This window comes from Apodemus sylvaticus, chromosome 10, assembly GCF_947179515.1.
Source record: "Apodemus sylvaticus chromosome 10, mApoSyl1.1, whole genome shotgun sequence".
In the NCBI taxonomy this organism is placed as follows: Eukaryota; Metazoa; Chordata; class Mammalia; order Rodentia; family Muridae; genus Apodemus; species Apodemus sylvaticus.
In genome coordinates this window covers 65,862,274-65,934,362 of record NC_067481.1, presented here as the reverse complement: position 1 = coordinate 65,934,362, position 72,089 = coordinate 65,862,274, and the positions used below count along the sequence as shown (strand labels likewise).

Below are 72,089 nucleotides of genomic sequence, written 5' to 3'. Positions count from 1 at the left end.
TAATCTACCGCAAAATATAAAGACATATAAAATATTAAAGTTTATCAAAACTGACAAGAACAAAAAACCACCTAGAGCATTGTCCACAGCAGAGAGGAACTTAAATGTGGAGGTGAAGCACTTTACCACATGGGGATCAAACAGACTGTGGTTTGCTTGGGATGCATGGGACTCATTCTGTTCTTTTGACTGTTATTTTTAGTGATTTTGGATGTCCGGATAGAAGAGTGGCATAGGAGACAATAGGTTATCAGTGAAACCAGGTGCTCATAAGACCTGTTTCTAGGCCTGCTGCCTAGGCAGTTGGTACTTCTTTTTCTTCCAAAGTATATCGGAAATATTGCTTTAAAATAAATTGAATCCCAATTAAAGTTTTGTGTTAATTACATTTATATGTGTCCATGTGACTCTGTGTGTGTGTGTGTGTGTGTGTGTGTGTGTGTGTGTGTGTTAGCTTACCTTTGCAGGTACAAGGACAACTTTTAGGAATCAGTTTTCTCCCTCCATCATGTGAGCTTGGGGGATCAGATTCAGGTCACCAGGCTTGGAAGCAAGTCCCTTGACCCACTGAGACTTCCTTCTTGCTAGCTAGAAAAAGAAACGGAGAAGGCCCGTGGTCCAGGTGTGAATCCTGCTGGGAGAAGATTGGTTGGCCCGCCTCACAGCTAAATGGCAGATGCATTGTCCCTTGCTTCTGTAGCACGTTACAGGAAAGGCAGAGCAAAGGAAGGTTCTTGCTCTCCCAGTCTTGGTCAGAGTGTAAATAACCCAATTCTCTACCAATGTCCATCCCTTAATTTCTTTGTCATACAGGAAAGCTGAGGCAGCCTGCGTGCCCCGCACCAGTGCTGCAGGGGTCATAGAGAGGCAGGAGACATTAACCCACGCTTGCGTGCTTGATGAGAGCTTAAGTTGTCATCACAGTTCTTAAGAGATCCCTACTTCTCTGTACACAAACCTCAAGGTTGTACATGTTGTTTTCATAAAATAAACCTGTTTCTTTTACAGGATTGAAAATTGAGTATTTTCTCTTTGCTCTTATCCGTCTCATGTGTAGGAATCGGTCCTGAATTTTTTGACCCCCAGTCAGAGGATACATACCCTCCAGACCATCTTCACCGCATCAAAACAGGATGGTTCACAGAAAGAGTGTGTGTATGTTATTAACTTCTAGAGATAATAACTCCTAGTTAATAACATTGTTATTTAATAGACCATGGCATTATAAATGGGAAAGAAGCAACTGCCAAATTCAAATGAGCACAGGCATGTGACATCACTTGAAATTTTGACTACCCAGATATTTTAAGTCCAAACACATAGAAAATAAACTATGGGGCTGGGGTTCATGTTTGCCTAGCATGTGTGACTTCCAAGTTTCATCCTCTCCACCATCTGGAACCATGTAAATAAAATGTACATCACTGTCATCCCAGTAGTCAGGAAACAGAGGTAGGAGTTTAGGGATATCTTTGGCTACAAATCAAGCTCAGAGCTATCCTGAGCTACACAACAAAGCAAAATGTGTTGTGAGAATACACACATAACTGTCACTGTCTCTGTCTCTGGCTGGCTGGCTCCCTCTCTCTCCCTCTCTTTCTCCCTCCCTCCCTCTTTCCCTCCCTTCCCCCTCTCTTTCTTCCTCTCTCTCTGAGATAAATTCTCACTTTGTAGCCCTGCTTGGCCTATAATTCACTAGGAAGACCAGGCTGGCCTCAAACTCACAGAGATGCTCCTGCCTCTACCTTCCAAGCACTGAAATTAAAAGTATATACACCATGCCTGGAAATAAATGATTTTTTTCCAAAATCATTCAATGTCATATTTCTATGTATTATATGCCATTTGCAGATTTCTCTTAAATATATAACTCATGGGTATTGGTGAACATAAATCAGTATCTTCCTGTTTTAAATTGTTGGCCCTCAGTCATCAATAAGACCATTTCTCATGTTTAGAAGTTGCTTGTTTGTAAACCTTTTTTTTTTACCTACAAGTCATTTTTTTCATTTCTTATTATGTTATAGATATTTATATGAGTTTTTGAAAAGATGTAAAAATGGATCTTGCTTATTTCATACTTCACTTGACAAGTGTGTGCTTTCTGATATTTGTTCTAGTTTAACAAAAGCACAGACATAACATCTGTCTTTGTGTCGTGTATCTGTGTGTCTGTGTGTTTGTGTGTTTGTATGTCTGTGTGTCTATCTCTGTCTCTCTGTCTTTGTGCATGTGCCTGCAGAGGCCAGAAAGGGACACAGTATCTGCTGGAGCTGGAACTATTAGTGGTTGTGAGCCTCCAGAAGTGGGTGCTGGGAACACAACACAGGTCCTTTGCAGGAGCTGTATGTGCTCTTAGCCCCCAGCTAGCCCTCCAGCCCCAGGAGTTACACAGTGCTAGTCTATCCGTTTATCTTGCCATTAGCTTCTCAGAGATCAGGACCCCAACTTTCCTCTGCATTCTCCTAAACAAGAGAATGAGAGTGGAGATGAGGGAGGAAGACAAAAGAGGCTGAACACATGGTGGCTGAAATGGCTTCCAGTTACTATAGCAACAAGCTGATGCTTCTAAAGGGATACTGGGAACTGAGAAACACATCCTAGCACAATGAAGGGCTTGGGTCTGGTGTTCAGGACAGCCTGAGTTCAGATGTCCTTCCCAACATCCATTCTTCTGACTGACACAGCCAAGAACGACCTTCCCCTGGGAAGATTTGGTGACTTATTATGTACATGTTTAAGAGGAATGTTTACTCTATGCCATCAGATGTTAAGAGGATGCTTCAATGACAGTCTTTTAAAAAATCCAGCTGGCTCTCATGTCCCCTCAGGGTTTATGTCTCTGTGAGGCCTGAAGTCATTACTAGAGCGACTAGATTTTACATAAAGCACTATTTCAAAATTGATTCTACTAAGTTGTTCAGTTCTCTGATATAAGATTTTTTTAATCTCTCCCTAAAACAAAAACAATATTAAAGCCTAAATGAATATAAGACCTGGAGTTGAGATGGAATGCCATCCCGGCCAGCAGCTCCACAGGGCTTTCCCACTAGCTCTAGCCTTTCTGAGAAACCGGTATTAAACAGGCACAGGGCACCTTTGCTGTCTGAAAGGCTCCAGAAAGGGCACACCCCTCCCTCTTTCTGAATCAGACTCTGGAGGGACAACCTTTCCCTGACTGTGCTTAGCCTCAGGTCCAGGACTTTAACTCTCTGCGCAAGTACTTGTCCAGAGCAGCATGACTGGTGTCCTACTCATAGAACTTGATAGAGAGAAAAAGAGAATTTAAAAAGCAGTTTATAGCCAGCTCTTCCCACACTAATTGGAGGCATATGCCTGTCTGAGCCAGCCTCTTGGTCACAATGTTCTGAGCCATGGCTAACGAGATCCTTTCTGACGCAGACATGGTTGCCTCAGACATCTGGACACCTCCCTGAGACATGTGAACACTAACACAGTGACCTCCTCTCAGAAAAATAGCATCATCAGTCAGTAAGCCACTCTACAAATGGCTTAACTAGTTGTTGATAACACACTTTTGTGTAGACACCAGAGGCTTTGCATTTCTGGACAAAGTTGAGACCTCCTAACACAAGGAGAAAACTCTTATTTTGCCTTCAGTGAGACACAGGCCAGAAGATGAAAGGAAACAGCACTCCCCATAGGACACGATAAGAGGATGCATGCAGTTGCCCTTTCAGTGAGAAACGCTCTTCCAGACCCTAGAACCCTCTCCAAGGGCAGCTGCGTATAGGCCTTCCCTGCTACGTCAGCCTGCTCAGAAAGGGAAGATTTTTTTCTTTTTCCCAGGTACTTGCCCAAATCCATTCTTGCTCTTTAACCAAGCCCTCAACTCCAACTCAAGAAGCTGCTGAGAATCACTGCTGACCCTGCTGTTTTGATAACCTCTAATGCAAAAATCATGTATCCCTTGCTGTCCTTCCCTCGCTCCCTCCTTCTCTCTCTCCCTCCCTCCCTCTCTTCCTCCTCCCTTCCTTTCCTACATCCCTCCCTCCTTCCATTCCTGTCTCTTCACAGAAGTTTCTGAGATCTCCAGCATTCCTGCCCTTTTCTTTCTTAAACTCTAATAAAATAAAATCGTCCTTCAGTTTTCTTCTGGGTCCATTTTTAAATTCATTTATCTATAAGTAATCTTAAATTCCTTGATCTACAAAAAGGTCGCTATGTGTCTCAGTGCCATTAAACTAAATTAGATACCTTTCCATGCACCAAGCAGAGTTTCCTAAGCTGGGGTAGCCTGAGCTAGTCACATCCTGGACACAGAGCAGGCAGTTACTCATGGGTTACCTCAGCCTCACAGCAGGGTGGTATTCTTGTCTTGGAGAAATATTCCTCTTTCACTTCCTTGCCCAATAGGGAAACATGGATAGGGCCAGGCACTAAATTTGAGCTGAGTTCTCCCTACATGGGTTGAGGTCACAGGTAGAAAGACCATGAAGAAACTGAAGGAGATCGCTCACAGACAGTGTTGGAAACCATGATGCTGTTCACCTGCACAGAGGGGGCCTTTGCCTGTGAAGCATCTCTACAGTGTGTGTGTTTGGAAGCATGAGCAGACAGTGTGTCACACTGATGTCACTTGTGGATGCTGATGGCTCAGACAGTGGGGATCCCCTGTCTTCATGTGTACTGCTTCATCTCGGAAATGTCTGCACTTGATAGGGGTCAAAGCTGTGAAGTTTTGCCAGATCCTAGGGGTCTGACAGTATTCAGAAGGAAGTATTTCAGTTTAGTAAGTCAGTTGAACACTAACTTTTTTTAAAAAACAAATTTATTTTATAATTTAAAAGTCTAAAGTTCTTACCCCACCCCCACCCTGTTTGACTGTAGTAAAGGTGTGTAAGTACTGAATTACACTTTTGGAGCAGGAAACATTGTTCATACAACAAAAAGCCAATATACATTTCATTTCTGTTGTGGGTTTGGAAAACACAAATAAACTTCACACCTCAGATCTCATTTTCTTTCTTTCTTTGTTTTAAACTGATGAAACTCAGTTTTTCTTTTCCCTACAAACTCTAGTTTCAATATTCAGACATAAGAAAACATGTTTTCTGTGTCATTCAGCACTTTTATACCTAATCCTGCAAAAATGGTACACCACATACAGTTAAAAAACACAATGTGTGCTCTGTGCTGCTGCTGTCCTCTCTTAGTATCCAGGAGTTATCTCCTCACTCACCAGGAGCTGATACAAGGTAGGCGATCACTCTACTGCTGAGCTAAGCCCACAGCTTGTCTTTGTTGAACAAACCAGCTGAGAAGTGCAGATCTCTGAGATCAGCTCCCACATTTAGGACCTACTCACAATTGTACCTGGGTGTGGCCAGAGTACTATATGCCTCAGTACAGAAGGTGAGGCCCTGCAGAGGTCAGGACAAGCAGTGCCTTTCCCGTTAGATGCACATAGATGCTGCAGTTGGAGTCACTGTGGAGAAAATCAAGATGCATATTCCTGCCTTGGCATCACCCTCTGTCTGAAGGTCCCAGTGTTTGCAGAGCAGAAAGCTGCAATTGCAATGATGGTATACTCCAGAGGAACCTAGAGATAGTCCCGTGGGGAGTCTGAGTTCATCAGCATCCACAAGGAGGCAGGGCTAGCATCCCTTTGGTATCCCTATGCTCTGGGAAAACTTTTGAAACCACCAGGGTCATTAGCACATTCATTTTGTTGTTGTCCTGTGCCTCCTCAGTGTTTCAGTCCCCACAGATCCAACCGGGAAATGAGGGCCATGAGAATTTGTCCCTTGATAGAAAAATAATTCAATATGGCATGCAAGCAAAATGTGAGCACTAAATCTCTTGTTCAAAAGACAGGAATACATTGGGATTGTTTTGATTTCTTTTCTCTTATTCACAAGAATTACTTTGTGGCTTTAAAATAAAAATGAAATCATTTGAAGAGCAACTAGACCAATTTGACCCAGAAAAGGATCACATACTTTTTAAAACCCAAGGTCCACTGAAAAGCAATCTTTTTTAAAATCTTTAATCAATAATTTATGTCAAGAAAGAGCCTGGTTTTCTAGTCATAAGTAAATTGTTTAACTGGAAGATTCAGTTAATGAGTTGATAGGTGATCTTCTATTTCTTTATTTTTACTACTGAATTTGGGAAAATGTTGGCATATATGGATTTATATTTTAGCTTCAGAAACAAAACAATATTTATTGTTTCTCTGTGGTGTTGTGAATAGACTCTAGGACCTCATAAAGCTAGGCAAGTGTTGGCCACTGAATGATTCCACAGACATGTGTCCTTATTGTGTAACTGTGTCCTTATTGTGTAATGTAACTGTGAAGGAAAAAATAAATAGAAAAGTGACTAGCAACTGTGTACTTGGTGAGTCCCGGGTGAGTATTTGCATACATGCAGGTTACCTATGCACTTTCTTCCTTCATGTGCAGTAGAAGAGAGTGACAGAGACGCAGTCACAAACTAAGGGGCTGATGTAGGTGAGAGGATAACTTCATCAAATTCCACTGACTCAAATTTCTCTTCCCTGTGGAATGCTCTAAGTATGAGCTGACACTTGAAATGAAGCTACTGGGTAGGGAAAGTCCCACATACTATATTCCCAGAGTTCTTGATCCTGAGCCTTTCCATTGCTCTGAGAAAACTGGTCTATTTAGGTAATTCATTAATTAAACGTGTGCCTTGATTCAGGAGAGTGGGGAAGGAGGAGAGGAAAATAGTTATGAAATTAGTTCTGTGAAGAACTCATTTAGATTGTTGGAAATACAGGCATTGATGTTTATAGACACAACTTGAGATTTATAGGATGAAGGAATCTAATATTGGGGTGCAGTGAGAATTTTGGTTTCTTTGAAAAACACAGAAATATTATTGAGATATGGTTTTGTTTAAATCAAGTGTGGGGATATGGGGCTGTTTTACAACAGGTGACTGTGATTTGTCTCATGCTCTAGCAGGGGCATGGTATAGAAACAGATAGTTTCTATAACTGTGCAACATTTGGAATTCTGGGACTTTTTCAGAGTGCATGTCAATGCTAGGGCCCCAATCGAAGGGGCTGATTGACCAGTTGATGGTGGTTGCCGACTGTTGCAGTTTGTCAAGCAGTCATACAGAGAGATGAAAAGAAATTACATATCCTGACAGTGCAGCTCAAACTTGCTCCTAGAAACTCAACCTCCCTAATCAGCAGGAAGTTGTCTAATGATATCATCACCCCCTTTTTCCTCTATCCTTTTCCCCTCCTTTGTAGTGTTACAGGGCTTAAAGGAAGGAAAGAAGGATGGAGAAGGGTGAAAGAAAAAAAAAAGAACCCACTAAGTAGCCCAAGGCTAGCTACATAGAGGTTGACTTTATAATTATTCTTTATAAAAAAGAGAGTGCCCTAATTCTCAGAGTAGTGTGAAGGAAGTGCTGTGCCAGGAAGCATTCATGAACCCAAAAGATCACCAAGGAGCTGATTCTGACGCAATCCCATTAGAATCTCTTTATTTATGCTTCACCAAGGGCTCCCTGCCAGCTCTGACACAGCAGGATAGGAAGGTGGAAAACCCAGCCTAGGTGCAAGCAAGTATTTGTAGATATAATAATGGGGTACACATCTTACTGGGGGACCATTATGATATTTAACATAATTGGCTAGTGGTGGGAGCCAAACCTTAAACCTAATTTCTGTTTTCCTCCTGATTGGTGGCTATTAGGAAGTGAAGTGTTGAGGGTGGGCTTGTAACTTGGAAGTGCAGGTTGTTGTGGAATAACCTAGAAAGTGTTGTTAGACACAGGTCTTATTGTGTAGGGTAACCTGGAAACTGGTACTAAGTGCCAGTTTGTTAGTTAACTTAACTTCAACCTTAGGTCAGTTTCTCTAAGGTGGTGTCTGAAGCTAAAAGAATGCCAAAGATGGAGTCTGAACCCAAAGTCTCTCAGAAGTAAGAGAAACTTGAGAAAGTAGAAAATGATAATACTGCAGACTAGAAAAAGTCCAGTCTATAGTATGAAGAATGTGCACTAAGATAGAGATAATGAGGATAGGAGCAGATACCAGACGTCCCATGAGGGAGGGACTCTGCCATATGACTCAGAAGAGAAAGGCCCATGCACTATGATAGAATCCATTTCCTTTTTTCCATTTTCTCGTGTGTGCGTGTGTGTATGTGTGTGTGTGTGTGTGTATGTGTGTGTGTGTGTGTGTCAGAGAGAGAGAGAGAGAGAGAGAGAGAGAGAGAGAGATGAATGGGTGTTCACATAAGTGTAGCCCCACATCTGTGGAGGCTGGAGGGTGATGTGGGAAATCATCCTCAGTTACTCTTCCACTTTACCAAGCCAGGGTCTCTAAATCAAACCCAGAGCTAACCCATACAGACAGTCTGGTTAGTCAGATTACTCTGGGGATCTTGTCTGGAGTTACAAGAGGGCTCCACACCCACTTGAAATTTGCACAGGTTCTAGGGACCCAAATGCTGGCCCTCACCCTTTCAAGACAAGCAATAAAGCACAGAGACATCCCCATGCTCCAGGTATCAAAGTTCCTAGGTGATTCCCCACATTCCAAGTCAGTAAACATCTGACGCATGGCCTACGTATCCTGAGGGAATCCACATTTTAATGGTGTCATTGTGACAATGCAAAGAACCCAAGCTCCAGCTTGCTTAATGAAACCATGCGGTTTTGGTTAGCTGGGGTGAAGAATCAGTGGTGGTCAACAAGATACCAGAACTACTAATGCGAAAACTTTGCATTACTGGGACTATTGATGCTGGTTAGATGGAGCTAAGACATTAGTGGTGATTAAGAAGAGACCAGCATCATTGAGGTGAAATCTTCTGGGAAGTGTTTTCTGAGAGCACAAAGAAGCTGTGTTACAGAGATGGCCAAGGTTGTACCTTGTGCTGTGGTTGGAACTGGTAATGTGCAAGAGTCACCCAGGTCTTGAAAGCATGAAGGAGTCATGAAGAGCAGCTGAGGCTCAGCACTGTGAGAGACCATGGAAGGCCATTGATGAAGGAAGAATTACAAGTGATGGTCCAGAACTAAAGGACTTGGAGGAGCCTAGAAGATCGTGAATGGATCCCAGACTTTGGATGGTTGAAGTTTGATTTTGCTTTTGATTGTTATTGTGCCCTGATATTTTTCCTTCTTGAAGTAAGACCACAGTTAAGACACTTTGAATTTTTAAAAGACTTTGAATTTTAAAAGGGATTGAACTTTTAATATGTAAAGACTATGGGACTTTTAAAGTTATTTAGACCTTGGGAACGAATAATAAAGTAAGGGTTGAGGCTTAATAGTGATGAGTTTGTGTGTTAACAAGGCATCAATTGTACTGGCTGCTTTTGTGTGTCAACTTGACAGAGGCTGAAGTTATCACAGAGAAAGGAGATTCAATTGAGGAAGTGCCTCTATGAGATCCAGCTTTGGGGCATTTTCTTGGTTGGTTGTCAAGTAGGGACGGCCCATTATGGGTGGAACCATCCCTGGGCAGGTAGTATTGGGTTTTATACAAAAGCAAGCTGAGCAAGCCAGGGGAATCATACAAATAAATAACATCCCTCCATGGCCTATGCCTCAGTTCCTGCTTCCTGACCTGCTAGAGTTTCAGTCCTGACTTCCTTTGGTGATGAACAGCAATGTGAGTGTGTAAGCTGAATAAACACTTTCCTCCCCAACTTACTCCTTAGTCATGTTTTGCACAAGAATAGAAACCCAGGACTAAGACATCATGTATGAAGGGTTGAGGATACAAGGAGAATAACATTTAATTCTAGCTTTTCACTGTGAAGATGCACCAAGGAAAATTGAAACCTCTGGCAACAGAGTTGGATGAGCCAGCTGCCTTTCCTGAGTCATTCACTCCACAGAGTTCCTCAGTATGTGCACCACCCTGGATGCACTCCATAGTCCCAAAGGGAGAATTTCCGCTGCGCAGGCCTCAGAGCAGGCGCTGATGTGGTTTGCAGAAGCAGGGCACAGCCATGCTCTCCCACACCCATCCATCCAGGACGTCTCTGAAGCGCAGCACTTCTGGGTGGGTTTAGTATTCCTCACTTCTGGCAGCAGCAGCAAGATCAAGGAGACCCTTGGGAGTCCAGTTTCCAGGCCCTGCTCCTGTCATGGGCGGCAAGATAAGAGGCGTTGTGTCACAGACAAAGAAGTAGGGCCTGAGAACGCCGGAGAAGAGATGGTTGAATGTGTAGATGTAAGAGCCATTTGTGACATTGTAGAAGGAGATTTCACCAGCTTCGTAGTCCAAAAAAGATCCCGATGCGGCGAGGTTGCTCCTCTTGGAGCAAGGCACCGAGCGAGAGGACAGGACCATGAACTCGCTCCCCCTCAGCAGCCACATGGCCCAGACACCGTTCTCTGGGGATGGTGTGGTCTCCACTTTTCTCAGCACTGAGTCTTGGCAGACCCCGAGCCCCCAACTCTGCTCTTTCCCCCTCGATGGCTTCCTAGTAAAGCCTCTTGGAGGAGAAGCCCTGCAGGCCCAGGATGCAAGGCCATGTACCAAAGCGCTCAGGGTTGCTGGGGACATCCCTCCAGACCTCTGCATGCTGCACAGTGCACAGGTCCACCATTAAGAGCAAGGTTGGGTGGTCAGCGGCCGGATCCAGCTTCACATCCATTTTGGAAAGAGTTTGCAGAGCACAAAAACAAGCACAAATGTATAGTAAAACCTTACCTCTCCTCCCTCCCTCCTTCCCTTCCTTCTACTGCTGTGCTGAGGATCAGCCCTAGGGCCTTGGGTAGTATCCCTGAGCTTCAGTTCCAGCATTTGAAAATTTAGGCACCACTAAGAACCCTAATGGTTTCCCATTTCTCTCATGCAGAAAAGCTGAGCCTTGCGAATGCCTTGATTTTGGCCTCACAGAACTCTGCTGTACACAATGGGACTTCCATGGCCTGCCAAATGCCATAGTTAAATCCGTTGCCTTGTGTGAACAAAAAATATCAGAAGGTGTGGCTGGTTAAGTCTGTGTGTGCAGGTACGTACTTGTGCATGTGCGTGTGCGTGTGTGTGTGTGTGTGTGTGTGTGTGTGTGTGTGTGCGTTTCAGAGAGAGGCAGAGACAGAAAGAGTCTCTTGTTTTTGCTGGTGTGAAATTATTCATTTCTTGTATCACTTGGGTGTAGTTAACCTCCTTGTGTAGTTTTCCTTTTAGTATCCTCTGTAAGGCTGGATTAATAGAAAGATATTTTTCCTCCATCTATGGTGATAGAAAGTTTTGTTGGATGCAGTAGTCTGGGCTAATATGTGTAGTCTTAGGGTCTACAAGACATCTACCAAGGACCTTCTGGCCTTTAGAGTCTCTGTTGTGAAATCGGGTGTAAATCTCCTCATATGTTACTTAGCCTTTTCCTCTTGCAGCTTTTAATATTATCTCTATGTATTGTCTATTTATTGTGTTGATTATTATAGGGTGAGAGGTTTTTCTTTTCTGACCCAATTTATTTGGTGTTCTGTAACCTTCTTGTACATTTAAACACATCTCTTTCTTTAGGTTAGGGACATTTTCTTCTATGATTTTGTTGAACAAATTTTGTGGGCCTTTGAGTTGTGCATCTTCTCCTTCTTCTATTCCTATTGTTTTTAGGCTCGGGTGTTTTCATCATGTCCCAGATTTCATGAATACTTCCTGTTACAAAAGTTTAGATTTGGCATTTTCTTTGAGAGATTTATCAATTTCTTCTATCTTATCATTTGTAACTGAAATTCTCTTTCATCTCTTGTATTCTGTTGGTGATGCTTTCATCTGTATTTCCTGCTTTCTTTCCCAGGTTTTCTATCTCCAGGAGTCCCTCAGTTTTTGTTTTCTTTATTACTTCTATTTCCATTTTCAAGTGTGGAACAGTTATGGTCATTTCCTTCACCAGTTTGCTTGAATTTTTCTGATTATATTTACTCATTTCCTCTTTAAGGGCATCTAAGTGTTTGATTCTATTTTCTTGTATTTCTTTACAGGATTTATTTGGTTCCTCTTTAATGGCCTCTATCATCTTCCCATGATTAAATTTAAAGTTATTTTCTTGTGATTCATGTGTGTTAGCATATCCAGGGCTTGCTGAAGTAGGATAGCTGGGTGCTGGTGGTGCCATATTACCCTGCTTTTTTGATTGTATTCTTACATTGGCCTTTAGCCACTTGGTTGCCCCTGGTATTGGTAGGCCTTTTAGTCCCTGTTGACAGCAGGCTTCTGGGACTTCAATTAAAGGTGGTATTCCCTGATGGCAACAGGCCTCTAGGATTTTAGGTAGAGCTGATTGTCCTGGGTAGCAGCAGACTTCCAGGGATGTAGGCAGAGCTGTTGGTCCCTTTGGGATTATAGGTAGAGCTATGGACTAGAAGTTGGATTATATAGGGAACAGGGCAGTACTCATGGATTTTGGAATTTCTGGGTGACCCAGGGACCACGAGATTAGGGTTTGGGTATTTCACTTGGTTAATATCAGGCATCCTGGGATGCAGACAGAGATGTGGCCCAGGAAATGGAGTACAGATCTGCAACTGCAGGTAGCGGTATCGACAGCAAGATAAAGCACAGACGGGATAGGGCAATCAATTTATATACCATATGTCTGGGCATAGAAAGTAGCATCTGAATACACAATGTACAAAACCATCCCCCAACATGTTCCCAGTGACCCACTTGTTCCAGTGAGGCTCTTCCTCTTGAAGATTCCACAATGTTTTGAAACAGCACCTTCATCTGGGGACCAGGTGCTTAAAATCAATTGCATAATTGCAGATCTATAACTGACTTGAGCAGAGCAGAGCAAATCAATTACATAATTGATGCATTGGAGATATTAATTTCGCTTTTTAGTTTTTTAAAAAATAGGAAACCATGACTAAGATATTGCCTTGGGTTTCATGAAAGTCTGAACTTTAGGCTTTTCAACAGTTTGGGGACTGTTAAAGAGTATGGGGACTTTGATACTGAAAAAATATATACTTTACATCAAGAGATGGCCTATGAGAACCAGGCATGGAATGTAGAAGTTTGAATGAGGAATGTTTCCCAAAGGCTTACATGTTTAAGAACCTGGTCCCCAGATGGAGGCACTGTTTTAAGATGTTGTGGAATCTTCATGAGGAAGAGCCTTACTGGAAGAAGTGGGTCACTGGGAGTATGTTGGTGGGTGGTTTTGTGCAATGTGTATTTGCATGCTGATTGTTGTTCTGCCAGCATTACACAGATTCTGCGCCCACCATTACCAGTGCATCAGTTCTGACTCCAGGGAACCATCTCCTAGGTAGTTGCTGTTGAGAAGCAAGGACTCAGTCCAGCCTCTTGTTTCATGTGAACTTGAATCTTTACATATTGGAAGCTTCGATGGGTAGGGATTTGCCATCAAGACACTTTCTCCATTGTCACTGTGCCAAGCACAGATCACCCTGGAAGCACGGCAATGGGGGACACATGAGGTGAGAGTGTTGAGGATTCTTAGCAACCTCAGTCTTTCAGTTTAGAGTGAGCTTGTGGATGACAAGCAAAAGGAAACAGCAAAAGCAAGCCATTCATGGAGGATGCAATTCTCATTTTTTTTTTCATTTTTATCTGCATTGGTGTGAGGGTGTAAGATACCATGGAAATAAAGTCACCAACAGTGTGAGCTGTGATTTGGTGCTGGAAATTGAACCCAGATCCTTGGGAAGAACAGATAGTATCTTAACTAATAAGTCATCTCTCCAGTGATAGAATACTTTGTCACAGAAATAAAAAACTAAGCAAATTTGAAGGAGGTATCCTGTGCCTGACACTTGGATTTCTATGAAATAACCCATATCTTTTGGGAGCACTATTTTTCTCTTCTGTAGGGTGTCTCTGGATAAATTCCCTTTCACTTTAAAAGTGAAATAGAGTACTATTATTTCTGCTCTTCTCTTCCTTCTCTTAAATTCTACCCACATTCACCACACTCAATTTGATAGCCTCCTTTTATTGATAACTATTGTCACACACATGTATGTATTCATGTATATATGTAATGCTTTATGTAATCACATGTATACACATACAACTTATGGAGTACATTTTTATCTCCATTAATTTACTTATTCAATTTATATCTGATTGCTTCCCCTTCCCCTTTCCATGTCCATAATCCCTCCACTATTTCTCCTCCCTTTTTCCTCTAAGCAGGTCGGGAACCCCCTTGGTTTCCCCTACCCTGGTGCATCAAGTCTTGGCAGGGATGTGTGCATCCTCTTGCCACTGAGACAGGAAAAGTCAGCCCAGTTAGGAAAATGGGATCCCACACAGAGGCAACAGATACAATTCATTTGTATTAGCACCAAGAAGAGATATTTCTATATGTCATTAAAATTAACACTCTAATAATTGGTACCAATTACAAAAAAGTAGTAATGAATCTCTAAAACATTTCACATCGTATATTATTTTTGTTGTTATTATTATTGTTATTATTATTATTATTAGTGTGGGTGTGGCCATGGATATATTCACATAAGTGCTCCTGGAGGCCAGAGGCCTCAGATACCCTGGAGTTGGAACTACAAACAGTTGTGAGCTACCTTACAAACGTGCTGGGATTTGAACTCTTGTCCTTTGAAAGAGAAGCCCATGCTATTAACAGCTACACCACCACTCCAGTCCCACAACATATATATTTTAATACTGAGAATCACTTCTCATGTTACTTATACCAGTACTTAGGATCATAAAGTTTTCTGTTGTTAGTTCTTGGACTACATGACAGTGAGTTGACTATTTTGAGAATGCAGGGGCCCTAGAAAGCTGGCCCAATGGTACTGACTGCTCCTCCAGAGGACCAAGGTTTGATACTCAGCACCTGTATGGTGGCTCACAAGCACCTTTAACTTCAAAATAAAACACAAACAAAAGCCAGTGATTGTGCATTTTTAAATCTGTGCATGCTAGCATACAAGTTTATACCCCAAACTAGTTTGAAGCTATTCTGGTCCACATATAGAGCTCCAGGATAATCAGTGTATATACAGGAAATTTCCTTGAAATAAAATTATTGCTGTCAGCATTTATTGTATATTAGCCATGGAAGAAACACAGAAATTGTCCATAGATTTTTAAAGCAGGACCATTCTGTGTCTTTTTGTCTAATGTCCTTATCATGAGCTAGCACGGTTGCTGAGAGACCCACATAAAGGTGGTCATAGAAAGAGACAGAGGGCATACTGACAGAAACATCCATTGATGATGTTTATTGCAAAGCCATTAGTGAATTTTGAGGAACAGTGTTGATAAAGGGAGAAATTATTAAATGACTTAGGAGAGATTAGAAATCTTACTCAGTTGGTTATAGTCACAAAAACATGAAAGTCAGCATTAACTTAACTTCTTCCATATTTCTTTCAGAATCGCCCTTAAAACATGCCATAGTACAAAAACATACACTTTTATGTAATAGTTGTACCTGCAAAGAAAACCAGTAAAACATTTCAGATTCATGTAAAATATTTACAAATGCACACCTATACTCATCAACTGCAGGAAGATCATGATTTCTTTCAGAATCGCCCTTAAAACATGCCATAGTACAAAAACATACACTTTTATGTAATAGTTGTACCTGCAAAGAAAACCAGTAAAACATTTCAGATTCATGTAAAATATTTACAAATGCACACCTATACTCATCAACTGCAGGAAGAGGCAGCAAACAATTGTCCTGACTCCCACAGTCTGCAATGCCTCAGTCCCTTGCATCAGGGCTGAAGTTTCTGTGGAAAGACAATCCAGGCTGACAGGCAGCCAGAGATGCCACGGCCAGGAACAAAGCCCTTCCATCTCCTTCAGAGCCAACATTCAGATTCAAACAATCAATTCAGTGTGTCACTGTGAGGGCGAAGGTTTGTACTCTTGTTCAGTCAGTGAGATAATCTAGTGAGCTTCCACCAGCATATCAGTCCTGAAATTGTCCCAGAGAGTGTCCAAAAGCAGCCTTCAGATCAGTCCACAGAGTGACCCTAAGTCCTGTGTCACTATCTATCACCCCATCTGTCTCCTCAGGGCCCCCATGACCTCCTTGTTCCTCAGAACATGGGAACCCATGAATGGGTTCAGAACAGGGGTGACAATTGAATAGAGCACAACCACCACTTTGTCCCTTCCAGGAGAATGCAAGGAGTGTGGCTGTGTGTAGGTGGGAGGCCAGTGACATAGAACAGGCTGGCCACAGTCAGGTGTGAGGAGCAGGTGGACACAGCTCTACTCTGTCCCTGCCCTGAACCCATCTGGAGTACAATAAGCAACACCCGAGCATAGGAAGCTAGGATGGCCAGGAAGGGCAGCAGAAGAATGAGAAGGCCACTCATGAGGACTGTATGTTCATATTGGGATGTGTCTTCACACACCAGTGGCAGGAGAGATGGAATCTCACAGAAAAAGTGGTTAACCATCCTAGACCCACAGAAGGGAAGGTGAAATACATACACTGTGTGCACTAAAGCGTTGAGGGAACTGCTGCTCCAGGCACCAGTGACCATGGAGGAGCAGATCTTCCTGCTCATGAACACAGGGTAGTGCAGGGGCCGGCAGATGGCTATGTACCTGTCATAGGACATGAAGCTCAGCAGCAGAGCTTCAGACCCACCCAGGGTCAGAAACACAAAGGCTTGGATCGCACAGCCCACAAAGGAAATGGCTTTGGTGTCTGACAGGAAGTTGGCTGCCATCTTGGGCACAGTGGTGGAGATGTACATCATGTCAATGATGGAGAGCTGGCTGAGGAGGAAGTACATGGGAGTGTGGAGTCTCTGGTCCAGCCTGATGAGGTGGACCAGTGTGATGTTGCCTATGAGAGCCACTGCAAAGAGGATGGCAATGACTGTGAAGAGGAAGGTGTCCATGTGTCCATACTGGAAAAGGCCAACCAAGGTGAAGTCTGTCCCACAGCTCTGGTTTCCTGTATCCATGACTTAGACTGACGCATCAGAGCCGATCCAATCTGGAAAGGGCATGGCCTGGTGAGGACTGTCCTTGAGGAGGAAATGACAACTATTACATAGGATAGTTTTCCTGAATAGCATTACGCCACTCTCTCTTCTACCCTGTATATTAAGCTTTCATATATACATTATTCAAAATAGTCCTTTTAATCATTTTTAAATGTTTTTAGTTTTGCTTATGCTGCTGTGTCATATGCATTAATGGAAGACTTTGCTGTTTCCATGCATGTCTGACACACTCTGCTTTGAAACAATACTTTGGAACCTTACCATTTCTACATGGATGGAGTCTTGAGTCTTGCTTTTGAATCAAGGTTGTTCATAAGTTATAACTGAGGAAATAAGAATAAACATTTTGAAGATCACAGAACAAAATTTAAATAATCCCAAATTAGCAGTTAGGTAATTCTCAGACAACTTTCTATACCTGATGCAGATCCTCTCTGGTGAGAGGCTGGAGTCAGGTCTCCTTCTGTGACAGACCAGCATTCACTCACTCAGTTCTGTTATGTGTGTGAAAAAAGTATTGACAGGAGAGTTTCAGGAAATCAAAACTGGAATGTGTACAGGAAATGAACGAAGTACTGATATCATGGTTCAATGTAAAAATCAAGGAGATGTAGTATGTCTACAAGAGGTTTGTTTACGTAATGCAAGAAAACACGTGAAATAATACTAAGCATTTTACTACATTATACATTTATTCATTTGTTACATAAAGGACGTAGACTACTTTCAAGTAGCAGAGGAGTAGGCAACATTTTCAAACTCTCAAAATATGATTTATGAAAGAGAATTAGCAGAAATTAATAGTGCAACATAGAACACGGTTATTACATTTTATATAAAGACCTCAGGTATTCCTCACCTCCTGACTATTCCTTAAGATGATAAAATGCTAGACTGTCCACAGCTTTGGTTTGCTCCTCATTACCTGTGTCAGATGTTTTCAGACCCTGGAAGTAGTCACTGCTGAAACTGTGGTGTTACATGCTGATTTCTGTGGTGCACATGCGCATGTGCATGCATGCATGGGTGTGTGCTACTGAGATCAAATGCCTGGCCTTGGCAAGCACTGTGACCCTGAGGCATACCTTAGTACTTGTTGTTGAGGCTAGGTCTCACTCATATTGCCCAGTAGCTCAGATTCATCCTCAACTTCAATCCTTTCCTGACCTTCCAGAGTGCTGCGATAGAGGCTGGGCCACCAAGACCAGCCCTGCCCTGGCTTCCATCATTAGAAGCTTAGTCAGTGTCTGCTGGATACTTACATATAGGAAAAGTGATTTTGAATGCTGTGAAATTGGAAAGGATAAATTGTTCTTTCTCTTCAGAGTTTTTGCTTTTGTTCAATATGTAGGAAATCACCTGGTCTGGTTTCTCATTCTCTAAAATCAAAATTTAGTCTGGCAGTAGCAGCAAAGGAGGAGCAGCAGCAGCAACACCCCTGGTTCTGAAAACCTCCCCAGGCCATCCTAAACACATGTGTGTTAGATGTGACCGCTTCCCTTTGGAGGACAGAGTGTGCTGGGGCAGCCCAAAGCAGAGGACGCAAGTGAACTCTTTACTCCTGTGCATCCCTGTCACAACCACATCTTTTAGCGATGAGAGTCTATAATAAGGATCATTTGGAATCAGTATAAAGGATGTCTACTAGCCTGATGTTTATCCATGCACACTGTATGCACTGTGTCACATTATCATATTGCACCTGTGTAATTAATAAATTAAAGCAAATTTAATTTTGAAATCAGAAAATATTCTAAATATGTTGAGAAATTGCATATTTTATGGCAAGCCTGTGTCCTGGAACTGAGAGAGCCACAGTCCTTTCTCCTTCTAAGAAGGGTTGCACATCCGAGAATACCAATGGGCAGCATCCAAAAGCACTGACCTTGCAGATATTTTTTAAAGTGATTACTGGAATGTGCATCTAGCCAGGAGTTGATTCAACTCAAGAGTATGAATTACAGGTAAAACAATCCACTTTACCCAGTAATCCCAATATATACCTTCACCAGCAAGAGCACCACTGCTATAGGTTGTCCTCAACAAGATCAATAGCAAATTCACCAGAGAATTCAGCTTAACTTCAGTAATTCCTTGATTCCAAGGCTCCTTTGTCACCTAAGGGGGTGTGCCATGACCAAGCCAGAATTCCTTCCTCCATCAAACTGAGCTTTTTTTTTTATTCGATATAATTTATTTACATTTCAAATGATTTCCCCTTTTCTAGCCCCCCCCTCCCCGAAAGTCCCTTAAGTCCCCTTCTCTTTCCCTGTCCTCCCACCCACCCCTTCCCACCTCCCTGTTCTGGTTTTGCCGAATACTGTTTCACTGACTCTCTCCAGAACCAGGGGCCAGTCCTCCTTTCTCCTTGTACCTCATTTGATGTGTGGATTATGTTTTGGGTATTCCAGTTTTCTAGGTTAATAACCACTTATTAGTGAGTGCATACCATGATTCACCTTTTGAGTCTGGGTTACCTCACTTAGTATGATGTTCTCTAGCTCCATCCATTTGCCTAAGAATTTCATGAATTCATTGTTTCTAATGGCTGAATAGTACTCCATTGTGTAGATATACCACATTTTTTGTATCCATTCTTCTGTTGAGGGATACCTGGGTTCTTTTCAGCATCTGGCAATTATAAATAGGGCTGCTATGAACATAGTAGAGCATGTATCCTTATTACATGGTGGGGAATCCTCTGGGTATATGCCCAGGAGTGGTATAGCAGGATCTTCTGGAAGTGAGGTGCCCAGTTTTCGGAGGAACCGCCAGACTGATTTCCAGAGTGGTTGTAAAAATTTGCAGCCCCACCAGCAGTGGAGGAGTGTTCCTTTTTCTCCACACCCTCTCCAACACCTGCTGTCTCCTGAATTTTTAATCTTAGCCATTCTGACTGGTGTAAGATGAAATCTCAGGGTTGTTTTGATTTGCATTTCCCTAATGACTAATGAAGTTGAGCATTTTTTAAGATGCTTCTCCGCCATCCGAAGTTCTTCAGGTGTGAATTCTTTGTTTAACTCTGTACCCCATTTTTTTAATAGGGTTGTTCGGTTTTCTGGAATCTAACTTCTTGAGTTCTTTATATATATTGGATATTAGCCCTCTATCTGATGTAGGATTGGTGAAGATCTTTTCCCAATTTGTTGGTTGCCGATTTGTCCTCTTGATGGTGTCCTTTGCCTTACAGAAACTTTGTAATTTTATGAGGTCCCATTTGTCAATTCTTGCTCTTAGAGCATACGCTATTGGTGTTCTGTTCAGAAACTTTCTCCCTGTACCGATGTCCTCAAGGGTCTTCCCCAGTTTCTTTTCTATTAGCTTCAGAGTGTCTGGCTTTATGTGGAGGTCCTTGATCCATTTGGATTTGAGCTTAGTACAAGGAGACAAGGATGGATCAATTCGCATTCTTCTGCATGCTGACCTCCAGTTGAACCAGCACCATTTGTTGAAAAGGCTATCTTTTTTCCATTGGATGTTTTCAGCCTCTTTGTCGAGGATCAAGTGGCCATAGGTGTGTGGGTTCATTTCTGGATCTTCAATTCTGTTCCATTGATCCTCCTGCCTGTCACTGTACCAATACCATGCAGTTTTTAACACTATTGCTCTGTAGTATTGCTTGAGGTCAGGGATACTGATTCCCCCAGATTTTCTTTTGTTGCTGAGAATAGTTTTAGCTATCCTGGGTTTTTTCTTGTTCCAGATGAATTTGATAATTGCTCTTTCTAACTCTGTGAAGAATTGAGTTGGGATTTTGATGGGTATTGCATTGAATCTGTATATTGCTTTTGGCAAAATGGCCATTTTAACTATATTGATTCTACCGATCCATGAGCATGGGAGATTTTCCCATTTTTTGAGGTCTTCTTCCATTTCCTTCTTCAGAGTCTTGAAGTTCTTGTCATACAGATCTTTCACATGTTTGGTAAGAGTCACCCCAAGATACTTTATATTGTTTGTGGCTATTGTGAAGGGGGTCATTTCCCTAATTTCTTTCTCAGCCTGCTTATCCTTTGAGTATAGGAAGGCCACTGATTTGCTTGTGTTGATTTTATAACCTGCCACTTTGCTGAAGTTGTTTATCAGCTGTAGGAGCTCTCTAGTGGAGTTTTTTGGGTCACTTAGGTAGACTATCATGTCGTCTGCAAATAATGATAGTTTGACTTCTTCCTTTTCAATTTGTATCCCTTTGACCTCATGTTGTCGAATTGTCCGAGCTAGTACCTCAAGTACAATATTGAAAAGATAAGGAGAAAGGGGGCAGCCTTGTCTGGTCCCTGATTTCAGTGGGATTGCTTCAAGTTTCTCTCCATTTAGTTTGATGCTGGCTACCGGTTTGCTGTATATTGCTTTTACTATGTTTAGGTATGGGCCTTGAATTCCTGTTCTCTCCAAGACTTTAAGCATGAAAGGATGCTGAATTTTGTCAAATGCTTTTTCAGCATCCAATGAAATGACCATGTGGTTTTGTTCTTTGAGTTTGTTTATGTAGTGGATTGCATTGATGGATTTCCGTATATTGAACCAACCCTGCATTCCCGGGATAAAGCCTACTTGATCATGGTGAATGATCATTTTGATGTGTTCTTGGATTCGGTTGGCAAGAATTTTATTGAGTATTTTTGCATCGATGTTCATAATGGAAATTGGTCTGAAGTTCTCTTTCTTTGTTGGATCTTTGTGTGGCTTTGGTATCAGCGTAATTGTGGCTTCGTAGAAGGAATTGGGTAGTGTTCCTTCTGTTTCTATTTTGTGGAACACAAACTGAGCTTTTTAATTAGAGGATTGTGGTGACCTTTTCCTTCAGATGACTAGAAGTGTGGACTACCTGTCTTTCTATAAAATTAACTCTAACATAATTTTAACTTCATCATGAGCTACTGTATTTTAAAGATACACATCCCACTTTCCTAGGATTTTTCCTCAAATGCCGTGAAGTCTGTAAAAATGATATTTTACAGACAGAGGTGAAAAAAGAAATGTCTCCTGGGAATAACGGAACTCTGTAAATTTAGAAGCAGAAATCTCACCTGGCAATTTACTATACTCTAGCTATTTAAGATGAGCCTGTAGTTCTCAAGTAGCAGTTTGCCCTGACTTCCTCCTTTTCTCTCTTCACGGGGATTCCTATGGCCTGGCTGATAATCTGATCTTTGAAGTCAATTCACTAACCGCCAAACTCCCTTTTAAGAATTGCAATGTTTTGCCTCATAGTTGTTTACATAATTACAACCTTCCAACCACATGCAGATTTTTATGGCTGTGTGTGTATGTATGAGGATGGCTCTGGCACTCTGGTACTGAAAGCATTGATTAATTCAGGAAGTTTTGTTTTACAAGGTAGAAGGCTAAATGTAGATAAAGATTTCTCACAAGAACTTGTTAAGATCCAGGTGGTATAAGAGACTTCAAACTCTTTGAAAATATACTGTCAACTATGAGTGACTCTATATTCTAATCAAGAAGTTTGATGGCATCTGTAATTTGATCTTCTGTATCTGTTACTTGAGAAACATTGTACCTGATTGATTTTGCATTTCCTTGTACCAAATCGCTATGATAATTGTGCCTGCCTCACTGGCTACATCTTTTGAAATGGTAATACCAAATCTTCGTGTATAAAAATCCTTGCCTTAGAGCTCCAAAATACATTCAGAATCAAGCCTCCTCTGTGTGTGTGTGGTTTGTTCTGTCTGTCATCTCAGCCGGACCTGTGCCTTCCTGGACCAGAGGATCCTGGTTATCCCACAGCAGACCCACGGTCTGTAACACTCAAACCTGGAATACCAAGTATGAATGGAAAATGAACCTGCCCCAAAATATAGAGAAAGATAAGACACCTAGAGATAACAGGTAGAAAGTCACAACTATGCCTCTAAGATTACCTTTTTAAATACAGTGTGAATATTCAGTGAATCAAGCTATTAAATCTGTGTAGAAAGAAAAAGGAACCCTGGCTTCTAAAACTCGTTTTCCCTAGCACATTTTGGAAACTGTTAGCTCACTGAGAATTTGTAAGATAGTTGGCTTTTTGCCTCAACAAATAAATCTCACTTAATATTGAAGACTTGGGTGCAAAAGAAATGTAATTTTTGCAACTATGGAAGGCTTTTAAGGTCTTAAATGCTCTGGCTGCCTGTGGAAGATTGGACTTCATAGGCTTTCTTTCAGAATCCTTGTGGGGAAACCTGGTCTCTTGTCCACAATTAAATAAACACATTACATACAAGAGAGACACCACATTCTTAGATCCCATGTTTGCACTGCACAGTAGAAGTTAAAAGAGGTTAGAATCAATGTTCAAGACATATTTTTGTCATAACCGAAGATGATAAGTTGTTTTAAAACCTCATTCCATTGCACACTCTGAACATGCACATCTACACAGAAGCATAAGGAAGGAGCTGAAAATGTAGATATTAGGAATATCTACATAAACATGGTATTTCAATTATGTAATATAGGATCGGGGTTCTGTCACATATTTCCGAAGACAATCTTCAAATGTTCAGCATGATCATTGATGTAAGAGAGTCATGTTTGTGAAAGCCACAGCTCCATTTGATGTTTAAAAAAAAAATGTTCGCCATGTCTCACCTTGGACAAGAAGTTGGATCAATGGCAAAGTGCAAAGTTTTCCTGCTGCAAAAAAATGTTTCAGTTAATTTGAAGAAGCTCTAGTTTTTAATTAGAAGAGAAACATGAATGAATCTGTTTAATATTCACTGTATACTGAAGTCTGTACCATTTCTCAATAAGTAACCATCTGATATCAACATTGTAAAAACTGGATCTTTGAAATTAATTATCCCAAACCTATTCCTTGTTTGCTAGGTAACATGTGTAATTATTTATCTATTAATACAAATGCCTGTTTTTTCTTTTGTCTTTTTACCTGGAAATAATATTAAGCTTCTAAGAGCAAGATTCACTACAAATTTAACCTTTGATAATATTTACTGGGTCAATTGTAAATATTTGACCAATCAATTCTAATTAAGTCTTTATATGTTACACTGAATCACTTTTAGTACTGACACCTTTTTCTATGAGAAATTTTTCTTGATAACAGAGCATATTCAAGAAATATGATAATTGTGTTTTATTCTTCCTACAGATTCCTTATTGTTATCTACCTAGAGAATAATAGATGAAAAGTGGTTTTCTTAAACCTTGAAATGAATATTTCCTACAATTTAACAACAAAGCAATTTCTTGTATCTTTCTGTTGCTGACACATTCTTATTAGACATGTTGTTTGTGCTGTATTTTCCCATTAGTCATAGATTTTATGGTTTCTTCCACAGTCAATGTGTTTTTTAACCTTATTGACTAATGACCCATTGATTTACTGCTACCTCTACCACACGTTTGATGTTTGGATTTATACAAATTTCACTTTTTAAGCATAGTGTTAGAAAATTTTTCATTTCCCTTTTCTTTCTTTAGATTTTCTCTTAATTTTACTATTAGTTCTTTTCCTTCTGTGCTTAGATTAAAATTCCAAGTTCAGCCAATAACCAAGGTGTAAAATTTATGTGTATAAACTGTCCTCTGCAACATTTCTATGCTAAACAATGAAGAATCTTATCCAAGAAAACACAAAGTTTACAAGTGTAGCTGGCTTACAAGAGCAATAAAAATAATTGCAACACCCAGTTTGTCATGAATACCAACTTTATTAATTTTTTTGTAGATGTATTATATGTTATAATAGTTTGAATAAATTTTCCTAGTTGTTTTGTTTATTTGTTCTTTTATTATACATGTATGGGTGTTTGTTTGCATGTGTTTCCATGTTTGATGTACCTACTTGATACCTGAAGAGACCATAAGAGGGTATCAGATGCCCTGGATTCAACATATGGTTATGAGGTGCCCTGTCGGCATTTGGAATTGAACTTGGATCCTTTAGAAGAGTGATCAGTGCCCTTAACTGCTGAACCTCTCTATTTATTCTTTAAATACTGGATAACTTTATAATTTCATGAGAATTATTGTATGGAAAATAAATGTTATTCACAGGAATAAAATTTTCCCGAGGTGGTAAGATACAGCATAGAATCAGTTTCTGAATTATAATAGAATCCACATGAGCAGAGGCTCCTCTTTCCTCCTTTAAAGTCCACAATTGTTAATTGCAATACTAAAAGAGACTGTGTTATGAGCTAGGCATGATGACATACACCTGTAATCTCAGGAGTTAGTAGGTAAAAGTGAAAAGATCAGTTCAGGGCCATTCTCTACTACATAGTGGGGTTCAATCCATCCAGGACTACATGAGACCTTACCTCAAATCAAATGAACTTATAGGTAAACAAACACCAAACCAAACAAAACAAGGTATTTATGTGTTTGATTTCTAGAGCTAAAGTTAACTATAACTTGCTGTCTTGCAGCACAGACTGGCATCAGCTGGTATACTTCTGCTTCATTTCTTCATGATGGTGTCAGAAACACACACATGTGAACCTTTCAAAATATTTTTTCAAAGCATGTGTATGTTGGTTTGCCTGCATGTGTGTCAGTGTATCACTTTTGTGTCTTATGACTTCAAAGGCCAGAAGAGGGCATCAAATCTTTTAGAACTGGAGTTACACACCATTGTGAACCATGGGTTCTGGGAATTGAACCCAAGTCTTCTGCAAGAGCAGTAAGTGCTCTCAACTGTTGAGATTTCTCTCTATTCTCCCTCCCTCTTTTCTTTGAGGGAGGGTTTCATTGTGCTGTGCTGGTTTTGAACTCATTGTGGAGTCAATTTTGACCCACTGCTCCCACTCCTCCAGTTACAGGATAACAGGCATTTATTATTACATTAGGTCTGCACATGCTAACTGACTTACACAGCTGGTCTCTGAATGTGTCTTTATCACACACATCAGCCTGTCCTAGGATTTTTGCTATGTCATTTGCAAACCAGACTAACATAATCTCATTTTTTGCAAGTCATAAATAGAGATATATATTTTTGTCTGACACATGCATTTGTAAATAACAGGCCCCCAAAGATGTCACTGTCCATTTCTCTGAAGAGAAATTAAAAAGCACATGGAAAGTTTTTATTTGAGTCTATTTCCCCAAATGCTGAAAGGACAGAGAAATGTGTTTAAAAAAAGAACAAAACAAGGAATAAAACTGGTTTTGTTCTCAGTGAAGACTAACGCTGGGCTTTCTTTCCACTCTTCAAACCCCAAATCCCCCATGTCGTGATCAGCATCTCCCACACTTCAGCTTGTAACCACTCCCTACACTGTAGAAAGGCACAGGAAGCAGCTGAGAAAGCAAGGCACAGTCTGCACAAATGCAAACACTCTCTCACTTCTCTTACATCATTTGCTTTATGACATAAGTGTTTGTACGTGTAAATACCACATACTGACCACATTCCCCATAGGCCTCTGCTGTCCCTGTTCTCTCCCCTTCCTGAGAATACTCTGTGTTTATACCTTTGACCTATAGCATCAACTATATCCACTCACAAGGGGAAGAAAGAGCTCTGGAAAGCTGTGATGTGCATTATGGGACTCATTTTTCTCTTTAATTCCCTGTGATTGTACTCAGAGGTCCCACTCTCCAGTTTCACACAGAAGACCCTCCTGTTTAGTAGCTGGTAGTCTCTCTTAATGTGTTCATATTTTCTGTCTTTGAAAGTGTTCAAGATCGCTCTGGCATGAAGAAACATGAATTTCCCTGCAACAAGAGAGATGTCTGGGGTCTTACATTTTATTACACAGATGAAAAGCCACCTCAAAGTTGTTCCCTGGATATCCTTGCCAAGCCTTCCCTATCCCGTGGAAATTAAATGTCTCTTTACATGTCTCTTTATTTTCCATGTATTGTTGAGTGGAAGCTTTATCTTTGACACTCACTCATAGTCCCAAGCACACACAGAAGCAGATACATTTCACAGACTGAATAATCTGTAGTCTGATCAGATGTTTGATTCTGCACAGTAAACACTTCCTGGAAAAGAAAGATCTCTTCATGGCTGCTGATAAGATGGCTCTGTAAATACACGGCCATTTGTGATGATCTGAGTTCAATCCCCAGAACATACATGGACAAAGGAAAGCACAAACTTCCACTTGAGTTGTCTTCTGACCTCCTCACATGTGCTATGGCATGTACACTCCAATAAATGAACAACTGTAATTAAAAAGAGTTAAAGTTCCATCTATGATGCTGTTGTATGAGGAAGTGGTGGGAAGGTACAGAAGGCCCATCATGCCAAGGAAAGATCCTGTGGTAGAATAGTGAGGGCAGAGTGACAGAAACCTCTAGTTCATGTTATCAGCCTCTTGCCTGGAGTATACATCCCAGAATGACATATGGTGCTGTCGGTGAAGGCTAAATGCTCAGAGTGTCTGTGTCAAGGAAATCCCATGTCTCTCAGTCAGTTACTCAATCTCTTCACCAGACTGACTTAAGAACACAGCACTGTCCTCCTTCCTGGCCTTCCTCAGCAGGGCATGTTGGCTTTGAGCATCAGGAATGGCCAGCAGACCAGACATTGATACATATGGCTTTAGAATAGTAGAAGCCATGTACTCCTTCACAATTCTCACATAAGACAACAAAATGAGCAAAAAGTCTGTGATGAATTCTGCTTCAAACCAGACAGGTGTTAGTGGTATTGAACATGGTTAACCATCCCAATTTCTGTAAGGTTTTAACCTTTTGGGAGGTCTCAGCTTTGCTGTTGATTATAATTTCTTTATTAAGCTTACATTTCCCCAAGTCAGCCTCCTGAGGGGCCCCTTCACCTCCTTGTTCCTGAGAGTGTAGATAAGAAAGTTGAAGAAAGGTGTGACAGTGTTGTAAATGAGGGTGAGGAACTTGCCTTGGTCCTGGGAGGAACTGTTTCCCCTGCTACATGTACATGTAGATGATATTCCCATAGAAAAGGGAGACCACAGTGAGGTGTGAGACACAGGTATTGAAGCCTTTGTGCCTTCCTGAGGATGACTGTATATGTAACACTATATAGAAATAAGAAAGCAACATGCACCCCAGACTGGAAGGCACAATGCCTGCTGTCAGAAAGAAGACAATGCCTTCAATGTCATCTGTGTGGGTACAGGCTATCCTGATGTGGGCTGGCATTTCACAGAGAAAATAGTCTACCCTGCAGTACCCACAGCAAGGTAACTGATTATATCCACATGTCCCAAGCCCAGGAACAGGACTCCTGCAGAGCACAGCCTACATAGCTGATAGTCTTGTCCGGCCCGCTGAGGTTATAGAGCAGCTGTGGGATGGAGCTACTGGTGAAGCTGAGGTCCAGGAAGGACAGGTATGTGAGGAAGAAGTACATGGGGGTGTGCAGGTGCGGGTCCATCCTGGACGCCAGGATGATGGTGCTGTTGCCCAGCAGGGTAAGGAGGTAGGCGGGCAGGATGATGACAAAGAGGACCCTCTCCAGCTGGGGCCAGTCAGAGAAGCCTATAAGGATGAAATGGCTGAAGGTGGTGTCATTGGCTGTGCCCATTTCTACTGCACCTGAGGAAGATGCACAGACAGACAGACAGTTGAATTGGATATTACTAATGATGCTTACATTTCTGGTAAAAATGACACATTTGTGCATAGTTTTCAGGGTTAATTAAAGACGTTGTTACAATATTTCTCACGAGACTATCAGAAATTCTGTTAAAACACAACATTAAACTTGAAAATAAGTTTTTAATAAATAAAAATATTGGCCAAAATTAAAAGTAAAAACAATTTATGGAGAAAAAGAACAGACTAAAACTGCAAACAATGTACTTGGACCATCTACTGAAATAAGGATTCTGCATTTGTTTTTTGGACAAAGGCTCAGGTTCTTCTGGAATATACTGTATATTGAAGCAAGTTTGGCTTCAAATTCATGGAAAACTATTTGCTCCTGCTATATCTTTTGAAATTAAAAACATATTTCCTAATTTGAGGGAAAAAGTATACTTTTAACTCTTTGGGACAAGTTCTCGCTATTGTGATAGGTAAAGATACTCCATTTCATGCCAGGCATCCATCTTGGTACCCACTAGCTGTTTGCTTCTGACCCCAGCCCCTGGGAGATAAGGTGCCATAACCCTGACTCAGAGACCCCCACCCAAAGATGGATTGCTGTCACTACTTAACTTGTTGTGATATGACTAACTGCTTGTTTGGCTTCTGTAGCTTGCTTATTAGGATACACAAAGATTGATTGTGAGTCACCTCACTTGGTAGAACAAGGCAGTTATGTTTGCTTGCACAGAAAGAGAAGATCTTGTGGTTTCCCCTTTAAAGATCCTTCCCTGACCTCATTTCTCAGGGCAATCACAAATCTAGCACAGAGATTGTTCATCAAGATAGCAACTGATCAATAGAAATTTTTAACTAATTTATTTATTAATTAATTAAGAGCCTAAACACTGTCTCCCTCCTAGTCACTCCCTCACAGAGTCCCTCTTCCATCTCCTTATCTTCTGAGAGTAACCACCCTGGGTAACCCCCCACCCCTGGCACATTGAGTTTCTGCCTGTTTAGGCACATCCTCTCCTACTGAGGCCAGACAAGGCTGCTATGATGACTGAGCTGCCTGTCTGCTACATATGTGCCAGGGCCTCATTCCAGCCCATGTGTGTTCTTTGGTGGGCGGCTTAGTTTCTGAGAGCTCCCATGTTTGTTGACACTGTTGGTTGTCCTGTAGGGTTCTCATCTACTTTAGAGCCTTCAGTCCTTCTCCCAACTCTTCCATAATTGTACATGCCCACTATCTAAAGCTTGGCTATGGTCTGGGAAATGTAATTTAGCCTCTCTCTTCTGGGAAGGGCGAGTATTCCATGACCTTTTCAAAGTTCCTGAGTTAACCCTTTCATCTGCTGTTGAGGAGCAAGGACTCAGTTCAGCCTTCCTTGTTTCATGTAAATTTGCATCATTACATGTTGGAGCCTTTGCTGGTTAGGCATGACTAACCAGCATCTTTCACCATCAAGCAATATCAAGGCACTTTCTTCATTGTCACTATACCAAGTGCCAACTTTAATGGCACTGACTTCTTCAACAACTACAGCTGCTTCCCTGTGTGCACTCTGTGTGAACTTTAAGCTTGCTCTCACACCTATCCTCTGTCAAGCCAGTTAGTCTACTTTCCATATATCTGACATTGCTCAAGTTCTCAGTCCATGGGCATAATGAAAACAGATTCATGGCCAAAATACTATATGAATGGCTGTGGTAGATCTACTTCCTGATAAAGTTGTTGTTCCCATCTGAAATGTCATAAACTAGGAATCCCCTGTCCATGTTTCTCTAAAAGGTATAGTTTCAAAGCTTTGACCAAATGCCACATTAAGTTTGGCTTCCAGCACACTATGGCTTTTCAATTAAAGAAGTGAATTCACCATTCTAGCCAGAAGTCACTTTCAGAGTCCCAAGAACCTCATGGTCAGGGTTTTCCCAGCAATGTCTCTGCCACTTGGTACCAATTTCTGCATTAGTTTCTTTTCGTGGTGCTGTAATAAACTACATCAATGAATACAACTTGAGAAAGTTTCTTTGGTTTGCAATCCCAGAGGAATACCACTACAAAAATAGCAAGGACCTGAGAGCAGGCAAGGATGGAGTTGTGGTTCAGACAGGAGGCTGGCTTGTCACATTGCAGGTGCACTCAGCAAGTAGGGCACAGGACAGGAAGCAGGGCTAAGGTCCACCACCTCAAGGCCCACCCTAGTGACTTCACTGAGGCTCCATATCATAAAGGTTCCAAATCTCCCCAAACACCATTGCTGCTGGAGACCAAGGATTCAAATGCAGGATCTGTAGGGACAGATCACCCTGGAAGCACAGCAATGGGGGGCACAAGAGGTGAGAGTGTTGAGGATTCTTAGCCACCTCAGTCTTTCAGTTTAGAGCAAGACTGTGAAGTACATTAGTGACAAGCAAAAGGAAACAGGAAAAGTGAGCCATTCGTGGAGGACACAATTCCTACTTTTTCACTTTTATCTGCATTGGTGTGAGGATGTCAAATACCGTGGAAATAAAGTCACAGGCAGTTGTGAGTTGTGATTTGGTGCTGGAAATTGAACTCAGAACTAAGTTCTGTTCTGAGAACAGACAGTGCTCTTAACTACTGAGCCGTCTCTCCAGTGATAGAGTGCTTTGTCACAGAAATAGGAAACTAAGCAAATCTGAGGGAAAATCCTGTGCCTGACACATAGGTTTCTATGAAATAACCCATATCTTTTGGGAGCACTATTTTTCTCTTCTGTAGGGTGTCTCTGGATAAATTCCCTTTCACTTTAAAAGTGAAATAGAGTACTATTACTTCTGCTCTTCTCTTCCTTCCCTCAAATTCTACCCACATTTACCACACTCAATTTGATAGCCTCCTTTTATTGATAACTACTGATACACACATCACACACATGTATGTATTCATATATAGTATATATATGTATATAATGCCTTATGTAATCACATGTATGCACATACAACTTATGAAGTACATTTTTAATCTCCATTAATTTATTTATTCAATTTATATCTGATTATTTCCACCTCCCCTTTCCATGTCCATAATCCCTCCACAATTTCCTCTCCTCTTTTCCTCTAAGCAGGTGGGGAACCCCCTGGGTTTCCCCCACCCTGGCGCATCAAGTCTTGGCAGGGCTGGATGCATCCTCTTGCCACTGAGTCAGGACAAGTCAGCCCACTTAGGAAAATGGGATCCCACACAGAGGGAACAGATACAATTCATTTTTATTAATATCAAGAAGAGATGTTTCTATGTGTCATTAAAATTAACACTCTAATAATTGGTACCAATTACAAAAACGTAGTTATGAATCTCTAGGACATTTCACATCATATTATTATTATTGTTATTATTATTATTGCTGTTGTTGTGGGTGTGGCCCTGGATATATTCACATAAGTGCTCCGGGAGGCCAGAGGCCTCAGATACCCTGGAGTTGGAGCTACAGACAGTTGTGAGCTATCTTACAAGCGTGCTGGGATTTGAACTCTTATCCTCTGAAAGAGAAGCCTGTGCTATTAACAGCTATACCACCACTCTAGCCCCACAACATATATATTTTAATACTGAGAATCACTTGTCATGTAACTTACACCAGTACTTAGGATCATAAAGTTTTCTGTTCTTAGTTCTTGGATTACATGGCAGTGAGTTGACTATTTTGAGAATGCAGGGGCCCTAGAAAGCTGGCTCAATGGTTCTGACTGCCCCTCCAGAGGACCAAGGTTTGATACCCAGCATTTGTGTGGTGAGTCACAAGCACCTTTAACTTCAAAATAAAACACAAACAAAAGCCAGTGATTGTTTATTTTTAAATCTGTGCATGCTGACACACAAGTTCATTCCCTAAACTAGTTTGAGGCTATTCTGGTCCACATAGTGAGCTCCAGGATAGTCAGTGTATATACAGGAAATTTCCTTGAAATAACATTATTGCTATCATCACTTGTTGAATATTAGCCATGGGAAAAACACAGAAATGTTCTATGGATTTTAAACGCAGAACTGTTCTGTGTCGTTTTGTCTAAATGTTCTTATCATAAGCTAGCATGACTGCTCAGAGACCCACATAAAGATGTTCATGGAAGGAGACAGAGTGCATACTGACAGACACATCCATTGATGATGTTTATAAAGAAGCCATTAGTGAATTTTGAGGAACAATATTGATAAAGGGAGGCATCTTTAAATTGCTTGGGAGAGATTAGAAATCTTATTCAGGTGTGGTTATAGTCACAAAAGCATGAAAGCCAGCATTAACTGAACTCTTCCATATTTCTTTCAGTATTGCCCTTAAAACATGCCACAGTATGAAAACACACACTTTTATATAATAGTTGTTCCTGAAAAGAAAGCAGGTAAAAGATTTCAGATTTATGTAAAATATTCGCAAATGCACACCTATACTCATAAACTGCAGAAAGAGACAGCAAACAATTGTACTGACTTCCACACTATAAGAAACCTCAATTTCTTGCATCAGGGCTGAAGTCTCCTTGGAAAGTCAACTCAACCTGACAGGCAGTCAGAGATGCCAGGGCCAGGAACAAAGCCCTTGCATCTCCTTCAGAGCCAACCTTAAGATTTAAACAATCAATTCAATGTGTCACTGTGAGGGCGAAGGTTTGTACTCTTGTTCAGTCAGTGAGATATTCTGTTGAGCTTCCACCAGCATATCAATCCTGAAATTGTCCCAGAGAGTGTCCAAAAGCAGCCTTCAGATCAGTCCACAGAGAGACCCAAAGTCTTGTGTCACTATCTATCACCCCATCTGTCTCCTCAGGGCCCCCATGACTTCCTTGTTTCTCAGGCTGTAGATGAATGGGTTCAGAACAGGGGTGACAACTGAATAGAGCACAGCCACCACTTTGTCCCTTCCAGGAGAATGCAGGGAGTGTGGCTGTGTGTAGGTGGAGAGAGTGGTGACATAGAACAGGCTGGCCACAGTCAGGTGTGAGGAGCAGGTGGACACAGCTCTACTCTGTCCCTTCCCTGAACCCATCTGGAGTACAACAGCCAACACCCGAGCATAGGAAGCTAGGATGGCCAGGAAGGGCAGCAGAAGAATGAGAAGGCCACTCATGAGGACTGTATGTTCATATTGGGATGTGTCTTCACACACCAGTGGTAGAAGAGATGGCACCTCACAGAAAAAGTGGTTAACCATCCTAGATCCACAGAAGGGAAGCTGAAATACATACACTGTGTGCACTAAAGCATTGATGGAGCTGCTGCTCCAGGCACCAGCGACCATGGAAGAGCAGATCTTCCTGCTCATGAGCACAGGGTAGTGCAGGGGCCGGCAGATGGCTATGTACCTGTCATAGGACATGAAGCCCAGCAGAAGAGCTTCAGATGCACCCAGGGTCAGAAACACAAAGGCTTGGATCGCACAGCCCACAAAGGAAATGGCTTTGGTGTCTGACAGGAAGTTGGCTGCCATCTTGGGCACAGTGGTGGAGATGTACATCATGTCAATGATGGAGAGCTGGCTGAGGAGGAAGTACATGGGAGTGTGAAGTCTCTGGTCCAGCCTGATGAGGTGGACCAGTGTGATGTTGCCTATGAGAGCCACTGCAAAGAGGATGGAGATGACTGTGAAGAGGAAGGTGTCCATGTGTCCATACTGGAAAAGGCCAACCAAGGTGAAGTCTGCCCCACAGCTGTGGTTTCCTGTCTCCATGACTTAGACTGAACCATTAGAGCAGACCCTATCTGGAAAGGGCATGGCCTGGTGAGGACTGTCCTTGAGGAGGAAATGACAGCTATTACATAGGATAGTTTTACTGAATAGCATTCGGGCACTCTCTCTTCTACCCTGTATATTAAGCTTTCATATATACATTATTCAAAATAGTCCTTTTAGTCATTTTTAAAAGTTTTTAGTTTGATTACACTGTTGTGTCATATGTATTAATGGAAGACTTTGCTGTTTCCATGCATGTCTGACACACTCTGCTTTGAAACAATACTTTGGAACCTTACCATTTCTACATGGATGGAGTCTTGAGTCTTGCTTTTGAATCAAGGTCATTTATAAGTTATAACTGGGGAAATAAGAATAAACATTTTGAAGATCACAGCACAAAATTTAAATAATCACAAATTAGCAGTTAGGTAATTCTCAGCCAATTTTCTATACCTGCTGCAGATCCTCTCTGGTGAGAGGCTGGAGTCAGGTCTCCTTCTGTGACAGACCAGCATTCACTCACTCAGTTCTGTTATGTGTGTGAAAAAAGTATTGACAGGAGAGTTTCAGGAAATCAAAACACAGAATATGTACAGGAAATGAATGAATTCCTGATGTCATTGTGCAATGCAAAAATTAAATAGATGTAGTATGTCTACACATAAAGCAAGTAGACTACTTTCAAGTAGCAGAGGACTAGGCAACATTTTCAAACTCTGGAAATATGATTTATGAAAGAGAATTAGCAGAAATTAATAGTGCAATGTAGGACATGGTTATTACTTTTTATATAAAGGCCTAAGTTATTCCTTACCTCCACACTATTCCTTAAGGCAACAAAATGCTAGACTGTCCATAGTTTTGGTTTGCTCCTCATTACCAGTGTCAGGTGTCATCAGGACCCTGGAAGTAGTCACTGCTCAAAGTATGGTGTTACATGCTGATTTCTATGGTGCACATGCACATGTGTGTGCACACGTGCCTGTGTGCTACTGGGATCAAATGCATGGCCTCAGCTAGCACTGTGACCCAGAGTTACACCCTTAGTAATTGTTTTTGAGGCTATGTCTCACTCATCTTGCTCAGTAGCTCAGATTCTTCCTCAACTTCAATCCTTTCCTGCCCTTCCAGAGTGCTGGGATAGAGGCTGGGCCACCAAGACTAGCCCTGCCCTGGCTTCCTTTAGTAGACTCTTAGTCAATGTCTGCTGGACACTTACATATGGTAAAAGTGATTTTTAATGCTGTGAAATTGGAAAAGGTAAATTTTCCTTTCTCTTCATTACAGTTACATCAGAATTTTTGCTTTTGTTTAATACGTTGGAAATCACCTGGTACAGTTTCTCATTCTCTAAAGACAAAACTTAGTCTGGCAGTAGTAGTAGTTGTTGTAGTAGTAGTAGCAGTAGCAGCAGTAGTAGCAGCAGCAGCAGCAGCAGCAGCCCTGGTTCTGAAAACCTCCCCAGGCCATCCTAAACGCAATGTGTTAGACATGTTTACTTCCCTTTGGAGGACAGAGTCTGCTGTGGCAGCCCAGAGCAGTGGACACTTTTGAGATCCTTACACCTGAGAATCCCTGTCACAGCCACATCTTTTAACAATGAGACTCTATAATAATGATCATTTGGAATCAGTGTAAAAGATGACTACTAACCTGTTTATCCATGCACACTGTATGCACTGTGCTGGTGTGTCATATTATCACATTGCACCTCTGTAATCAATAAAGCCATAATTAATTTTGAAATCAGAAAATAGTCTAAATATGTTGAGAAATTGTGTATTTCACCACAATCTTGTTCCCTGAAACTGGGAGAGCCCCAGTCCTTTCTCCTTGTGAGAAGGATTATACACCCGAGAATACCAATGGACAACGTTCATATACATGGAACTTGCACATATTTTTTAAACAATTACTGGAATGTGCATCTAGCCAGGAGTTGATTCAATTCAAGGGTTACAGGGAGAACAATGTACTTCACCCAGTAATCCTAATACATACCTTTACCAGCAAGAGCACCACTGCTATAGGATGTCCTCAACAAGATCAATAGCAAGTCCATCAGAGAATTCAGCTTTACTTCAGTAATTCTGTGACTCCAAGGCTCCTTTGTCAGCTAAGGGAGTGTGCCAGGACAAAGCCAGAATTCCATCTTCCATCAAGCTGAGCTTTTCAGTAAGAGTATCATGGTGACCTTTTCCTCCAGATGTCTTTGTATAAAATAACTCTAAAATAATTTTAACTACACACCAGGAGCTACTGTATATTAGAGATACACATCTCACTGTCCTAGGATTTCTTTTCAAGAATGGAATATAAAGTAAGAATGGAAAATGAACCTGCCATATAGAGAAAGATAAGACAGCTAGAAATAAGAGGTAGAAAGTCACAACTATGCCCTCAACATTACCTTTTAAATACAGTGTGAATATCTACTGAGTCAAGCTATTTAATCTGTGTAGAAAGAAAAAGAAACCTTGGCTTCTAAACCTGTGACCCCTAGCACATTTTGGAAACTGTTAGCTGACTGAGAATTTGTAAGATAGTTGGCTTTTTGCCTCAACAAATAAATTTCACTTAACGTTGAAGACTTGGGTGGAAACAAAATGTAATTTTTGCAACTATGGAAGGCTTTTAAGGACTTAAATGCTCCGGCTGCCTGTGGAAGATTGGACCTCATAGGCTTTCTTTCAGAATCCTTGTGGGAAAACCTGGTCTCTTGTCCACAATTAAATAAACACATTACATACAAGAGAGACACCACTTTCTTAGATCCCATGTTTGCACTGCACAGTAGAAGTTAAAAGAGGTTAGAATCAATGTTCAAAACATATTTTCTTCATAACCGAATCTGATGAGTTATTTTAAAAACTCATTCTACTATATACTCTGAACAGACACATCTACACAGAAGCATAAGGGATGAGCTTCAAAATGTGGATATTAGCAATATCTACATAAACATGGCATTTCAATGAATTATGTAATCGAGGATTGGGCTTGTGTCACATATTCCCAAGGACAATCTTCAAATGTTCATCATGATCATTGATGTAGGAGAGTCATGTTTGTGAAAGCCACAGCTCCATTTGATGTTGGATGGAAAACATAGTTCACCATGTCTCACCTTGGACAAGAAGTTGGATCAATGGCAAAGTGCAGTCTTTTCCTGCTGCAAAAATGTTTAATCTGAAGAAGCTCTAGTTTTTATTTAGAAAAGAAAATGAATGAATCTGTTTAATATTCACTGTGTACTGAAGTCTGTAGCATTTCTCAATAAGTAGCCATATCATATCAACATTGTAAATCTGGATCTTTGAAATTAATTATCCCAAACCTATTCCTTGTTTGCTAGGTAACATGTGTAATTATTTATCTGTCAATACAAATGCCTGTTTTTTCTTTTGTCCTTTTACCTGGAGACAATATTAAGCTTCACTACAAATTTAACCTTTGATAATATTTACTCTATATGTTACACTGAACTACTTTTAGTACTGTTACCTTTTTCTATGAGACATTTTTCTTGATAACAGAGCAGATTCAAGAAATATGGTAATTGTGTTTTATTCTTCCTACAGATTCCTTATTGTTATTTACCTGTAGAACAATAGGTGAAAAGTGGGTTTCTTTAACCTTGAAATGAATATTTCCTACAATTTAACAACAAAGCAATTTCTCGTATCTTTCTGTTGCTGACACATTCTTATTAGACATGTTATTTGTGCTGTATTTTCCCATTAGTCATGGATTTTATGGTTTCTTCCCTAGTCAATGTGTTTTTTAACCTTATTGACTAATGACCCATTGATATACTGCTACCTCCACCACATATTTGTTGTTTGGATTTATGCAAATTTCACTTCTTAAGCATAGCTTTAGAAAATTGTTTATTTCCCTTTTCTTTCTTTAGATTCCACCCCCCACCACACATATCAAGTCTCTGCCAGTTTTGGCACATCCTCTCCCACTGAGGCCAGATAATCAGTCATGATGACTGAGCTGCTTGTCTGCTACGTATGTGTCAAGGCCTCATTCCGGCCCATGTGTGTTCTTTGGTTGGTGCCTTAGCCTCTGAGGGCTCCCAGGTTTATTGACTCTGTTGGTTGTTCAGTGGGGTTCAGTCCTTTGGGGCCTTCAAGTCCTTCTCCCAACTCTTCCAAAAAAGTGTCCCCAACTGCTATTTAAGTTTGGTTATGGGTATCTGAATCTGTTTCAGTCTGCTGCTGGGTAGAGCCTCTCAGAGGATAGTTCTGGTAGGCTCCAGTCTGCAAGAATAACAGAATATCATTAATAATGTCAGGGATTGGTGCTTGCCCATGGGATGGGTTTCAAGTTGGACCATTAATTGGCTGATCATTCCTACCGTCTCTATTCCTACCCTGCATTTCTTTTAGACAGGATAAATTTGGGGCTGAGAGTTTTGTGGGTGGGTTGGTCTCCTTATCCCTCCACTGGAGGTCTTCCCTGGCCTCTTAAGATTCCATCACTGCAGACTTAGGCTAAAGTTACCAGCACTGGGTCCTGGAAGCCTCCTCTATCCCAGGTCTCTGGGACTTCTTAAGGATTCCCACACACACACCATAGCTGCAGATTTCCATTCATTCTCCAGGCCCTCTCGGCATATCTCCTTTCTCTCCCTACACCCAATCCATCCTGCCTTCCCATTCCCCTTCCCCCACCTCTCACACCCAGTTCTCTCCCTCCCTCTGCCTCCTATGACAATGTTGTTTCTCCTTGTTTCTCAAGCATTATTATTTGAGCCTTCCTTATTGTCTAACTTCTTTGAGTCTATGAGATATATCATGGGTATTCTGCACTTTATGGCTAATATCTGCTTACCAGTGAGTATGTACCGTACATGTCCTTTTTGGGGTCTGGGTTACCTGACTCAGGATGATATTTTCTATTTCTATCCATTTGCCTGAAAATTTCATAATGTCCTTGTTTTTAATATTTGAATAATATTTCATCATGTAAATGAGCCATGTTTTCTGTAACCACTGATTGGTTGAGGGACATCTGGGTTGTTTCCAGTTTCTGACTGTCGTGAATAAAGCTGTTATGAACCTAATGGAAGACTTGCCTTTGTTGTAGGGTGGAGCATCTTTTGGATACATGCCCAGGAATGGTATAGCTTGGTCTTCAGAGAGAACTATTTCCAATTTTTGGAGGATCTAATAGCTTGATTTCCAGAGTGGTTGTACAAATGTGTAATCCCACTCACTATGAAGTATTCCTCTTTCTCCACATCATTACCAGCATGTGCTGTCCCTTGAGTAAAAACTCAGTCTTGGCATTCTGGTTGTTATAAAGTGGAATCTCAGAACTGATTTGATTTGCATGTCCCTGACAACATTCCCTCCATGAGAATTCTCTGTTTAGCTCTGTACCTCATTTTTAAATTGCATTATTTGGGCTTTTGGAGTCTAACTTCTAGAGAAGTTTTTGTACTTTTGACAGAGACCTTTGCCTTACAGAAGATTTTCAGTTGCAAGAGGTCCCATTTATCAATTGTTGATCTTAGACCACCAACCATTGGTATTCTGTTCAGGAAATTTTCCTGTTCTGTGCCAATTCATTCAAGGCTATTTCCCACTTTCTCTTTTATTAGATTCAGTGTGTCTGATTTTATGTTGAGGTTCTTGATCCATTTGGACTTGAGCTTTGTGCAGGGTGATAAATACAAATCAAGTCGCATTCTTCTACATTCAGACTGCCAGTTAGACCAGCATCATTTATTGATGATGCATTCTTTTCCACTGCATGATTTGGCTTCTTTGTCAAAAATCAAGTATCCATAGGTGTATGCATTTATTTTTATATCTTTTGTTCTATCCCAATGATGAACTTGTCTGTCTCTGTACCAATGCCATGCAGTATTATTACAACTGCTTTGTAGCACAACTTGAGGTCAGGGATGATGATTGCCCTAGAAGATCTTTTTTTTGTTGAGAATTGTCTTTGTTGCCCTAGGTTTTTGTTTTTCCATATGAAGTTGAGAATTGCTCTTTCAAGTTCTGTAAAAAATTGTGTTGGAATATTGATGAGGATTTCATTAAATATTAAGATTCATTTTGGCAAGATGGCCATTTTCACTATGATTTAGTGAAAATTCTTTAGTATTGATTCTTTTTACAAATGTGGATGCCCTTCTATCTGGAGCATAGATGTTCAGAATTGAGATATTTTCTTGGTGGATTTTTTCCTTTGAGGAGTATGAAGTGTCTTTCCCTGTCTCCCTTGATTATTTGTTGTTGAAAATCTATTTTATTAGATATTAGAATGGTTATTCCAGTTTGTTTCTTGGGTCCATTTGCTTGGAAAATCTTTTTTTCAAGAATTTTATGTTGAGATAATGACTATCTTTGTTGCTAAGATGTGTTTCTTGTATACAACAGAATTATGGATTTTGTTTTTGCATCCATTCTGTTAGCCTGTGCCTTTTTACAGAGGAGCAAGTCCAGATCTAGACAATGTGATCTTTATTAAAGGACCCAAGATCATCAATGATTCCTGCCAATAAAGAATCTTTTTTCTAAGTAGTATTTTTTTTCATCTTAAGTCACAGAAGGGTCACCATCTCATAATAGGAGTTGCATTGCACTTCATCAGAGTTTCCTACTCCGGAGACTCATCCAATAAGCATCATATGGAAGAGCATGAGCCATAGACCACATTAAGCAATGGGAACTGTAATGGATATTTTCTTTTCTACTTGGAAGTGTTGGAACATACACTAGCATTTTAATATACTGGTATTTTGCCTTTGAAAGTTCCCTGGGTAAATTTAAATGAGCAAACTAACTTTTGTTTAGGAAGTTGTTTATGCAAACATAGCTTAATCTTCAACAGTTGGTGACATCAAGAAATAATTTAATATCTTTACTGTATTGACTAGCCTAATACATTTGTGAAAATAGAATCTTAAACTAGATGGAAAAATTAGTTAAAACCATCAGTTTACTGATGCTTGCAAACTAAGACATTTGTTCTTTCCTCCTAGTACAACAGACAGAGGTGGGGTACACAAGAAGCCAAACACACTAATCACCTGATAGAGATAGGGAAGAAACACACAGTGTAATGGGTCCAGGGGCTCACAGCTCTTCCCCTGGAGACTGGAGTATCTTCACAGCTCACACTTTGCTTTGTTTTGTCTCTGTTTCACTGTTTCTCTCTCTCCCTCTTTATGTCTCTCTCTCTCTCTCTCTCTCTCTCTCTCTCTCTCTCTCTCTCTCTCTCTCTCTCTCTCTCTCTCTGAAGAATGATGTCATATCCCTACAGACCCACAACATTTTCTACTACCATGACCATCACCATTACCATAACCCCTACCACCACCACCACCACCACCAAAACCATTACCACCGCTACCACCATCATCATTACCATCATGACCACTATCACCAGCATTACAACCACCACCATCACCACCACTACCACCTCTACTATCCTGCCACTCCCAGTCAGGTCTCTGCAGACTGGGCTTTGGGCACTGAGGTACAGTTAATGAGTTAGTTATTGGAACAATAAGCAAATAACTATCATCTTATTTGCTGTCTCCCCTGTGTGTGTGTGAGAGAGAGAGGCTGGTGCATGTGTGAGAGAGAGGTGGGATGTAAGTGTGCACACCACAGAGCCTGTGTGGGGATGAGAGGGCAGCTCTTGGGGCAGAATCTCCTTCTGCTTTGTAGAAGCCGGCTCTCTTGTTGCTTTTCTCACATTGCACTTTTGCCCTGGGTGGCCCATGAGTTTCTGGATGGCTCGTCTGTCTCTGCCTCCCATCCAGCTGTAGGAGTGCTAGGATTACAGATGTGTGCCACCACACCGGGATTCTTTTTTTATGGGTTCTGGAAATCGAACTCAGGTCCCCAGGCTTGGACAGCAAGTGCTCTTACCCTCTGAGCCAGATTGCAAAGCTCAAACAGTGGACTTAATTCTGTACTTTCCATTTGCATAATCCATGTTCTCCTCCTCTCCTTGATGAACATGATGGCAGGGTTTAGGGACACAATGGTTTATCCTCATTTCTCCTGATGTTGCTGAAAGCCCCCAGGTCGGAGTGAAACTGTTCCAAAGAGAGACACTGTGACCCTCACTTTGGCTGTCAGATAACCGGGACTATGAATGCAAAGAACTTGGAATTACCCCAGGAATCTTACACTTGGAGAAGAGAAAGGCTGAAGCTTGGTGCTGGCCAGAAAGGTTGCTTGTATCCCAGAAAGATATTTCATACATTTGCAACAATCATCAGACCACCTCGCAGAAGGGGCTAGCATCTCAACAATGATGGGCAAGCCATGGGCAGGACCAGACTCTGACCAGAACTGGTTGATTACCTGTGCATGCATCTTATCCTCTTAAAACTACACTTCATGTCACAACACTGAAGATGAGCTTTACTGGGTCTCTTGGATTCTGTTCACAATGTGACCAGAATACGTTTTCTCTCTTTATTTTTCACTGGTGCTTACCCTCTTTCTCTGACTAACTGAAGACAGACACCCAAGCCTGACTTGTCAGAGCTCAGGATTTAACTCTACCACCAGCACTACACAGAGACCCTATCTTGAAAAATAAATAACAACTGAAATAAACAAGCGAACAAAAAACTCAAACAAAACAACCAACCAAAAACAGAAACAAAAAAACAAAAACACCAAACAAGCAAACACCCAGCCACCTGTTGGACATCTCTTCATCTAGGGGATATGATGACAGTAATCAGCATGTAAGGTTCTCGGCCTGAACTGGTACCTGCAGTCATTAGACTCATTCATATGGAGGAGATGGTGCCTGTCCTCCATCATGCTGACCACCAAGGGGTGTAGAGAGACACTGATGTGACTTGCCAGCTGTAGTTATTGTCCATTTTTATGAAATAAATAAGAGCTTGAATAGGTTGAATTCTTTCATATACAACTTCCCTGTCTAGGTCAGAGTCTACTGTAGACTCAAGGCACCTGCCTCTTTACTACAGTGAGAATGAGACTGACCTTCTATTGTGGAGGTAACTTTGAACTTGCTACATAGTCAGGAGATGAGCTTGAACTTGGATCCTCCCATGAATTCACCTCTCAAGTGCTGGCGTTACACATGTATAAACACACACACACACAACACACACACACACACACACACACACACACACACACTAGCTAAGGGCTTTGTGCACATTAGGCAAACATTCCAGCAACTAAGCTATATCCCTAGCCCAACCCATAATCTGTGAGGAATGAAAGTCAAGTTCACACAGATGGGAGGATGAGGTTCGGAAACAATTGACTATTTTTTTAAATTATTTAATGTCTGAGTGCTCTCTCTGGATGTACACCTGCATTCCAGAAGAGGGCATCAGATCCCAGCATACATAGTTGTGAGCCACCATATGGTTGCTGGGAATTGAACTCAAATCCTCTGGAAGAGCAGACAGTGCTCTTAACCCCTGAGCCATGCTTTCAGCCCTACAACTGGCCATTTTTAAGTTATAAAAACAATCCATTAGCAGAATCAGAACAGGAGGGCTCTGCCATTCAGTCTAGACATGCTCCAGTTTTATTTTGTTCCTGTTCTAAAACACTCTGACCAAAAGCAACTCCAGGATGAAAGGAGTTTTTTGGCTTATTTATTGGCTTATTTTTCCAAGTCACAGTCAATCATTGTGGAAGTCAGGGCAGGGACCTGAGTAGGAACCAGATGTAGAATCCAAGAAGGAAAGCCACCCTCTGACTCACTCACTGCTCACGCTTAGCTTCTTCCCTATACAGCCCAGATCCATTTGTCCCAGGAATGGTGCTGTCCACAGTAGGCTGGGTCCTCCTGAACAAAGGAAAACCAAGGTAATCCCTCATAGACATGCCACCGGCCAATCTGACCTAGTCAATGTGTCAGTCCGTGCTCTCTTCTCAGATGACTTTAGGCTGTGTCAAACTGACAATTAAAGCTGAGTGTGACAAGATGTGCTTCTCAAACACTTTGTTGCTTTCAAGAGTAAACAAAATTTTCCCAAGCTGGTGCTTTCCCCTGTCAACTACACAGGAGTAAGTAGCTGCTCACTTTCCGTGTTCTCATTCTCCTGAATGGCTGTTACAAGTTATCACAGCCAAACCTATTATTTAGAAGGCAGAGGGGTTTATGGTTCTTTTGTATACTTCCTTTACTCAAGGGTAGCCCAAGAAGTTTCCAATTAGAGTAGAGGGTCTGCTGAGAGATGAGCGTGTGTTCCCTGCTCTCTGGGGCGCAGCCATGACCAGAGGATCTGTGAAGACAGAGTGTGCCGGGCTCAAGGTGAGGAGCCTGGCAGAGTAGACATCACCATAGATGCTTTCCCAACCATTCTCAGCTTTGTTCTTGAAGAAAAGCCACATGGTTTTCCTGGAGGAAAACAAAACAAAACAAAACAAAACAAAAAACAAAACAAGGATTCTCCCCTGCTTCTCATCCTAGAGTTTTGGCAATAGAACCACAGTTGTCTGCAATGAAGCAAGACCTTATGCATCTTGGATTGGGGGCGGAATCTGTCAGGTTTTGTCTTCAGTTCTGAGTCCAGTGTGGGAAGGAATCACCATAGTTAGGACAGCCACAAATGAACGCTGGGATTTAACAATAGGAGAGCCTGGCAGAGACTTACCACACATGGAGGCTTTCTCAGATAATGAAAACAAGCCTATGTAACAGTGAAGCTTAGTGCCCCTCCCCATGTTGTTTTCTTTGGTCAGATTTTTTGTTTATTTGTAGAACTTTACAGCAGACATGGGGTGGGGTGCATTAAGCCAAAGGTTGTGGTTTAGAAGACAAAGAACCAGTATGATTCCACAAAAATGCTTTGGTTTGAATATTGGAAACATAAAACACCAAACTATGTGGAAGTCAATGCAGCATGGTGGTCATGAAGAGACAATTTGCTCATATGAATAAAATGCCTAGCATGTGATTAAGAAATAAAAAGCAGGTTTGGCAAGGTGGCTCAGTGGGTAAAGGTGCTTGTTGCTAAGTCTCTTGACTTGATTTGGGTCTTCAGGACCTGTATGGTTAAAGGAGAGAACCAACCCCTGTAAAGCTGTCTTCTGACATCCACACATGTTCTGTGAAACATGCCAGCCTACACACCTACACACACACACACACACACACACACACACACACACACTCCAACCAAAAGCCAATGAGACACATGTCTAAGAAACTTTGTGTCCTGCTTGGTACTAGGTTACAAACTGGTAGGATCTTATCTTTGCTGTACATTGATTAGCCTTGCTGTTACATTAGTTACTGCTTCATTGCTGAGACAAAGTCACTTAGCTTTGATGAAGAAGTAAGACGCAGAGGCTCAGGGGCTCCAATGGCTCTGTCCATCTTGTCAGGAAGGCATGGCCAGCAGAGCTGCTCCTCACCTCACAGCAGCCTGGGAACAGCAGGGAGATGTGGCTTCTTGCTAGTTTCTTCTTTCTGGGTCTTGTTAACCGTCTGGGGCACATTCAGGGTGGGTCTTTCCCCTCAGTTAATGCTTTACAAACACCCTTTCTGACCCACTCTGAGGTGTCCCTTGGTCTCCTGGATTCTAAACCAACTCATGCTGACAGGGGAGATGAGTGGGAATACTCTGTGTTGATTTGTGGTTCATCACGGGTAGAATGTTTGGGAAACATGTAGTGTTCAGTTCATTCACAAAGCAGATGATTTGGGACCTCACACAGGATTATAAAAAGCCCAAAGTATGCAACTCAGTGAAGAGCTGTCCACTAGTGTTGATCAGATCCAGTGCTACCAATGCTACCCAAGGAAGGCCTTACATGGAGTAACATCCAGGCCAGCAATGCCCTACCCCAGATATCAAAATAGGGACATACATGGGGACAAGAGAGCATAGACGCATACGCCTTAACTGAGAGACCAGCTACCCACAGCCTCTCTTCCCTAATGCTGCTGATGTAAAAAGTACACAGGAAGCACCTGTTTCCCCTCCTCACCTTACCAAGAGAGCACATCTCACCATGTACAGGATGACACTACACCAGCCTAGGGACAAACCGTCAGATCTGCATCTTTCATGGGGAAGTTTGCTTTACCCATAAGAAAGGAATTTAAAACACACACCATTCTCATGACTACCAAATCCCAGGAGCCTTTGCAAATCCAGTACCATGCCTGTGCTCTCCTCTGTTGCAAGACAGTCAGAATTTTTCCCAAATCAATGCAGAACATTTCCTCTGTCCCATTTCTTTCTTGTTAAACTGCTTGCCTGGGAGCTTGCAAATTCTCTCAGTATTCGTTGCCATCCTCACCAGGACAGCTTCCCTCTGGTGCTTCTGGAACCAGCCCTTACTTGCCCTGCCTCTCGGCTGCCCAGCAGCAGCCTTCTGAGAGCCCCCTTCACTTCCTTGTTCCTGAGAGTGTAGATCAGAGGGTTGAGGAGAGGGGTGACAATGTTGTAGAAGAGGGTGAGGAACTTGCCCTGGTCCTGGGAGGAGCTGTTTCCCGGCTGCATGTACATGTAGATGATATTCCCATAGAAAAGTGAGACCACGGTGAGGTGAGAGCCACAGGTGTTGAATGCCTTCTGCCGTCCAGCAGCAGAGCGGATTTGCAGCACGGCTCTCACGATGTAGCCATAGGAGACCAAGATGAACACCAGGGGAGACAGTACTATGCATATAGCGAGTACGAAGACAGTGCCTTCCACTGCAGCAGTGTTGACACAGGCCATCCTGATGAGAGCTGGCATCTCACAGAGGAAGTGGTCCACTCTGCGGTGCCCACAGCGGGGTAGGCTGAGGGTCACTGGAGACATAGCCAAGGAGTTGGCCACCCCACAGCTCCAGACCACTGAGACCAGACTCACGCAGAGCTTGGGGCTCATGATGACCATGTAGTGCAGGGGCTTGCAGACCGCCACAAAGCGGTCATAGGCCATGACAGCCAGCAGCAGGCACTCCACACCCCCCAGGCCCTGGAACAGGACCATCTGCAGAGCACAGCCCACATAGCTGATGGTCTTGTCCGGCCCACTGAGGTTATAGAGCAGCTGTGGGATGGAGCTACTGGTGAAGCTGAGGTCCAGGAAGGACAGGTGTGTTAGGAAGAAGTACATGGGGGTGTGCAGTTGCGGGTCCAGCCTGGACACCAGGATGATGGTGCTGTTGCCCAACAGGGTGAGGAGGTAGGCAGGCAGGATGATGGCGAAGAGGACCCTCTCCAGCTGGGGCCAGTCAGAGAAGCCTATAAGGATGAAATGGCTGAAGGTGGTGTCGTTGACTGTGCCCATCTCTACTGCACCTGAGGAAGACATCAATGCTGACAGTGATTGGAGAGGACAGAGCTCATCAAAAGTTTAGTTACAAGATGTAGATAACAATGAAACCAAGTTACGCATGTGGCAAGCCAGTTGCCATGGGTAGAAATGGGACAGGGGTTGGTTTTGAACCCAGAAATTGCTATTTAGTGTGCCTGCGTCGCTCCCTCTAGACTTGCCTCTAATTCCGTGAAATGAGAGATGAATTGGACTGTGTTCCAGAATTTAATTCTCTCCAGACCCACAATCCCAAGCTCCTGTCCAAAGGCAAAGAGCACAAGCTACAGCCCTGCATAATCATCCCAGAGCATCTGAAGATGCCCAGCACAGCTGACAGGAAGTGTGGACATCACCCAGGGAAACCCATGAGGGATGACTCACACCCAGATGTATTTGAAAATAAATTTGCTGAGTTTTTCTTTAGAGATTATTGAATATTTGGTAATTCAAGAACAGACTGGTGTTACCTAGAAATACCTTTAAAATTATTTTACAAATGTATAAAATGTATATATACATTATGCATTTTATAATCTGACAAAAATAGAGGCATCTACTAAAAAATATTAAAGTTTATCAAAATTGACAAGAAAAAAAACTATCTAGAGCATTGTCCCCAGCAGAAAGAAACTTAAATGTGGAGGTGAAGCACTATACCACATCAGCATCAAACTGACTGTAGTTTGCTTGGGATGCATGGGACACATTCTGTACTTTTGACTGTTATTTTTAGTGAATTTTGAATGTCTGGATAGAAGAGTGGCATAGGAGACAATAGGTTATCAGTGAAACCAGGTGCTCATAAGACCTGTTTCTGGGCCTGCTGCCTAGGCAGCTGGTGCTTATGTTTCTTCCAAAGTATATCAGAAATATTGCTTAAAGAAAAATTGAACCCCAATTGAAGTTTTGTTTTAATTACATTTATATGTGTGCATGTGACTGTGTGTTTGAGTGTGTGTGTGTGTGTGTGTGTGTGTGTGTGTGTGTATGTATTAGCTCACCTTTGCAGGTATAAGGAGAACTTTTAGGAATCAGTTTTCTCCCTCCATCATGTGAGCTTGAGAGATCAGATTCAGGTCACCAGGTTTAGCAGCAAGTCCCTTGACCCACTGAGACTTCCTTCTTGCTAGCTAGAAGAAGAAACAGAGAAGGCTCAGGGTCCAGGTGTGAATCCTGCTGGGAGAAGATTGGTTGGCCCGCCTCACAGCTAAATGGCAGATGCATTGTCCCTTGCTTCTGTAGCACGTTACAGGAAAGGCAGAGCAAAGGAAGGGTCTCGCTCTCCCAGTCTTGGTCAGATGTAAATAGCCCGATTCTCTACCAATATCCATCCCTTAATCTCCTTGGCAGACAGGAAAGCTGAGGCGGCCTGCGTGCCCTGAACCAGTGCTGCAGGGTTCAGAGAGAGGCAGGAGACATTAACCCACACTTGCGTGCTTGATGAGAGCTTAAGTTGGCATCACAGTTCTTAAGAGATCCCTACTTCTCTGTACACACACATCAAGGTTGTACATGTTGTTTTCATAAAAGAAACCTGTTTCTTTTACAGGATTGAAAATTGAGTATTTTCTCTTTGCTCTTATCCATCTCATGTGTAGGAATCGGTCCTGAATTTTTTGACCCCCAGTCAGAGGATACATACCCTCCAGACCATCTTCACCGCATCAAAAAAGGATGGTTCACAGAAAGAGTTTGTGTATGTTATTAACTTCTAGAGATAATAACTCCTAGTTAATAACATTGTTATTTAATAGACAATGGCATTATAAATGGGAAAGAAGCAACTGCCAAATTCAAATGAGCACAGGCATGTGACATCACTTGAAACTTTGACTACCCAGATATTTTAAGTCCAAACACATAGAAAATAAACTATGGGGCTGGGGTTCATGTTTGTCTAGCATGTGTGACTTCCAAGTTTCATTCTCTCCACCATCTGGAACCATGTAAATGAAATGTACATCACTGTCATCCCAGTAGTCAGGAAACAGAGGTAGGAGTTTAGGGATATCTCTGGCTACAAATCAAGCTCAGAGCTATCCCGAGCTACACAACAAAGCAAAATGTGTTGTGAGCACACACATAACTGTCTCTGTCTCTCTCTGGCTGGATGGCTCCCTCTCTCTCCCTCTCTTTCTCCCTCCCTCACTCTTTCCCTCCCTTCCCCCTCTCTTTCTTCCTCTCTCTCTGAGATAAATTCTCACTTTGTAGCCCTGCTTGGCCTATAATTCACTAGGAAGACCAGGCTGGCCTCAAACTCACAGAGATGCTCCTGCTTCTACCTTCCAAGCCCTGGAATTAAAAGAATATACCACCATGCTTGGAAATAAATTATTTTTTTCTAAAATCATTCAATGTTATATTTCTATGTATTATATGCCATTTGCAGATTTCTCTTAAATATATAACTCATGGGTATTGTTGAACAAAATCAGTATCTTCCTGTTTTAAATTGCTGGCCCTCAGTCATCAATAAGACCATTTCTCATGTTTAGAAGTTGCTTGTTTGTAAACCTTTTTTTTTACCTACAAGTCTTTTTTTTCATTTCTTATTATGTTATAGATATTTATATGAGTTTTTGAAAAGATGTAAAAATGGATCTCGCTTATTTCATACTTCACTTGACAAGTGTGTGCTTTCTGATATTTGTTCTAGTTTAACAAAAGCACAGACATAACATCTGTCTTTGTGTTGTGTATCTGTGTGTCTGTGTGTTTGTGTGTTTGTGTGTCTGTGTATCTATCTCTGTTTCTCTGTCTTTGTGCATGTGCCTGCAGAGGCCAGAAAGGGACACAGGATCTGCTGGAGCTGGTACTATAAGTGGTTGTGAGCCTCCAGAAGTGGGTGTTGGGAACACAACACAGGTCCTTTGCAGGAGCTGTATGTGCTCTTAGCCCCCAGCTAGCCCTCTAGCCCCAGGAGTTACACAATGCTAGTCTATTCTTTTATCTTGTCATTAGCTTCTCAGAGATCAGGACCCCAACTCTCCTCTGCATTCTCCTAAACAACAGAATGAGAGTGGAGACTAGAGAGAAAGACAAAAGAGGCTGAACACATGGTGGCTGAAATGGCTCTCCAGTTACTATAGCAACAAGCTGATGCTTCCAAAGGGATACTGGGAACTGAGAAACACATCCTAGCACAATGAAGGGCTTGGGTCTGGTGTTCAGGACAGCCTGAGTTCAGATGTCCTTCCCAACATCCATTCTTCTGACTGACACAGCCAAGAACGACCTTCCCCTGGGAAGATTTGATGACTTTTTATGTACATGTTTAAGAGAAATGTTAACACTAATGGCCTCCGTGCCATCAGATGTTAAGAGGCTGCTTTGATGACACTCTTTTTAAAAATCCAGCTGGCTCTCATGTCCCCTCAGAGTTTGTGTCTCTGTGAGGCCTGAAGTCATTAGTAGAGCGACTAGATTTTACATAAAGCACTATTTCAAAATTGATTCTACTAAGTTGTTGATTTCTCTGACATGAGATTTTTTTTATTTCTACCTAAAATAAAACCAATATTAGAGCCCAAAGAACCATAAGACCTGGAATCGAGACAGAGCACCATCCCGGCCAGCAGCTCCACAGGGCTTTCCCACTAGCTCTAGCGTTTCTGAGAAACCAGTATTTAACAGGTACAGGGCACCTTTGCTGTCTGAAAGGCTCCAGGAAGGGCGCACCCCTCCCTCTTTCTGAATCAGACTCTGGAGGGACATCCTTTCCCTGGCTGTGCTTGGCCTCAGGTCCAGGACTTTAACTCCCTGTGCAAGTATTTGTCCAGAGCAGCGTGACTGGTGTCCTACTGATAGAACTTGATAGAGAGAAAGAGAGAATTTAAAAAGCAGTTCATAGCCAGCTCTTCCCAGACCAATTGGAGGCATATGCCTGTCTGAGCCAGCCTCTTGGTCACAATGTTCTGAGCCATGGCTAATGAGATCCTTTCTGACCCAGACATGGTTGCCTCAGACATCTGGACACCTCCCTGAGACATATGAACACTAACACAGTGAACTCCTCTCAGAAAAATAGCATTATCAGTCAGTAAGCCACTCTCTACAAATGGCTTAGTTAGTTGTTGATAACACACTTTTGTGTAGACTCCAGGGGCTTCTGCTTGTCTGGACAAAGCTGAGACCTCCAAAGACAAGAAACAAAATCTTATTTCACTGTCAGGGAGACACAAGCCAGAAGTTGAAAGGAAACAACACTTCCCAGAGGACATGATAAGAGGATGCAGGCAGTTGTCCCTTCAACGAAATGCACTCCCAGACCATAAAGCCCTCTCCAAGGAGAGCTGCTTACAGACTCTCCCTGCAGTCTGCCTGCTCAGAAAGAGAAGGTTTTTTTTTTTCTTTTTCCCTATTTCCTTTTCCCAGGTACTTGCCCAAATCCATTCTTGCTCTTTAACCAAGACCTCAACTCCAACTCAAGAAGCTGCTGAGAATCACTGCTGACCCTGTTGTTTTGATAACCTCTAATGCAAAAATCACTTTCTCTTCCTCCCCCCTCCCTCCTTCCCTCCCTCACTTTCTCCCTCCCTCCCTCCTTCCATTCCTATCTCTTCCCAGCAGATTCTGGGATCTCCAGCATTCCTGCCCTTTGGTGTCTTAAGCTCTAATAAAATAAAATTGTCCTTCAGTTTTTTCTGGGTCTATTTTCAATTTTTCTATCTATAAGGAATCTCAAATTACTTGATGTACAAAAAGGACGCTATGTGTGTCAGTGACATTAAACTAAATTAGATACCTTTCCATGCATCAAGCAGAGTTTCCTATGCTGGGGTAGCCTGAGCCAGGCACATCCTGGGTACAGAGCAGGCAGTTACTCATGGGTTATCTCAGCCTCACAGCAGGGTGGTATTCTTGTCTTGGAGAAATATTCCTCTTTCACTTCCTCGTTCCAGAGCAAAACATGGATAGGGCCAGGCACTAAATTGAAGCTGAGTTCTCCCTACATGGGTTGAGGTCACAGGTATAGAGACCAGGAAAAGCCTGAAGAAGATCGCCCACAGACAGTGTTGGAAACCATGATGCTGTTCACCTGCACAGAGGGGGCCTCTCCCTGTGAAGCATCTCTACAGCGTGTGTGTTTGGAAGCATGAGCAGACAGTGTGTCACACTGATGTCACTTGTGGATGCTGATGGCTCAGACAGTGGGGATCCCCTGTCTTCATGTGTACTGCTTCATCTTGGAAATATCTGCACTTGATTGGAGTCAAGGCTGTGAGGTTTTGCCAGATCCTAGGGGTCTGACAGTATTCAGAAGGAAGTATTTCAGTTTACTTGAACATTAACATTTTTTAAACAAATTTATTTTATCATTTATCATTTTAGCATAGACTAAAGATCTTACCCTGCCCCCAAGTTTGACTGTAATAAAAGGTTGCAGGTGCTGAATTACAGAGCAGGGAAACTGGGTCATCCAACAAGGAGCCAATATATATTTTATTTCTGTTGTGGGGTTGGAAAACCCAAATAAAACTCACACCTCAGATCTCATTTTCTTTCTTTCTTTTTTTTTTAATCTGACAAAAATCAGTTTTTCTTTTCCCCACAAACCCCACAAGTTCAGACACAAGAAAACTTATGTTTTCAGTGACATTCAGCACTTTTATACCTAATCCTGTAAATATGGTGCACCACTAACAGTTAAGCAACACAATCTGTGCCCTGTGCTGTTGCTGTCCTGTCTCGGTATCCAAGAGTTACCTCCTCACTCACCAGGAGCTGGGACAAGGTACGTGAGCACTCTACTGCTTTGCTAAGTAAGCCCACAGCTTGTCTTTGTTGAACAAACCAGCTGAGAAGTACAGATCTCTGAGATCAGCTCCCACATTCAGGATCTACTCACCATTGTACCCGGGTGTGGCCAGTGCACTATATGTCTCTGTGCAGACGATGTGGTCCTGCAGAGGTCAGGACAAGCAGTGTCTTCCCCATTAGATGCACATAGATGCTACAGCTGGAGAAAGTCAAGATGTCTATTCCTGCCTTGGCATCACCCTCTGTCTGAAGGTCCCAGTGTTTGCAGAGCAGAAAGCTGCAGCTGAGAAAATGGTGCACTCTACAGGAGTCTAGAGAGAGTTTTGTGGGAGTCTCAGTTCATCAGCATCTACAAAGGAGGCAGGGCCAGCATCCTCTCAGTATCCCCATGCTCTAGGCAATCTTCTGAACCCACCAGGGTCATTAGCACATTTCATTTTATTGTTGACCTTTTCCACCTCAGTGTTCCAGTCCCCACAGATCTAACCAGGAAGTGGTGACCATGAGAATTTGTCCCTTGATAGAAAAATAATTTAATATGACATGCAAGCAAAATGTGGGCACTAAATCTGTTCAAAAGACAGGAATATATTGGGACTGTTTTGCTTTTTCCTCTTGTTCACAAGAATTAGTATGTGGCTTTAAAATAAATCATTTGAAGAACAACTAGACCAATTTGACCCAGAAAAGGATCACACACATTTTAAAACCCAAGATCCACTGAAAATCAGTCTTTTTTTTTCATTTTTAATCAATAATTTTATGTTAAGAAAGGGCCTGGTTGTCTAGACATTAGAAGGATGTCATAAGTAAATTGTGTAACTAGAAGATTCAGTTCATGAGTTGGGAGGTGATCTTCTATTTCTTTATTTTTACTACTGAATTTGGAAAAATGTTGGCATATATGGAGTTATATATTTTAGCTTCAGAAACAAAAATTATTATGAGCTCCCTGATTTCCTTGTAAATATGCATAAATTTATTGTTTCTCTATGGTATTGTGAATAGACTCTGAGACCTCATATAGCCAGGCAAGTGTTGACAAATAAGTTAGTAATTAAATAAGAGTTCAGCACGGTGTTCTGGGAACTGATACATACTGATGTATGCCAGGAGCCATCCTCACTTAGAACTCAATGCCAAGAATACTCCATACCAGGAGCCATCCCCACCTGGCTCTCAATGTCAGGAGACCTCGATACCAGGAGTCATTCTCACTTAGATCTCCATGCCAGAAACTATTCCTATGTAAATCTCAAAACCCCCTCCTTTTGAAGTTCATCTGTAGATAGGTTACTATAGCAACCCCTTTCCACTTCACCGCCTCATGACCCCCCTTTTATCATGCCAGAATTCCAGCAGCAATAACTAGATTTACCAGAAATTATGAGAAACTGTTTCTTAGAAATGATGCCAACCCCCTGAGGTTGTTCCTCCTTTACCCCTCCCAAACCTTGTATGCTTCCCTTTATATTGACTTGTGTAAAAATTAAAGTTTGACAACTTGATTTGGATTAGACAGGCTGTCCGGCCTCTCTCTATTGTCTTGTCGCCCCATCGCCTTTCTTCTAGGTAGCTTAAGGAACCTTGTTGACTGTCCTGAGGGTTGGGAAAGATGTATATATACCATGTGGGGTGAGTGAGCCTTCATAAGACTGCTGAAGGAGACTTAGAAGATGTTCTCTGGAGGTGTGGAGAGAAGATGTGTACAGTGAGAAGCCTTTGAGTGGGTTTATCAGGGAGAAGGAAACAGATGAAGAAGCACTGGGAAAAAAGAATTGTGAGCAGAAGTCACAGCTGGGGAGCAGTCCTGTGGTGGAAAGAACTTGTTTGCTATGGCTCTACCATTCAGGCAAGGTAGCTGGAGCAGAATGAAAATGGGGGTGAGAGAGGAAGACAGAATTGGAGGAGGGATTGGACTCAGGTCTTTGAGGGCCCAAGAGCTCAGTATGAAGGGTAAAGGTTACACAGGACTCTAAGACTAGTGAGGGTCAGGACAGTCCACTGGCTCACTGGCTGGAGCCTGAGTAGGTATGTTGAAGGTGAATGTGGGAGGAGTGGGACCAGCTGGGATACTGTAGAGAAGTGAGTACAGTAATGCAGAAGAGTTGGGGGTAGGGTGGTGAGTGTTGAAAAGTGCAGGCTGCTACTGCAGCAGCTGGAGGTCAAGATGGTTGGACTCTGCAGCCCTTTGAAAGTCAAGTCACACTGTCACTGCTAAGGGACTAGAGGTGAACAGTGAAATCAGGAACACAGCAAAGGAGTTGCTTGGGAGGAGCAACAGAAGGGAAGGCGCTGTCCTGCACTAGACACACAGACTCTTAGGGTCCAGGGCTAAGTTTTAGGCTGGGTTTTAAATGCCTATAGAGTTCAAGTCAACACTTACATATAAAAAAGGTATTGTGTGGGAGAAAAGTTAGGGAAAGTGGGGAAATATGTATCTACTTAGAGGGCTTTGCAGGCAATGAGCTAGAATTCCAGTAGAATGGTGAGAACATATTGTGAATTGGAAAAACAAGGAGAAAGATTTAAACAAGACATGAGATTTGAAATCTTAGAATACAGAGGATGACGTCTTTAATGACTGACTTTAGGTTGGTGACTGACATCTTGCCAGGAGACATGGTGAGATGGCAAGGTTCAGGGATGCCCTTGAGATGGGAATTAGTGTCCATGACAGGAAGGGTGGCCTGGGACACGGGTGTTTCTGCTCTTTCCCTCCCAAAAAATGGCTTCCCTGTCCCTGTGAGTGGCTGGAGATTCCATGAGAGATGTCACCTCAGGCCAGTTATCAGTCCCTTGAGGAGGAAGCTCTAGCATGGATTCAAGATCCTTTGCTCCACCAAGATCATGAACAAAGATGGCTTGTGCGGTCTGTGAACTACCATGGGATCATGGAAAGACCTGTCATGTCTTCTCTTTAAATGAGAGACAGAGCAGAGAAGTATCTTCGTATAACCAATTAAAAATATTCTAGAAAGAAAGCTGTGTCAATAACATGTTAGAAGTTACAAAAGTGACAAAGTCAGCCATAAAAATATCCATGGAAAAGAAAAACATCTTGAACTTTAAAGTAGAGCTGGAGAGGAAGAAGAATATCAAGATATAGACAATCAAATTTGCAAACAATTCCTATAGGGTTGGCATTTCAGAACTTGGTGTTTTAGCATTTGTTTAACACTTATTTAACAGACCCAGATACAGAGAGGTATGGCAGGAGGTGGCCTTCAGTGACCCTTAAAGGTTTCATTAGAAAAATACATAATGCTATGCTATAAAAATAAACCAAATATCATTATCATTTCAACACCATCTTTACATAGTATTTAATAAGAGCTAAATTCTGGCCACTCATCAGCCATAACTTCTTTTTTTTTTAAATATTTTTTTATTCGATATAATTTATTTACATTTCAAATGATTTCCCCTTTTCTAGCCCCCCCACTCCCCGAAAGTCCCGTAAGCCCCCTTCTCTTCCCCTGTCCTCCCACCCACCCCTTCCAACTTCCCCGTTCTGGTTTTGCCGAATACTGTTTCACTGAGTCTTTCCAGAACCAGGGGCCACTCCTTCTTTCTTCTTGTAACTCATTTGATGTGTGGATTATGTTTTGGGTGTTTCAGTTTTCTAGGTTAATATCCACTTATTAGTGAGTGCATGCCATGATTCACCTTTTGAGCCTGGGTTACCTCACTTAGTATGATGTTCTCTAGCTCCATCCATTTGCCTAAGAATTTCATGAATTCATTGTTTATAATGGCTGAATAGTACTCCATTGTGTAGATATACCACATTTTTTGCATCCACATAATTTATTATATACATATTTTATATACTATATATGAATACAAACATGTCTATAAGTGTAATAATTGGTAAAAGGAGGATATAAATTTGAAAAGTGAAAATGTAGATGAGGTTAGAGAAAAGAAAGAGAAGAAGAAAAATAATATTACTTTACTTCACTTAAAAATATAGTAAAATTATAAAGTGAAAGGGACTTAGACAGAGATACCCTGCACAGGATAAAATAGTGCTCCCAAAAGACCTGGGTTATTTAATAGAAATCTAAGTGTCAGGATACCTCCCTCAAATTGTCTAAGGTAATTTTCTATTTCTAGGACAAAATACAATGACTCTCACTGGAGAGATAGCTCAGTGGTTAAGAGAGCTTCCTGCTTTTCCAATGTATCTGTGTTAAATTTCTAGCTCACAACTACCTGTACCAATGCAGATGAAATAAAAGTTAAAAAGAAATGAATTGCATCATCTGTGAATGGCTCCCTTTTACTGTTTTATTTTCTTATAGTTAATGTAATCCATGAACTGACTCTAAATTCAAAGTCTGAGGTTGGTAAGTATACTCAATACTCTGACCTTATGTGTCCCCCATTGCTATGATTCAAGGGTGATCTGTTCCTACAAATCCTGTATTTGAATCCTCAGTCCCCAGTAGCAATGGTGTTTGGGGAGATTTGGAACCGTTATGATATGGAGCCTCAATGAAGTGGTTCTCTAGGGCAGATCTTTGCTCCTCAACAGTGACTGCCTAGGAGCTGGTTCCATGGGATCAGAACTGATGCAGCTGTGGTCAGGTGAGAGATGGTAGGCACAGGCTCTGTGTCAAGCTGGCATCGCATCTTGGCACAATTGTCTACCTGGAGCTGTATTTGAAGGCATGAAAGATGAAGGACTCGGGGAGGGGCATGGAGAGCAGCTGCACCCCGACAGTGTGTGGTGGGGTCCCAGTCCCTGCATGCAGCTATGAAGCAAGGTGAAGCCTAGATTGCAGTGGAGACCCCAGGATGCTGGAGATGCAGAACTGTGGGACATCTGTCAAGGATACCTGTACACATGGTCAAGGCAGAGGCTCTGTGTGCTGCAGGCAACCAAGCTGGACCAGGGAGGATACCTAAGCCTTTGGAACAGAGAGGATTTCAAATCCTAGATGCAGGACATGGAACTGTAGGTTTTGTTGTTTCCTCTGCTGGGTTTTATCATGTTGCAGTCTAATCTTTCCTTACTATGCCTTCCTCCCTCCTCTTTAGGTGGTGAATACATACTATATACCATGATATAATGGGGATTTTAACAAAAATTTATTTATTCAATTACATCCCATTCTAAGCTCCCCTCTTCTCATCCCCCTCCTCACAGAGTCCATTCTTCCCATTCCCTCTCCCCTTCTCCTCTGAGAAAGGGTAACACCCCCTGGATACCAACCCACCATGACACATCATGTTACTGACAGAGAGGGCACATCCTCTCACACTGAGTTCAGACAAGACAGCTCAATCAGGGGAACAGGATCCACAGACAGGCAACAGAGTTAAGGAAAGCCCTCTTTTCACTTGTTAGGGGACCATCATGAAGCCCAAGCTGCATATCTGTGTTGGCCTAGGTCCAGTCCATGAATGCTCTTTGGTTGATGGTTCAGAATCTGTGACTCCCCAAGTGTCCAGGTTAGTTGATGTTGTTGGTCTAACTATGGAGTTCTTATGCCATCCAGGTCCCTTCATTTTCCCCAACTCTTCACAAGACCCCCAAAGCTCCATTTAATGTTTGACTGTGGGATTCTTCATTTACCTCAGTAAGCTGCTTGGTGGGACCTCTCAGAGGACAGACATGCTAGGCTCCTGTCTGCAAGCATAACAGAGAATCATTAGTAGCATCAGGGGTTGGTTCTTGTTCATTGGATGCATCTCATGTGCGGTCACTTATTAGTAGAGAATTTCCTTTGCCTCCTCTCCACCTTGTCCCTGCACCTCCTGAAGGCAGGACAAATTTCAGGCCAAGGGTTTTGTGGGTGACATTGTATCCTGAACATCCCTTCACCGGGAGTCCTGAGTGGCTACAGGAGGCGCCACTTCAGGCTCCATATCTAACAATGTTAGGGGTCTCAGCTTGAATCACCCCCCATAAACTCCTAGGAGCATCCTCCATACCAGGGCTCTGGCACATCCTAGAGATGTCCCCTCCAAGTCTGTGTTTTTCATTCACTCTCCTGGCCTTCTCTCCTCACACCTGAGCATTCCCATTCCTGCCCCCATCTCCTCTCCCAACCAGTCCCCTCTGTAGATACACTTTCAATAATTATTTCATTTCACCTTCTGCATGAGATTCTAGTATTCCCCCCTTGGACCTTCCTTGCTATTTAGCTTCTTTGGATCTTTGGATTACAGCAGGAGCATCCTGTAGTTTATGGCTAATATCCACTTATACTTGAATACGCACTATGCATGTCCTTTCGGTCTGGGTTACCTCATTCAGGATATTTTCTAGTTCCATCTGTATGCCTGAAATTTTCATGCTGTCCTTGTTTTTAATAGATGAGTAGTATTGGGTAAATTACCCCTTTTCTTTATCCATTTTTTGGTTGAGGGAAATCTAAGTTGTTTCCAGTTGCTGTCTATTATGAATACAATCACTATGAAAGTAATGGAGCAGGGTCCCTGTTATGCCGAATTCTCAGGAACCCCAGAAAAACTCTAAGAATTCCAAGTACACTGTAATATAACAAAGAGAGCCTTTATTTGAGTCAGACCCAGAGCAAAAACCTTTCCCACTGCACAGGTTAGGAATATGATCCTTGAGTCCAGGGGCTTGGAGTTTCTATACACACATATGCATACGCAGGGATCCTTGGCTTTGGAGTTACTTGACAGGAGAAGTGACAAGTGGAAGCCATCCTTCAAACCTGTTATTGTTTTTTCAGACAGCAGGGCAGAATCATGCAGCTTGGAGCGGGGACCCTTCTGACCTGGGATGTAACTTTACGATGCTATCAGGAACTAGTGTGTTTTAACAAACTGGCCACAGCTGTCTGTGAACACTTAATTGCCCTTCTCTCACGGCTCAAGAGTGGAGCACTTATCTTTTCAAGGAGTTTAACCCTTCTTTCTATCAAAGACAGGAGCCATCTTCACTGGAGAAATGTTAGTTATCAAGGAGAATGCCTGCCTCAGTGACACAGAGGCTGGGATATGTTGCCATTTGTCTGTTCCCAAAGCTGGCATCTGCTGCTCCCCCAGCAGGGTTGGGGGTGTTTCTTAGGGGGAAGATGGTGCCACCATGGAAAGGGAAATTGCAATATCCTGGTGGCAGGCTGGGCCCCTTGACCTCTCTGAAAGGCTAGAAGCATTTATGCTGGGAAAGGGAGAAGGAGAGCGGAACTCTGTGCAAGCGGTGGAAAAGTGCAGAGGCAGGTTTCCTGCATCTCTTCATCCTTGTGGTAGAGTGGACCATCTTTTAGGTATATGCCCAGGAGTTTTATGGTATAGCTAGGTCATGAGGTAGAAGTATTCCTGATTTTCTGGGAAACCACCAGCTTGATTTCCAGTGTGGGTGTACAAGTTTGCCCTCCCAAGGAGAATGGAGGAGTGTCCCCTTTGGTCCACACCCTTGCCAGCATGTGCTGCCACTTACGGTTTTGATCTAAGCCATTAAGTGTCTTGGCCATTAGAGATGTCTCTGTTGACAGTTCTCTGCTTAGCTCTGTATCCCAGTCTTAATTGGGTCAGTTTGTTGGTCCCTAACTTCTTGAATTATTTAATTGTTTGGATATTAGTCCTCTGTTGGAGGTTGGTGAAAATCTTCCCATTCTGTAGACTACCATTTTGTCCTATTGATGATATCCTTTGCCTTACAGAACTTTTCAGTTTAATGAGGAATCCTTTGTTAATTGTTTATCTCGGTGCCTGAGCTATGGATGTTTTGTTCAGGATTTTTTTTTTCTCATATACCAAGGAGTTCAAATATATTCCCTACTTTCTGTTCTATTAGATTTAATGTATCTGGATTCATGCTGAGGTATTTGATTCACTTGGACTTGAGTTTTGTGCAGGATGATAAATGTCTATCTATTTGCATTCTTCTACATACAGATATCCAGTTAGATCATCACCATTTGTTGAAGATACTTTCTTTTTTCCAGTGTATGGTTTTGGCTTTTTTGTTCATAAGTATTTGAGTGTATTTATGCATCTTCAATTCAATTCCATTCTTTCTATACAGATACATACAGTTTTGATTGCTATTTCTCTGTTGTACAGCTTTTTGTCAGGGATGCTGATATCCACAGATGTTCTTTTATTGTATAGGCTCATTTTGGATTTGATTTGTGAGTATTTTAAAGATCATTTTTCCATCAATGCTCATAAGAGGAGTTCTTCTTAAATTCTTTCTTTGTTGAGTCTGGATCTTTTGGTTTCCAAATAAAGTTGAAAACTGCTCTTTCAACATCCATAAAGAACTGTGTATAAATATTCATGGAAATGACATTGAATCTGTAGATTGCTTTTGGTAAGGCCATGTTTACTATGTTAATCTTACTGATCTGTGACCATGGGAGATCTTTCTACCTTCTGATATCTTCTTCAGTTTCATTCATCAGAGACTTGAAGTTCTTGTCACATAGGTCTTTTACTTGCTTTGATAGAGTTAGACTAAGATATTTTGTATTACTTGTGGCTACTTTGAAGGGTGTTCTTTGTCTGATTTCTTTCTCAAACCATTTGTCCTTTGTATAAAGGAGGGCTACTAATTTTTTTAGTTAATTTTGTATCAAGCTACATTCCCGAAGGTGTTTATCAGCTGTAGGAGTTCTCTGTTAAAATTTTTGGGGACACACACACACACACACACACACACACACATACTATCATATTACCTATGAAAAGTGATATGTTGCCTTCTTCCTTTTCATTGATCTCCTTTAGTTGTGTTAATGCTCTAGCTAGAACCTCAAGTACCATATTGAAAAGATACTCAGAAAGTGTACAGCCTTGTCTTCTCCCTGATTGTAATGGAATTGCTTTTGAATTTCTCTCCATTCAATTCGATGCTGGCTACTGGCTTTCTATGAACTGCCTTTATTATGTTTAGGTATGTTCCTTGAATTCCCAATCTCTCCAAGACTTATAACGTAAAAGGGATTTTTGTCAGTATCTAATGGCTTTTTCAGCATCTAATGAGATGATCCTGTGGTTTTTTTTCTTTCAGTTTGGTTATTTAATTGATTATGTTGATGCATTTTTATATATTGAACCACCCCTCTATCGCTGGGATGAAGCTTACTTGATCATGATGGATGGTATTTTTGATTTGTATTTGGATGTGGTTTGTACACATTTTAAAGAGTATTTTTCTGTCAATGCTCATAAGAGGAGTTCGTCTTAAATTCCCTTTCTTGGTTGAGTCTTTGTGTAGTTTATATATCAAGGTGACTGTGGCCTCATAGAATGAGTTTGGCAAAGTTCTTTCTGTTTCTATTTTGTGGAGTTTGAGGAGTATTGGTATTAGCTCTTCTTTGAAAGTCTGGTAGTATTGTATGCTAAAACCATGTGGACCTGAACTTTTTTGTTGTTGCTGGAGAATTTTAATGACTGCTTCTATTTCCATAAGGGTTATAGAACTATTTAGGAAGTTTGCCCAGCCTTGATTTAACTTTGGTAAGTAGAATCTATCCAGAAAAATCATCATTTCACTTAGATTTTTCTAATTTTGTTGAGAACAGGCTTTTGAAGTAAGACCTAATGATTCTTTGAATTTCCTCAGTGTCTGTTGTTATGTTTCCATTTCCATTTTTGATATAGTTAATGTGGGTCCTGTCTCTCTGCTTTTTAGTTAGTTTGGTTAAGGGCTTCTCTTTCTCCTTGATTTTCTCAGAGAACCAACTCTTGATTTCATTGATTCTTTGTATCATTCTCTCTTTTACTAATTATTAATTTAAACCCAGAGTTTGATTCTTCTCTGCAATCTATTTCTCTTGGGTGTGTGTACTTCTTTTTCTTCTAGAGGTTTTAAGGGTGCTGATAAGTTTCTAGCATGAGATTTCTTTATCCATATCCAATTTCTTTATCAAGGCATTTAATACTATAAGCTTTCCTATTAGCACTGCCTGCACTGTGTCCCATTACTTTGCGTATGTTGTGACTTCATTTTCATTGAATTCTAGAAAGGCTTTCATTTCTTTCTTTAGTTCTTCTTTAAGCCAGTGGTAACTGAGTTTTTTACTTTCCATGGATTTATAGGCTTTCACTTGTTTCTGTTGTTGTTGAGGTCCAGCTTTGCTCCATGGTGATCTGTTAAGATGGAAGGAATTGTCTGTACATTCTCTTATCTGTTGAAGCTTGCTTTGTGACTAAATATATGGTCAGTTTAGGAGAAGGTTCTGTGAGAGGCGGAGAAGAAAGTATATTCTTTGGTGTTTTGGTGAAATGTTCTGTAGATATATTTATAAATTTTTGGTGAAGTACTGAAAAATATAGTATTAGTGGACACTAAGAACATAATTAAGACAATTACCATGCTAGTCGCAAACTTCAGTTCTGAGTTTTTCTCTGTGTTTCACATTATAAGTCAGACTGAGTTGCAGTCAACCTCAGGGAAGAGTGAAATGAAACCAAACCACTGTAACCTGTAGCCATCTGGGAGTTGAAAATATAGAGCTGACTCCTTACCTGGGAAGTATTAATATTTGCCCTGGATTTCATTCTAAGAAATTAAAGGAAAAGAGGAAACAATTTATATTTACAAAAGTTTTTAAAGTTTCTTTAAAATGTGTAATGAGAATCGGTGGGTAGAACCAATGAATGCTACAGTAGAACATAATCCAATAACCCTATGACCTTTCACATCACTTTAGTTGGTATAGGCTATTGCCATGCTTTATATATTTTACTGTGAATGTGAATGGAGAATACTTATGAGGTTATGGGATGAGGAATAGCTACATTGAATTCTCTCTTTCAAAAGTGCTGTGAAAGCCGGGCAGTGGTGGAGCACGCCTGTAATCCCAGCACTCTGGGAGGCAGAGGCAGGCAGAGTTCTGAGATTGAGGCCAGCCTGGTCTACAGAGTAAGTTCCAGGACAGCCAGGGCTATACAGAGAAACCCTGTCTCGAAAAACCCAAATCCAAAAAACAAACAAAACAAAATAAAGCAAAACAAAACAAAAAACAAAAGTGCTGTGAATTATGGCATAGGTCTTAAAATTGTGGAATTGGAATATTCTGTAACAAAACCTTGAGATCCCACCACCTGCCATTCTAATCACTCCTGTCTCAAGAGCTTAGCACTCACCTACATCAGGAGCAGCTGCTGTGCCGGGCAGTCTGTGTCTGTAGCTCTGATCCCACGGATCACCCCAGAGAGCTCAGCTCCACTCCTGTAGAATTATAGCATCTATTCCTGAAAACCATTTTTATAAGTGAAGTGACTCAAACTTCCCAGAGTTTTAGGTACACTCAAATGTGCTGATACTTCATTGCATTCTGTGGAGAATGAAGGGCTGTTTCTAAGTGCCCACTTAATCTCTCCCTGTTATAACCAAGTTATTTAATTGAAGGGAATTGCAGTAAGACTGGATAGAATGAATGTCCTTGCACAATGACATGATATCCATTGATATGAACTTTGCTCAACTGTAAAATGAGAAGCAGCAGGGGCCTGGGCAGAGTGACAACTGGAGTTGGGACCCAGAGGAAACCTATGTGGTTTCAGCCTGCCTCACAGGCAGCTGGCTTCCAGGTTCCTAGCACATGACAATGCAACACATTACAGCAGTGCCATGGCAGAAACCTTAGTATTCAGTGATTGTCAACCAAGGGTTTGGGGAAGAAATCTGTGCTGAAAATACATCTAGAATGTGAAAAGACAAAGAGGTAGTTTTGAGTCTTAAGAAGCAGAAAATAAAGTCGAGTGTATTCTGAGGAGTCCCCTAGCACACCAGGTGAAAAGCCCCGAGGATTGCAGGAGTTTGGTAATGCTATAGAAGAAAATAGTAACAAAAAACATTGACTGATGAGGTGACTCAGCAGAGTTGGGGCAATCAGGAGGACCAGCACTGGCATCTCAGCACCCATGTACCAAGCCTTGTATCCTGCTCACACCTGTACCCCAGCTCCTAGCTGGGCAGAGAAAGGTAGATGACTGGTGCTTGCTGGTCACCAATTTTGCTGAGCAAACATGATCCCCAGGTTCAGGGAGAGTCTCTGCCTCAAAGGAGGAAGTGGAGAGTGATAGAAGAGGGATATGATTCCCTCCTCTGTCTTCTGTGTGTTTGTGTGTGTGTGTGTGTGTGTGTTTCTGTATCTCTCTATGTGTACTTGTGTCTGTGTGTGTGTTCACGGTTCCACACTCCTCTTCCCCAACATGTCTACATTCACACACACACACACACACACACACACACACACACAAATAAGTAAAGTATACCTCCCACAAGCAATGACCTATTGTGACAATAAACAACATCACTACAGTAAAATGAAATCACTTGGAAAAAATACTGTTCCCAAAGGAACGATGGACAGCATAAGTAGTTTGCCTCTTTCTTTGCCTCTAATACTCCAAAATAAATTTTCTAATTGTTCATCACAATGTATTTGCTGATAATATAAATATACTAAGTTAGAGTCCAAATTGAGAATCGTGTGTATGTTATTTCTTCTCCGGATGCTGTGATAAAACATCCTATGAAGCAGCCCAAGGGAGGAAGGGTGTGTTCTGGCTCACAGTCCCAGGAGGATACAGACCCTCAAGGTGGGAAAGACATGGCAGCAGACAGAGAAAGGATGGCAATGTGCAGAAATCCGTCCTCAGGAAGCAAAGCAGAGACCAGGAACTGTGGCCAAGCTACACAACCCCAAAGTTCATTCCTGTAGGACTAATTCTTTGGGGTTTTCTACACTCTTTTTGCTCCCAAGTACTTGTTGGTGTCTCTATGCTCCACTCAAGTCAGTTATAGATCCTTGTATTTTTAATAAATGCTGCCAATCTAAGCTGGGCATGTTCTGAGCTATTCTAACCTGACTAGGCTACTAATGCCCAGACAAATGCCCCTTACTTGCATTCTGGTCATGCCCTGGCTCCCTCAAGTCCACGTGTGTCCTCATGGCTGCTCTCTCATCATTACCTCATTGCAAATCCTTCTGTTCTCTCCAGATGGTCTCTCCACACCTCTTCTCCTCCTAGTCCTGCTCTAGTCTGCTCTGTCCATGGAACCCTCCTACCTGAATTGTAAGTCCTGCCATATTCTCTTCTGCCCAGGTAATTGGTTAATCAAAACTTTATTAATCAATCAGTGATGGTCAAAACAATTTTTATATGACAGACTGGAGATGGCTGACCATGCAATCTTCTGGGCTGCAGCCATGTGTCTGGGCCTAGAAATCAGCATCTGAGCACACATTGCATGAAACTGTGCCCTACTCCCCAGCCTTTAAGCAGGAATTCCAGACCTCAGTGCTAGCCACAGCCTCCCCCACCTAGGGTGGACCTCTTGGACCAAGGTGAAGTCCATTGTTCTTCAAGGTCCTGAAGTTTCCTGAGAGGAGCCAACCACCTGCTGAGCAACTAAACCGGTTTTGCACATGAGTTCCCAGCATTTGAGGAAGGGTTTTCCCCACCTTTAAATTTGGAGCTCCCCATTAAACACTGAGCCTTGATCAGAAAAACTTTGTCTTGGCCCCTTTTTCTCTTACCCACCTGTCCTTTCTATTTCAGCCCCAGCTTTCCTTCCAGTTGACCTCACTTTCCATAGCTGCAGGTGGTTACAGATTGACCCCTGAATGCAGGACTTGGAAACAGGAGAGACCAACTGAGGGATGCTGTCTTGGGTGGAGTGCCACAGGAGCAGAAAAAGTTATGTATACAACACAGTAAGCAACATACAGCATTAATGCTAGCGCTATGAATGTCATCTTTTGAAGGCTGTTGCTGCAGGGGTGCAAAAGGGATACAGGCTAGACTGACTCAGCATAGGCCCAAAGCTGAGATCAGCCAGGGTGTGACAGTGAATTGGGACGACAAAGTTTATTAGGCAATTGTCCACAGTCTAGAACTGCATCAGGTGAGAGGGATAGGGCATAAAATAAAATATAATAAAACAAAAACAGTAAAACCAAACAAAACAACAACAACAACAACAAAAGCCAGAGACTATGAAAGCCATAAGATCCTGGGCAGATGTCATATAGACCCTAAGAGAACATAAATGTCAGCCCAGACTACTATACACAGCAAAACTTTCAGTTACCATAGCCGAAGAAAACAAGACATTCCACAACAAAAGCAAATTTACAAAATATCTTTCCACAAATCTAGTTCTGCAAAGGATAATGGAGAAAATACCAACACAAGGCAGGAAACCACACCATAGAAAAATCAATAAGGTAATCTTACAACAAATCCAATAGAAGATAGTTGCACAACCAGAATTTCATCTTTAACTAAGAAGATAACAGTAAGCAACAATCCCTTTTCCTTAATATCTCTTAATATCAATGGTCTCAATTCCCCTATAAAGAGACATAGACAAAGAGAGTGGATACGTAAATAGGACCCAATGGTTAGCTGCATACAAGAAACCCACCTCAGTGACAAAGACAGTCACTATTTAAGAGTCAAAGATTGGAAAACAATTTTCCAAGCAAATGGTCCCAAGAAACAAGCTGGAGTGGCCATTCTTACATGGGATAAAAATGGAATTTCAACCAAACGTTGTCAAAAAAGATAAAGATGAACACTTCATACTAGTCAAAGGAAAAGTCTATTAAGATGAACTCTCAATTCTGAACATCTATGCTTCAAACAAAAGGGCAACCACATTCATAAAAGAAACTTTACTAAAGCTCAAAGCACACATTGCACCCCACACAATAATGGTGGGAGACTTTAAGACCCCTCTCAAAAATGGACAAATCATGGAATCATAAACTAAAGAGAGAGACAGTAAAACTAACTGAAGTTATGGACCAAATGGATCTAATAGATATTTATAGAACACCCTAAAGCAAAAGAATATACCTTCTTCTCAGCACTTCATGGTACCTTCTCCAAAACTGACCATATAATTGGTCACAAAATGGGCCTCAACAGATACAGAAATATTGAAATATTCCATGTACCTTATCAGATCACCATGGCCTAAGGTTGGTATTAAGCTCAAACAAAAACAATGGAAAACACACATGCATGTGGACTTTGAACAATGTTCTTCTCAACGATAGCTTGGTCAGGGAAGACATAAAGAAAAATTAAAGACTTTTTAGAATTTAATGAAAATGAAGACATATCATACCAAAATTTATGGGACACAATGAAAGCAGTGCTAAGAGGAAAACTCATAGCTCTGAGTGCCTCCAAAAAGAGAATGGAGAGAGCTTACACTAACAGCTTGACAGTGCACTTGAAAGCTCTAGAACAAAAATAAGCAAGTATACCCAGGAGGAGTAGATGGCAGGAAATAATCAAACTCAGGGCCAAAATCAACCAAACAGAAACAAAAAGAACTATACAAAGAATCAACAAAACAAGGAGCTGGTTCTTTGAAAAAAATCAACAAGATAGATAAACCATTAACCAGACTAACTAGTGGGCACAGAGACAGTATCCAAATTAATAAAATCAGAAATGAAAAGGGAGACATAACAAGAGGTACTGTGGAAATTCAAAAAAATCATCAGATCCTACTACAAGAGTTTATACTCAACAAATTGAAAATCTGGATGAAATGGACAGTTTTCTACATACATACCAGGTGCCAGCATTAAAACAGGATCAGACAAACCACCTAAACATACCCATAAGTCCTGAAGAAATAGAAGCAGTCATTAATAGTCTCCCATCAAAAAAAGCCCAGGACCAGATAGGTTTAGCAGGGGATTCTATCAGATCTTCAAAGAAGAGTTAATACTGATACTCTTCAAACTATTCCACAAAATAGAAACTCAAGGAACACTACCCAACTCATTCTATGAAGCCACAATAATGCTTATACCTAAACCAAACAAAGACTAAACAAGGAAAGAGAACTTCAGACCGATCTCCCTCATGAACATTGATGCAAAAATACTGAACAAAATCCAAAAATGCATCAAAACTATAATTCACCACAATCAGGTAGGCGTCATTCCTGGGATGCAGGGATGGTTCAATATATGGAAATCCATCAATGTAACCCACTACATAAACAAATGAAAGGAAAAAAACCACATGGTCATTTCATTAGATACTGAAAAGGCTTTTGACAAAATCTAGCATCCCTTCATGATAAAAGTCTTGGAGAGATCAGGATCCAAGGCCCATACCTAAACATAGTGAAAGCAGGGATAATACTTTGTCTTACAAACTTCTGGGGTAAGACTTTGTCTTAATGGAACATTTAGGGTTGCTGTATAATACACAGTTTACTTATCTAAGTTACTAGGCTAACATAGCTGACCTGCCTTCTGTGTTCCTCTGAAGCCAGAGACAGCAGTCTCAGGCTTTTAACACCTCATTCTAAAACAGCAAGAGATTAAGTAAAGGATTAGTTACTAGAGACCTTTCCCTATTGTCCAGATGCCTCTTGCTTCTCAGTCTAGGGGTAAGTTAGGAGCAATAAACTTCTATTGAACCAGCAGAAGAGGATAACACTTGCAGAAATTAAAAAAAAAAAAAAAAAACTTCTACATGAGTGAATATGCATGATCTCACATAAATTCATACAGCTTCATACATATTTTCATGCAGTCAGCTGGGCCCAGCTTGCATGCATTCTCACAATTTCATACTTATACACACACATGCATACATACAATTACATACTTACACACACATCCATACTTACATATGCATATGGAGCAAAAGACCAAGCACTGGTGCAGAAAGAACTCACTCATTCTGGATGAAAAATGGACTCCAATATTTATTGCAGCGAGAAAGAAAAAGCTTCCACCCTTTTAATGCTAAATGAATTAAATCCAGGTTTATAAGAAAAAAGTTTGTTTCTCTTAATAAGACTAAGCCTGCCTTGTCCTTACCATGGGACCTGTCCTGTCCCATGGTAAGGGGAAGCCTGCCTGCTCCTTCTGCTCTCTGCAACATCTTTTTTTTTCCTCTTTCCCTCTGCCTCCTGCACATTGTTCTCTTAGTTATTTTATGCTACCTATAGTTTCTAAGTTATTCCACTTTGCATTCTCCTTCTAATCTTGTTCTCTTCTGACTAAAAACTTCTCAGTTCAGTTCTTCTCTCAGCTCTGTTCCTCTCACTTAATTCTTCTCATCTGACTTCTCTTGTCCTCAGCCCTTAAACATCTTTCAAAATACATGATCACATGTTACAAAGTTCATCATAAATTCACACAACATACCAAGTCATAAATTGAATTAGAAGTTTACAACAGAGAATGTTTACATGCCTATCCATTAGAAGTAATTATCTAGCTATCATTTGTCTTCTCTACAGGTTCGTAAAAAGTTTAAAACCATAACTAAGTTATAAGTGAAGTTTTGTATAGATAAACCCAGTCAATATTTTATCTTCTGTCCTAACACCTACAATAAATCCTAGTTCCCTTTTTATGACCTTTGGTTAATTGTTTTACAACCTTTTGGAATGTGCTCTGAGCAGGAGAAAGTCTGGTTGCCATCTAAGAGCAATTAACTTGTGACACTTGAGAGACTGGCGGAGTCCTCGTTGCAGTCTTGACTATCAGAAAAAGATGCTAGTAGCAGTCCCTTATAAAAGAACTTAATAATCACAGATATAATTTTAGGAATTCTTATAGGATCATCATTAAAACTTAAGTCACCTATTTGTCTACATAGCATCACTATAAGACAATACATCTTCGTGGATCTGCAAAGATATGCTCCAAAAGGGTGTGCTATTGCTTATTGATTATTATATATGGTTAATAACAACAGGAAAAGCATATTAATAGCAGGAATCTTTCCTAAAATGAGTCCCCCACAGCCTTGCTGGATGAGGGCTCATCTGTCGCAGATTATATAATAATCCAAAGGAGGCATTTCAGAATGATCACCTGCTAGTATATTAGCTTGTCCCATTATGGCTCCGGACAGTCAGGTAAAGGTTCAATAGATGCCTCAACAAAGGGAAATCAAGGCAGGAGGGGGGAGGTGTGAATGGGTCGGGTGGAGGGGCATATATGTAGAGGCAGGGGGTAGGAGGGCCTGGGGGTCTTTGAGGAGGGGGGAAATCGGGATAGGTTTTACCATTGGCAATATAAATGAAGGCGACATTCAATTTTTAAAAAAAAGAACCCGTTGAACATTTGTTGCTTGTTTCAAACAGCAATCCAATTAGTTATAGCTGAGTACTGATACTTGGCAATACTTGGCCTATTGCATAGCAAGACGTTTAGGCAAAATTGATAATTGTTATCCAAATGACAAGTTATTAAAATTTGCCACCATGCATGCTTTTCTATTTCCTATAGATTCATGCATGCATCACATAAAGAATACATCTACTGTATTTACCAACAAGTCTTCTATGAGAAAGAAGCACATATAATTGGATCACAGATTTATTGTTTTGAGTTTCCCCCTGCTTCAGCACAGATAATTGAATTGTGTGCCATATTTTTAAAATGTTAAAAAATCAAGCCTTTAATTTGTATACTGATTATGTTTATGTATATATATACATATGTATATATATACATATATATATATCATGGCGTACAATTGTTTGAATGTTATCAATGCCTAATATTAATCAAGACAACCAAGTGAAATCCCCAAACCCTAATCCCCTCCCTGTTCACTGGATCCTCCAGAAATCCCAGAATCCATGAGGTTTGCCCTGTCCCCTATATAATCCAACTTCTAGTCCATATTTCTACCTGTAATCCCAAAGGCCTGCAGCCATCGGGGACCAAAAGCTCTGCCTACATTCCTGAAAGTCCACTGCTACCCAGGACAATCAGCTCTACCTAAAATCCCAGAGGCCTGTTGCCATCAGGGAATACCACCTTTAACTGAAGTCCCAGAATCCTGCTGTCAACAGGGACTAAAAGGCCTACCAACACCAGGGGCAACCAAGTGGCTAAAGGCCAATGTAAGAATATAATCAAAAAAGCCAGGGTAATATGGCACCACCAGCA

At 41.5% G+C, this 72,089-nt stretch overlaps 2 protein-coding genes and 2 pseudogenes across 2 annotated transcripts; all 4 read right to left on the bottom strand.

The window, feature by feature from the left end:
- Window positions 1–15,982: 15,982 nt before the first annotated feature.
- On the bottom strand, window positions 15,983–16,908 carry LOC127695531 (olfactory receptor 2AK2-like; annotated as a pseudogene).
- Window positions 16,909–27,653: 10,745 nt separating this feature from the next.
- Window positions 27,654–28,438, bottom strand: LOC127694433 (olfactory receptor 2W3-like; annotated as a pseudogene).
- A 4,777-nt stretch (window positions 28,439–33,215) lies between these two features.
- Window positions 33,216–34,136, bottom strand: LOC127695532 (olfactory receptor 2AK2-like). Its single transcript, XM_052197753.1, has one exon. The coding sequence runs from the start codon at window positions 34,134–34,136 to the stop codon at window positions 33,216–33,218; it is 921 nt and encodes a 306-aa protein (XP_052053713.1).
- Window positions 34,137–46,415: 12,279 nt separating this feature from the next.
- On the bottom strand, window positions 46,416–47,409 carry LOC127695529 (olfactory receptor 2W3-like). The gene has a single exon (XM_052197750.1). The coding sequence runs from the start codon at window positions 47,407–47,409 to the stop codon at window positions 46,426–46,428; it is 984 nt and encodes a 327-aa protein (XP_052053710.1). The 3' UTR covers window positions 46,416–46,425.
- Between the last annotated feature and the right edge of the window lie 24,680 nt (window positions 47,410–72,089).

What these genes read in the sequence shown, in the direction of transcription:
- LOC127695532 (XM_052197753.1), bottom strand. Translation starts at nt 34,136, where the DNA reads ATGGAGACAGGAAACCACAGCTGTGGGGCAGACTTCACCTTGGTTGGC.
- LOC127695529 (XM_052197750.1), bottom strand. Translation starts at nt 47,409, where the DNA reads ATGGGCACAGTCAACGACACCACCTTCAGCCATTTCATCCTTATAGGC.